Source organism: Ailuropoda melanoleuca, chromosome 2 (genome assembly GCF_002007445.2).
Source record: "Ailuropoda melanoleuca isolate Jingjing chromosome 2, ASM200744v2, whole genome shotgun sequence".
Lineage (NCBI taxonomy): Eukaryota > Metazoa > Chordata > Mammalia > Carnivora > Ursidae > Ailuropoda > Ailuropoda melanoleuca.
This window is the reverse complement of record NC_048219.1, coordinates 164,278,058-164,350,146: the sequence shown is the minus strand read 5'-3', so window position 1 is coordinate 164,350,146 and position 72,089 is coordinate 164,278,058.

Here is a 72,089-nt window from a genome sequence, read left to right as displayed (position 1 = left end):
GACATGCAGGACAGAGTTGGCTGGGACAGAGGTGGACCTCCTGCGTGGTGTCTGTAGGGAACCTGTGTGAGGGCAGAGGATGCCTGAGGAGGAACTGGCAGAAGAAGTCCCTGCACACCAGTGGGCCATATTTCCCATCTAGGCCTGGGGCGGGTCCTGAGAATAATTCAGAACAGCAGCAGGTGGGCAAGAGAAGAAAAACGTGAAAAAAAGTCATTGTATAGAGGCTTGGGCCCTCAGGAACTGGGTCTTCCGGACCTTCATATCTCCTGGCCTGGCCTCAGGAGCTGGTGCAAAGTAACCCTCAGGAATTGTTTGTGCGAAGTGGGGAAAGCCCAAAAGGCATACTTCACCCTGGGGAATCAGGATGAATCACTGCCTAGGAGAGAGATGATGTAGACAGTCAAGAATAACTGCATGCCTACAAGTGACACTGTCAGGTGACCTCTGCCATGGTCAGAGGAAGTACGGGGGACACAGAAAATGGAGTGGACAAAGAACCGGAAATAACACTGTGGTAGGTGGGAGGGTCCAGGCTGGCAGGCAGCAGACCCAATGACCTAAGAAACCTCCTTTGTCTGTAATTCCCCTATGGTTAAATGACAAGCTGCTTTTAATGAGGACAACTCAGTGGTTCATTTCCATAATAGGAAAGAAAAATAATCATCAACCAGGACCTGAATCCTCTCAGCTGAGAGAAGAGACTATTGCATAAGGGTCATAAGAAACTGAAGTTTTGCGGCTACAGCAGAGAGAAAGGCAAGACTGTGCTAGGGGACCCATCTCCCACTTTCTTGTATAATGACCGCCTCAGTGGTGGCTCAGGCTTCAAGGTCTCCGAGGGCAATTAATGGCATGACCATCCTGTTTCCCTAAGTAGGTGCCGGAAGGAGCACAGAGGAGGAGACTGGTGGGGAAATCCTGGCTCCGGGATGTAACTGCTCCTCTGTTCCTCATAGAATAGTTGAGTAACTTCAAGAACATTCTCTGACCCAGGGTTTCTCAAGCCTTAGTCATTCATTTACCACAGTCACAGTTTTTATCCTATGCAAGTAGTAGCTTTATTTGTAATTTTTTGATATTTTCCTATAAATACGTCCCATTTTTTTAACCTGATGCCAGAGCTTAACACCAAGTGTTCAGTATAGAAGCAATTATTTTTCTAGAAACAACAAAATAGCTTCAGTTTTATCCTGTGTTTTGTGGCCTAAAAGTGCATTTTTTAAATATGATTTTTCTTTGAATACTTAGGTTCTTGGGGAATGACATCAGTCAGAACAGAAACTGGGGAAACACTTTGTACAAGTTTTTTAAATGTGGTTAAAAGTTGGGGAAAAAAGAGATTCTTCCAATCAGTGATAGTTTTGGAAGAAAGTGGTATACCCTAAACCTCTCCTCTTCCCAACCCTGGCCGTGGTAGCTGGGAAGGAGGTGACTTTCATTCAGAAAATGAAATGCAGTAAGAATGATGTGAATTTGTTCAAAATAATAACAAGGAAAGGCAGTCGTTTCTTAAAGGCAAAATCGTACTGCAAGTCAATGTGTATGTCCCTAAAAGAAAGCTTGGCCACAGTGAAACACTAGCTATTTCACAATTCTTGGTGAACATTAATGTCTCTAATTCATTCCCAGCAAGGTGAATTATAGGAAGTGGAATTTACAGGTTTCTAACCCAATGATTTCTCCAACTGGAAGGACCTCCCTAAAGAATAAGAGAAATTAGCCTCACACCTGACTCGGGAATGCGTTGGTTTTAGTTTATTCAAATCATCAAACATTTATCACTTGCAAAGTTTGGGGTCTGTGCTTTGTAACCGCGGTGAGTACAGCGTAAAGAGACATAAGGCCTCCACTGGAGGAGTTGTGAGCGCAGGGAATACGAGTAAACAATCGCGGGGCCGTGTGGCAAGTAACTGAAGGCACTAAGAGTTGACATTTGTTGAGTGACCTTCAGATGATATACATTAACATGCTTAATCCTTACAAACACCCACTTTACATATGGAGAAACTGAGGCACAAAATAGTCAAGTTGCTTATTAAAGTGGCAGAGCCAGAAATTGAACCCAGACAGTCTTACTCCAGAGCCTTGGGCATCACAGGTCTGGGACTCTTCTGAAAAAGTGATTTGAAGGATGAAAAGGAGTTCCCTGAGCACACGGGCAGTCGGGGACAGAAAAAGCTGAGATGTGACACTCTAGTGCCAGAAAACAGCACATACGACACATCTGTGCAATGTCCATTTGAATATGATGTGATGCTAGCATGTTCCAACGCGAGTTCTGAGGCTGAGTCCCCACTTTTTAGACAACTAGTTTTCATTATTCGTTTATTAAGCATCTGCTATATGTCGAGTACTATCATATTCAGTCGTAAGAATATAACCATGAAGAGGGCACCACCCCACTCCTGCGGCAGGAGGGTCATTAGGTTTGATTTGAAAATTCATTGAGTTTGGATAAATTGTTTGGGGTGGCATAAACTCTTAAACTTTTAAAACTAAATTAGAACTGGGAAATCTGTCAAATTTGGGGTTTCTGTTCTACACCTCAGTAAAACCAAACAAACAAGCATCAACAACCAAGATCCCTCATCTCTTCCCCCCATGGCAAAACACTTTTATTTTCCATAAATGCTTTAATCAGTTTGGAGTATTGGTTTAAACGTTTAGGGTGTATTTGAGAGCTTGAAGCATCAAACGGACTTTTAAAGTGGCTTTTCCTGTTAACATAATGTTTCTTGTAACCAGTCAGTTGTGCCAAAACTCACTGTACAAAAGCCACACTGCCAGGTGGGGCTGTATTTCGACAGTCATGGATCAACCTTTTAGAAGGCCCTACATTTTTTTCTGTGTTTGGTTCACATGTTTAATGTCTTTGTGCCCGACTTCCAGAATATCACTTTGCCATCTTGTAAATCAGTTTGCATTATTCGTGATAATACTTACCCTTTATTATAATTACCGCAAGTCATGGGAAGGTTCAACTGTTTCATTAGTTGACTGAGAACAACAAAGTCTAAAGTTTCATTGAAATCAGATGTAATGTTTGTGTTCCAAGGTCAGCTGGAAACTAATAGGAATAATTTAAGCCATAATATCCCAACTGAGGCTGAGCCACGCTAATCATTCTGCGGATTGTACTGGAGTGATTCTGAAGGAAAAAAAATCACATCCTATTTCTCCCTCATTAAGTATACTGAAGCCCAACTTTATAAGAGGAAAGAATTAATCTATAGCAGGGTGGTCACAGTCCATCCTCAGGAACCACTCATAGGTGACCCTCAGCAGCCAGGAGCCACAACCAAGTGGGTGTTAGGAGACCAGAGAGCTGGCTCCCTTTGTCTTTCCCCCTACTTTTTCTTTTCAGCTCTTTTTTCCCTCTCCCATAACCCAGCAAGTGTGGTGGAGTCAGGGGATTCTAGAGAACCTTCTAAAATCTTCTCCGATACCCTCTAACCTTCGTCAAACCTGTAAGTGGAAAACAGCTTTTCGAGTGAGGAAGGAAAGTGTGGCAGGGAGGAGCTTTACCCCCAAAGCTTCCATTCTAGCAAAGGAGCCAGTTGAAAAGCTTCCTGTGATACCCTCTGGCCTTTTAGCTGTAATCATTATTTTGAATTAATGAAGAAATGAGTCTCACAAGATAAGGGACTGCCCTTCCCCACTGTGAGTGAGGGAGCCTCTTCCCCTTCAGGGTTCTCTCAGCCCCCGGGTTATGTCTCTACTCTCCCATGAATAAAACCAAGCTAAGAAGACAGTGTTTCTATAAGCTGCAAACCTAGAAGAAGAAAGACTTTCCAAGGCAACATCCATATGAAATATGTATAGTCATCATCTAACCAGTAGTTGTGGAGTTTTCTACAGAGATAGATGGATGTGGAAGCCTATTATAGGTTATTAGAAATTCTGAATCTGTTAGCCCCACAAAGTACATGCAAGCTTCTAGGACTGCAAATTCCTGGGAGAGCATATTGCTGCTCCCACCATACCCACCCTGTTCTCTCCGTTTGCTCGGAAGGGAAGGGGGCTGGGGGGCGGGGGGTCAAAGCAGTATCTCTTTCTACTTCAGGGATCCACAAAGGTCCTTCCCAGACCTCTGAATAACAACAGTTTGGGGGAATGTTGGCAAGGAAGCTATAACTGTTAACACAGAGGGTGCCAGACCAGGGATCAAAGAGTTGCCTCTGGCTGTGAGAAACTTACAAGCCTTGGGGCTGTGGTTCTGGGACCTTCCCACTGCTATTCCCAGTCTGTTTAGGCATTCACCCTTCCTTTGCTTTACTTTCTGAGTCCCTCTGCATCTTAATCCCTGTAATTACTTACACTTTGCAAAATGCTTTCAAATATTAGGTGGAAACACAAGAAAGTGATGTTGGTAGTCTATTTTGCTCTACAAATAGATGTTTCATCTAATACAACCTAATGTATGGTCTCATTTTATCACTTTCTGTGGACGGAGCCCATTAGTTGTGCTGAGCCTCAGCCCGCTAGGTCATATAACAAAGGAGGCAGCCCCTTAGAACTTGAACCTGGCTCTCTGACTCCAAATCCAGCTCTCTTTCACCCTGCACAACTACCAGGAGGTAGTTGTATGAGTCGACCCCAGAAGAGAAGAGTGAGAAAGAAAGATGTTTCAGGTACTGGGTTCTTTCTCACTGCAAGTGATAGTGTCACCATGACTTCCAGCCACCTCGGGAGACCCCAGGCAATCTCTCTTCCAGCGTGCCTGATACCAAATATATGGAAATGTACCCACATTATAATTTTTATACATTTTACAAATTTGATGCTTATATTCTCATGCTAAAAATTATTTGGCTATGAATAACATACTTAATCTACAGTTGACTGATTTTGTGATCACTTGGCAAAATGATAAAATCTAGCCAACAAATGGCTTTTAAATATAATGGAAATTTCACATGTTCTAAATATAACACTTAATGAATTTGACATAGTATTACATTTTGGAGACATTTAATAAAGCATTTATTAATTTCATTTTGCCTTTTTTTGCATTTTTGAATAATTTTTAAAATTTCATCCTTTAAACTCTTTCTTAGGTCCTCAGAAATCTCAGAGGCGCCAGATATCATACCTTTAATACCCATTGTGGAAAACAATCCGGCAATGTCTGCTGGCCTCAACGAGCATAGACATCCATTCCTTACTTGTTTGGTGCACTGTAAGTAGAAGACATGGTCTTCCCCATTAAATCTCATGTCAGTGTTTTGAAAAATTCTTGTCACTAAAAAGCTTCCCTGATTCTACTGACAAATATACTCTCAGATCTTTCTGAGACTTTCTGATTCTACACCAATTCAAAGCCAGTAAAACCTGGAGTAACTGGAATGTTTGAGTCTTCTGATTAAAGGAATTTTGAGCTGTCTCAGGGTTAACCAGAAAGCATGTTTCCCTTAGTTCTCCTTGTCTTAGCTTACTCTCCAGCCCGAGAAAATAACATGTATGCAACAAAATGAGATCTTTCATGATGAGGATTATCCATCGCCAATGTCAATTTTAACTGAATGGGCTCCGATGGTGTTTAAATTTGGGGTGACCCAGCAATAGTTCCTGGACATTGAATTTCTTTTTTAAAAAAACAAATTCCTGATTTCAACTATTTTTATAGCCTTGGCTCTGCTCCGGTGAAAGTGGAGCGCAGCGGCAGTTCTGAGGGACCTCTGCTGATTGGTGTATATGTGGGCATTACAGTATAAAGGTCAGTGAAACATTTCATCAGTGTCATAGTTTACAAGCTGTCTTTTCTGGAACATTATCTTACTGAAAAAATTGGGGAAAATCCTTTAATTTTTTGAGCATCATTTTATTCTGCACCTAATATTGTGGAATTTTACCCTCCTTTGTATCGCTACTCCTAACATCTTAATAGAAGAGATATGTTTCTTTTATATTAGGGGAAAACATCTTTTCTCAAACATTTATCATGATGCTGATAGACTCTTAAACTGCTCTAAGTGCCACACTTCATTAAGAAAACAAGTCTCAATATTTCTAGCCTATAAATAAGAGTGATGGTGACACTTTCTTTGTTCTGATTCACTCACTGACTCATTCATGATCACTCACTTATCCATTTAGCAAATGTTTATTGAGCATATATACTGTGTTAGGTACTAGCAAGACACAGTATTAAACGATGAAAATACCCTCACTTGGAATTGATGTTTTGTCATTAAGATAGCAAAACACACACATAAACATGTGCATGTGTGCACGTGAGTGCTTGCGCCCTCCCCTCCCATATCCAAACGGGGCGGGGTGGGGGAGTATAAAAGTACCAATACTGCCAATTTTTGTTTCCAGGAGTTTAAGTGAGTAAATGCTATTTATGTGCAAGGCCCTACATTGGGTACCGTGTGTTAACATTTCTTCATTCATTTCTTCAACAAAAATCTACTTAGCATCTATCATTTACCAATACTTTGCTGGTTACTGGAGTTCCAGAGGTGAATAAGCAAGTCTCTCTTTTCAACTGTTTTCCCTTTTTGTGGGAATGATAGGTATGTAAACAAACACATGCAAAACCATTGTTAGAGACAGAGTGGAGCCAGCATTCTAGACAGAGTGGAAACACACACGAGGAATGCTTCTCAGATGAAATTTATAAGCTTTGAGCTTTTTCTTTGTGAGCATCTCCGGATATTTCGTCATCCAGAACCATCTACAGGAGTATGCAGGTTGTGTGCTGTTGAACATGAGGGGTGTCATTTATTATAGATTAGTATCTTTTAAATAATAATTTTCCTAAAAAGTTTGATAGAATGTATTGTTTTCACAAAACTGAGATAGTTCACCAATTTTCTGACAGAGGGAAATGAGTAAGGGGTGCTTTTTCTAGTGTACTCAGAGATGTCACATGAACTGGGGGCTGTGGAAGAGTAGACACCCCTAATTAGACAAGGTGGGAGAAGGGCATTCCAAGCGGAGGGAATGATTGTGCAGGACATGGACCGGGATGGTGCACTGAGGAAATTGTAGCTAGTTGCGTGTGCTCGGATTGAGGGTTCCTGGCTGAGGTGGTGCCATGGAAAGGAGACCGCAAAGGTAGGCACAGACTCGATCACATTCTCTACCTGGGTCCATTTTTAACTTGCAGCATCATACCTTCATGTGCGAGCACCGCCTTCTCTCACAAGCGAACCAGATGCTGTCTTTCACAGTTTCACTTAAACATGATGCTAATTGGGGAGGTTATGGCTTTATTCTAATTTCCCGTGGCAAGTGTAAAAGTCAGTGAGGGATTTATCAATACCATTTAACTCAGTAAAGGAAACCTTTCTCCAGTTGTGGGTGCTTAGTGCTTTTTCTACCAGAGGCCTGTCTTTCGTAAGCCATGGATCTAGTGCCTTGTGGGAATCACAAAAGAATCTCTAGGATTCTACAGATCTGAGAGCTACTCATGCAGAGCTCCCCATTGTGCAGCTTTTCACTCATGCTACTCAGCGTTATAGTCATCACCAATCCCTCTGCCCATCCTTGCTTGGTTAGTATCTTTTCCCCTCTTTTTAACGTCACCATCTATTATTTCTATCACATGACTACAGGTAAAGCTGGGTGACTCGGGTTAAAATACCACGGTTCCTAAAATGAGCAGAATGGTGAGATCTAATATCTGTAGTAAAAGCTCTTCGTTAGTGAGTAGCCCATTGGTAAGCACCCTCACCAACGTCCATTCTCTTTGGCGAGGGGCATGTTCCATTCGGTCACTGCCTTCTCCCACTGGGAAGCCAGTTGCTAAAGATTTTGATTCACACCTCTGATTAGAAGCAACAGGAGAAAACTTTGGCTATATTATGGAAAGGAGGAATTTAGGGAAAGATGTGGAGGAGCTAAAGGAGCAAAACTGAGTGAAGGTTCATACTAGGAAAAGTTCAGGACTCAGCTCTGGGGTTCTGCGTGACAAGAAATAATGGACAGTATTGGTGAAGCACTGCCATGGGAGTCAGCACTCAGCTGTCCTTACTATCCTGTGCTGAAGACTCTAAGCTCAGGAGAGCATGTCTGCTTGACCCAGCTTGAGTCAGGCACTCAATCACTGGGAGGGGGAGAGAAGGGAAGTCTTAATTGACAGACCCTCAAGACCGCACTTAGTAGAGTCTGGTGCTTGCAGGCAAAGGAAAAGGAGGAAGGAAGGAAGGAAGGAAGGAAGGAAGGAAGGAAGGAAGGAAGGAAGGAAGGTAGGTTTAAAAAACGTGGGAGTAGGGGTATACACTGATGGTCAGAAAAAAATAATTGTCCATTACAATATTTTTTTTTCTCTTTTTCCAAACTCTGAAAATCCTGCCTTTCTTTTTCTGGGTGTTGGTAGAGAAGTTTAAAGAGCTTCCTGGAATTTTAGGAGTTAAAAAGTAGTGAGAAACACATATAGTGGGAGTGACAAGACTTAGGGGTTTATCTTTTGTCCTGTTCTGATTTTCTGTCAGATATTCTTTTTTTTTATTCCATTTTATAATTATCAATCATACGCACTTGAAAATGTGAAAATAGAAGAAGAAAAATCACTGGGGAGAGATGGATTTTTTTTTTAAGGAAATCTTTTTTTTTTTAAACTTGACTTAGAATAATGGGCTTTCTTCAATTTGCTATATGCAAAGTAACAGAGAGCTTAGTGTGTCCCAGAGATGGATTAGACAGATGTAGCACTTAACTATTAACATCCGTGAGGTTCATTCCCACCAGTGAGATTTGTGAGCAGCTTCCAAGAGATGCTGTGCAAAATCGGTTTAGTACTTTCCTCATTTGTCACTGTGCCGTGAAACTGGTAAAATATAGAGGAAACAGAAAATTGGGCACATCTGTGAATTTGGTTGTGTCCTGATTATAGCAATGCAATTCCACATATGTGCATGTTTTCACAGGAGAACAGGTTTCTATTTGACTCCCAACTCCATCAGTGCTCAGCTGATGTTTTATAGCTCCCTTGGGTTAGGTGTGCCCTCCCTCTACCCAGCCGAAACAGTAGCTTAGCTATAACATTCACTGGCACCTCCTCGGTATCTATTTTCTTAAATTATGGCAAATGGGGATTTGGGGCACACATATGTCAACCCCACCTACATATTTCTCCTATAATAATGCTTGGCACATTTATACTGCCTCTTAGCAGAGAGCCCCAAACACTAAACATTTTATTCATTCTTACATTTAAAAGAGTTCAGGAGCTCTCATAACTTCCATTTACAGAAAAGTGAAAATGTAAGCCCTGTGGCCCATGAATGAATACTTAATTTTAGGTATTAATCATCTCTTTCGCCTTCTCAAAACAAAGTAAGAAGTGCTTGAAGCTGCAATCCCATCAGTAGTGACACTAACATGTTTGATTGTATTTGTTATTAGAGGTTCTCCCACTTGGGTAGATCACCCAGAGACCTGATTAAGCTGCAGACTGCCCAGCTCCATCCTCAGAGATTCTGATCCTGAAAGTCTGGGGAGGGACCCAGCCATCTGTACTTCTTTTTTTTTTTTTTTTTTTAAGATTTATTTATTTATTTTAGAGAGAGTGAACAAGCAGGGGAGGGGGGCAGAGGGAGAGAGAGAATCCTGAAGCAGACTCCCCACTGAGCGCAGAGCCCAATGAGGGGCTTGATCCCACGACCCTGAGATCGTGACCTGAGCTGAAATCAAGAGTCAGTTGCTTAACTGACTGAACCATCCAGGCGCCCCTGAGATCTGTACTTTTAACAAACACCCGCCCCCTGTTGATTTAGAGGGACCACCCAGTGAGAAACACTGATGAAATAATCAAATTACAAGCTCATTAATAGAGAAACAGCAGCAGAGCTAAGAGATGATTGCAAATCCTAGTTTCAAGCAGGGCTCCCCTTCTTCCCCAAACACCCCCTACCGCACATAATTTTTCTATATTTGAAAAGTATTTCTGGAGAGCCAGCAGTCATTATCACCATAGTTTAAGAGTCCTCAGAAAGATAAATCATCTTAAAAGAAAGAATAATAATGTCAAAACCAAAGCTTGACTCCAGTGTTGGGTTCATTTGCACAGTCAGTCAAAGGAACATGGCCTAATTTTGTCCTGCCAGGTCTTGGAACCATCTTGGTCATTCAGAAGAAGCAGCAGCCATTTCCAGAAACTGTTTCCAGAAGCAGAATCCGCATCTCTAGGGATTTTTCCAACATCCATCAAATTGCTTCTCATGTGGCAAGCAAGCCTCCTAAAACACACATGGTCTGTCCCCACAGTTCCTCTAAGGACTGTCATCACTCTGGTAATAATGACAACTAACTTTCATCATTTACTATGTGCCAATAACATGGTAGTCAGGATTGCAGTTGATACTCCCAATAATCTTATGATGCAGATAGTGTTTTATACCCACTTTACAGATGAGGAAACAGGGATGCATTAAATAGCTAGCCACACAGGTGAATAAGGCTACTAAGTGGTGCAGCCTTGATTCTAAACAAGTTTTGTCTGTCTCTGGGTCCCTGCACATAACCACTATCACACTGCCTCTCTTGGAAGAAGGATGGTGAGTTACAAAGGCAAAGTTGTGCAGCTAGAAAATCTTTGGGATAAGAAAGAATATGAGGAATTAAACTATGATTTTAGGCAGAGGGCAGTAGGATCCTTATTTCTCAGAAGTCAGCCTGCAAAAGAGGGTTGCAGTACCTTCCATACCATGGATTATTCTTCATGTAATTATACTGTGTAAAATACTTTTAGAGTAATTGTACACATAATCAAATATTGCACAAATCTAAATGCTTGAAAGAGCCTGACAAACTCCCCCCTCCCCAGACCAAACAGAATCCTATGTACTAAACCGTAGTTATAATTTTCCCCCTGGTTTCACTTGGATTTCCTTTAATAATGTTTGATTGTAATTAAAAAATTAGTGTATATATGGAATAGATGAAGGAACCAAAATTATTCTCTTTTGTCTTTTAGAAAAGTGACAGTTAGAAAAATGCTCAATATAATCAATTCACTTTTTCTCCCTATTGAACTAGCATTTTATCAACCACAAATATGCTTCTCCACATAAGACAGTCACTGCAGCTCTGTGGTAAAGGCAGAGGACTGAAGTCATTGCCAAAGAAGCATCAAAGCTTTCAGAGCAACTATTGATGTGCTCAGTTCCTAGCTCAAAGAAAGTGCAAAGAGAAAGAAGCCAAAGGCAGAGATGGCTTTGGGCTATGCTTTTAAAATAGGTTTAATATAAAGGCAAAAAATGGCAATAAGATATTCATATATAAAACAGATATCTGCCGCTCAGTGAGCTGAGTAGAACAAGGTTCCAGGATCTCTCAATGTTCAGGCAATGTTGATCCTATTAACAATAAGATTGAAAAAAAATAACAGATCCTAATAGCTAATTCTGACCTAATGGTGTCTGTGTGGGGAGTCCAGAGATCTTAAGTGAGGCATGAGGATCCATTATCTTTGCAATCCTATTGATATTAGGACCGGTAGTGCTGGAACAGTGAGAGGGTCTTGAATCTTCTTCCACTTGTCAGGCTGAAGTGACTGAGAAACCATGCAGGGTCTTGTCTGGGATGTCTAAGAGAACTCTGGTCTGTTCTTGAGCCAACCTACTTGCTGGTTTGGTAAATCACAGCCCTGGGTTTGGGAGGCATTGGTAGCAGTAATGTTATTTTAAAAACTCTACTCTCCCCACAGCTACTCAGAAATATCCTATTTCACTGGTCTGTAGTCACTCTGTCCTCCTTTTCTACCTACCCTGATGTTGCTACATTCGAGTGTGCAGGAACTGTGGAGGGAATGGATGCCCGCCGCCTTAACCACAGCCTTTGCTGGGAGAGGTATAAGCTCTAGTCTAATCTAAGTGCTGTCATTTATTAGCTTTGTGGCATTGAGTAAGTTACTTATCTGAGTCTCAGTTTTCTCATTAGAAAGGTGAGGTCAAACTCAATCTTATAGGGTCACATAAGGAACGGAGTTATTTGACTGATGTAAATAAAAGCTAGCTGGTATCATTGTTTGAGATGGTGATGGTAAAGAAGAACGGAGAGTGATACAGAGTGTAGCCCTCACTTCTTAAAAGACAGGATTCACTTAGGGTAATTTTCAGAAGCAGATGGAAGGAGGTAAAGAAGGCAACCTGCTTCCCATGGCTGAGGGAAGATACCAGGTCATAAACAGCTAACAATATTTTCTAAAGACAATAAGTAGTGCCCAGCCAGAGAGAGAAAGACCCAAAATGATAGAACTCTCTAGATGGAGACTGGTAGAATGAGCTGGGATTATGGTCCCCCTGGGAGTTGCTGGAAGAGACATTCATCTGATGTCTTCAACTCCTTCATGGCTCTGGCAGTCCTTCCTGAATCCACTGAAGAGAGGGTGCTGGGTATGGTGGTGGGCAGTTGTGAATGAGAATTTTAGCCTCTGAGGGTAGGAATCAGTGGCAGTGTGTATGTGTGGATCTTCCTCAGGCTGGAAATAGAACAGATATTCTCCAGCAGCGTCGGTACTTTGTTATAACACACTTTTCCCGAGGTCTTAGGCACCAAAGCTAGAAACCAGCACATATATAAATGGAGGCACCCCCATGTTATCCACAGTGGACGGCAGATCCCTCATCCTCTTTTCAGTCTCACAATTCTCCCTGTTCAAGCATGGGGTGCATTTTTTTTAACTTCTCCAGCCGTCAGGGTTTCAAGTACACAAGACTGATTATACATTTGGAAAAAAAACAAACCAAAACACCTGATTGTTTGGGAGAAAACAGGAAGTGATAATTTTGTAGATGATGTATTTTTACATTTCCTCATTTAAAAATGTGGATTTTGTATCATCACTTATGGAAAAGTTTATACTTTTGAGTCCAAATAATATAACTTAAAGAACTGGTGATAATGAGTGAAACTGACATATCTAAATATTTTCTTACATCTTTGAAAGCCTTTCCTTAAATGGCAAGAGCATCTCCATTAAATAAGTGCATGAAAGTTACAACTTTCTAAAGAAGTCCAACTATATATAGAAAATAATAAAAATCTAGAAGGCAATGATTTTTACCACACCATGGCCTGTTGCTATGGAAAATGTGATGATGAGGCAAGTTGAACAATATTGAGCTAACAGAAAAATTAGGTAGAATAAGGGTGGGAATTGGGAAAGGATAAAGTCCTAATTACTTCACAAATACCTTTCATAATTAGAAAACGTTAGCAGAGGAAAAAAAGTACGATATGGAAGTGAAAGGTAAATAGATTTCTGTCTGATCGACTTGAAAATTATCCTCATCACCAAAAGGGCGTCTTCAAACTTGAAATATAAAGATGATTACTTTTTACTTGAGTGTACATTTTTTATACGACACTTTGAGCTCCTCAGTCTTCACCATCTGTAGAACTCAATTTCCGTTTTGTAAAAAAATTGCTGACATCTGTTTAAACCCTAATATCTCTACAACCATGTAGAATGTTAACTCAAGCTTGGTGTCATGTTAAATCGTTTTAACTTTAAAATAATATTAAACTTACGGTTCTGTTTCAACTTTGCAATGATACTAGCCTTTAACCCTTCAGATGTTCTGAAACTGCTCAATGAAGGAAAAATCTTGGACAGGAAAAGAAAAGTCAAATTCATTTTCACATGATGCTCAGTTAGAGATTTCTCTAAAACCTACCAGGAATTTGGAGTCTTAGACTAAGATGATGGACTATTTGAAGGCTAATGACTTGAAACATGGGATAGTCTGACTTATCGTTAAAGAGACCATTCCTATTGTCAACGGCAGCTGATTCCCTGCCTGGGCCAATCCAAGTCAAAATTGTGAAGTAATAAAAATAAAGGATTTATAAAGTGTTGAACAAATTTAAAGCCCTTCTACATTCATGATCTCATGAAATTTTCAAAACAGCGTTGCTAGATGTAATGGCGATTTCTCTCCCGCCCAGATTTCTCTCCCCACCCGCTCCTTCAGGACTGAGATTATTCCCCCACCTCTGCCACCACGTCTGGGATGATTGTTTGCTGATGGTGCTTAGTGAGGCCCTCCCCCTGGAACTGCCCTTGGCCAGAGGGAACAGCCTCATGCAATTCTGTGTTCCTGGCCCAAGGGCAGCTCACATCCAGTGATATGTTTTGGTCAGTAAGGGAGCATCACTGGCCCAGCCCCCTCACTTCAATTCAGACAACTCTGAAGGGCCATCTCAAATCCAGAGATCCCCCCAGAAGATTAGCTGGGGCTTCTGTTGCAATTTCACTGCAGCTCAATTTTTCCCTCTGCTCAGTCCTATTCTCTTTCCCCTCTCCCCACACATACTGTTTGCAGGAATACATCCATTGGAATTTCCATATGCAAATCCCCATCTCAGAGTCTGCCTCCCTGAGAACCCAATTTAAGACCTCCGTGCCAAAAATGGACAAGGCAAGAAACAACAAATGTTGGAGAGGATGTGGAGAAAGGAGAACCCTCTTACACTGTTGGTGGGAATGCAAGTTGGTACAGCCACTTTGGAAAAACAGTGCGGAGGTCCCTCAAAAAGTTAAAAATAGAGGTACCCTATGACCCAGCAATTGCACTACTTGGTATTTACCCCAAAGATACAGACGTAGTGAAGAGAAGGGCCATATGTACCCCAATGTTCATAGCAGCATTGTCCACAATAGCTAAATTGTGGAAGGAGCCGAGATGCCCTTCAACAGACAAATGAATAAAGAAGATGTGGTCCATATATACAATGGACTATTCCTCAGTCATCAGAAAGAACGATTACCCAACATTTGCAGCAACATGGATGGGACTGGAGGAGATTATGCTAAGTGAAATAAGTCAAGCAGAGAAAGACAATTATCATATGGTTTCACTCATTTATGGAACATAAGAAATAGCAGGGAAATTGGTAGGAGAAGGAAGGGAAGAATGAAGGGTGGGTAAACAGAAGGGGGAATGAACTACGAGACACTGTGGACTCTGGGAAACAAACTGAGGGCTTCAGAGGGGAGGGGGGTGGGGGATTGGGATAGGCTGGTGATGGGTATTAAGGAGAGCACGTATTGCATGGAGCACTGGGTGTTATACGCAAACAATGAATCATGGAACACTGCATCAAAAACTAAGGATGTACTGTATGGTGACTAACATAACATAATAAAAAATTAAAAAAAAAAAAAAGACCTCTGTGCCAGGAATAGTCCTGGAAAGTAATCTCTAAAATGGAATTTTGGAACTAGGTCATCTGCCAGCTGACTGGCAATGAGGTCCCCATTCCTGGTAATGGATGGAATGTGGACAGTCCCTGGCATGTTTTAGCGGGCCAATTGTTAACACTTCTACTGACTGTGATTGGGGAGAAGGCACCAAGGAAAGAAAGGCACTGGCAAGTACAACATCTCAGATGCTTGGGAGTCTCAGGAAAAGAAGTAATTATAAAGACAATGGAATTAGGTTACTCTTGCTGAGTGAGATCAACGCACTGAAGAAAGACAACAAAAAAGTGAGGGTGAATGATCACCAATTTGAGGCAAAGTGTAAATTCAGAGGGCCTTCTCAGAAGCATAGGAAAGGAAAGGACTATCCCATCGCCTGCAGCCAGAGAGAAGAAAATGCAGGAGCATCAGTCTCAAGACTTAATTACCAGCATAGCTGAGAACCAGACAAGTTTGAAAGGTCTGCCCTCCAGCAAGTCAGCTATGTTCAGGTCAGAGCCCTGACGGGGAAGGAGTGGGACCCTGTGACCTGGAATGGGGACGTCTGGGTGGATGCATTAAAAAACCTTGGAAGCTCAAGTGTCCTTAGACCCTCTTCCCTGCTCCAGGCCAGTGCTCCCCTTGTCTGAAGATGAAGCAGCGTCCTCCGCCTTATAAGAAAACACACTATCCCTGCCTTAGGATTTATCCCCAGCTCCCCTCTTGGCTGCTGATCTCTAGTTAGGGACACACCCCAACACCACCTGACCAGGGATATACTGCTGGGCCCAATGAGGGTGGAAAGAGCCTTGACACTGAAGGCGCTGCAGCACCCGTGCAACGTACTAACATGCGTGCTGCCCAGCTCTGCAGTTCTGGGCTCTGCGGATCTCGTGGTTCTGGTTCAGGGGGAAAATGCCTCCAGGAGGGCTTGCAGTAAGAATTCCTCTCAACTCTAGGCTACAGCTGCAACCTGGTCACTTTAGTCTATGTGTGCCAGAGGCAAGCAAGAGAGTCATCGTGGGGCAGGTGTAATTTAATCAGCGGAAGTAGGGAAGCCACTACACAATAGGAAATAATTCATATGATGCTTAGGTGATCCACTGGGTCATCTCTTGGTACTCAGTTCCCCAAGTTTGACTGTAAATGGTCATGGGCAACAGCCATAGCCAGAAGGATGTAGGGACCAGGGGCTCAGACCACTCGGGAGTGAGCATCTGGGTCATTCCACCAACTGAGCCACTTAGACCAGCACAGATGCTAAAGGTAAAGGTAATCTAGAACATGTAGCAGAATAGGGGGACGAGTATCATGTGCAGCCTTAGGACCAGCTGCAGTTGTGGGGGCTGTGGTTCATCCATTAAAACTCCTGAAGTCCGTTTTCCCGAAGAGAAACAGCCTGTAAGCCTGGAGGAGCCGTTTCCGGATGGGCTGTACTGGTCCACGAGAGGCTCGGGGATGTAGGCAGTGGATGTTGTGTGCTGCCCAAACCCTGTCCAACTGCCAGCATCAGTGCCTTCTCTGAGCTTCAGCTGCGTCCCTCCCAGGACCGCAGTTGGCTGAAGAGAGCTGCGTCTTCCAGGGTCAAGTCACCTACGTGGGAGAGGAGCCGTCTGCATCCAGGGACTGGTTGGTGTGGGGGTTCAGACACCTGCCCCTTTGTCTCAATTATAGGACAGCTCTCAGGAGATTCCTATAGGACCAGCTGAGACTGCTGTTGAGGCATCATCACAGTTAACTCCTCCTCATGCCTGATCCTGCCTCCCTTGGGCTCTTTGCTCCTAAGGGCCATCTGCACCCAACATAGGAATCTCAGAGTCTGTCTCCTTGGGAACCCACTCCAAGACAGGAGGTTACTGTTATTTCCCCCATCCCCCCACATTGGAGAGGTGGAAAACCAGGGCCTCGAAAGGTTCTAGAATTGCCCAGGTCACGGAGCAGGGATAAGACTGCACTGTGGTTAGCTCTAACTCAGTGCCCCTGCTGTTTTCCTCCTGTTCTGTTCTCCCTTTCAGTTCTCCCCCCAACTCCCTGAGGACGGCTGCCCTTCCATCTGTCACATTGCTGATGCTCCCGCCCCACTTGTGGGCAGGCGCTGACTTGCTGGACACACAGAGGTCAACCCTGTGTGGCGCTCCCAGCAGAACCCACAGCCCCCGGCCCTTGCCAGCTGTCCCCAGCCTCAGTGGGAGGCAGACTGCCCTGATAGGCCGCATCTCTCAGCCCCGGTGTGAATCAGCTTTGCTGGAAGGCTAAAGATTTCTGAGAGATTAAATGAACTCTACTGTGTTAATAATAATGTGAACATTTATGTATTCTTTTTCCCAAAGAGTATCATTCTTTTAATATGGATTTATCTATAATGGTAGCATTTTTTATTTCAAAACACACCAGAGGAAAATTGATGTGCAAAATTGTGCAGAGTTAGAATGCCTAGAAGCACACAAAATAGAGTCTCCCTATTCTATCTACAAATGCAGTTGGCTGGGAGGGGGTCACTCACAAGGTGCTGCTGTGTGTGCACAGGGACCAGGTTTTAACACATAACTTTTAATAATTTGTAAGTGTAAAATAAGCTTTATTATAGAAACCTAGGTTTGAAGTCCTGGGATTAAATATATAAAATATATTTTCACTATTGTCCAAAATTCTCTAGGCATTTAAGAATATATATGTTTTCTAAAACATGCAAAGAGTGTACACAAGTCATTTTAATCCCTGTCTTCTTTGAGTAAATGAGGGATTTCTAATGTACTATCCAGCTAATGTTCACTATGACCCAGCTTTCCCTTTCAAGTAGATTTTCACCTGATTTATACCCTATATTTCCCTTTGCTTGATTTCATCCTACTCCTCCTTTTTATGCCCAGTTGGCTTTCCTGTAAAATTTTGCTACCAGTTTAATGAATAATTAGAATATGCTGGGCTGAAGCCAAGGTATGGGCTAAAGAAATACTAACAAAGGTTTTCTTGAACTTGAGTCAAAATTTATGAAATATTAAGCTCACTTGATCATATATATGTTGAAAGATTAGGAGAAAATCTTTAACCTAAATGACAAACTAAATGTCACAAAAAGTTTGACCAAATATAGATACACACACACACACACACACACTCCTCCCAGGACCCTCAGCATTCAAAAGGCAGAAGATGTGTTAACTCAAAACAATGCATCTTAAAGGGTAATACTGTGAAGTAATAGACAAAATAAGTCAGACTTTCAATTAATGGGGTCTCCGAGGATCCAATATGAAAAGTTTTGTGGACATATCCACTCCTTTGTGAATTGCAGATATACTCAGATGAGTGAAAACTGATAAATTCTCTTGTGAAGTGGGGACTTCGCCTACAGTGATTATTCCAGCGGGCAGAGTGAGAAGAGGCTGAAGTGGGAGTGTAAAGGTGAAACACTCACCCAGAGTAGAACTCTGAATATAATTGTCACATTGCCTTAATCACTGTGGCCCTGTGGCCAGGGACAAACCTGCTCTTCAGTGGACCAGCAGTGAGGACCTCAGATCTAAACTTACTTTTCCAGTGGTATAGTAAGAAGGAGTCCTTTGGTGAAGCTTTTGGTCTGCGCCAGTAGAGCGAGCCCATACTTGTGGGGCCCTCCACTACATCAAGAAAAATGCTCTTTTGGGGGTGCCTGGATGGTTTATTCAGTTAAGTGTCTGACTCTTGGTTTTGGCTCAGGTCATGATCTCAGGATGGTGAGATGGAGCCCCATGTTAGGCTCCACGCTCAGTGGAGTGTCTGCTCGGGATTCTTTCTCTCTCTGTGTCTGCCCCTCCTCCTGCTCTTGCTCTCTAAATAAATAGATTAATTAATTAATAAACAAAATCTTAAAAAAAAGAAGAAGAAAAATGCTGTTTTCACTTTAGATGTTACTCCCTCAAGTGTGTTAGTCAATTCAGGCTACAATAACAAAGCACCGCAGACTGGGTAGCTTAAACAACAGAGACTGGGGCTCTTGCAGTTTTGGAGGCTAGAAGTCTGAGATCTAATGTCAGCAGGGCTAGTTTCTTCTGAGGCCACTCTCCTTGGCTTTTGATGGCTGTCTTCTTCCTGTGTCTTCACACGGTCTTTCCTCTATGTGGGCCTCTGTCTTACTCTCCTTTTCTTCTAAGGATATCATATTGGATTAGGGCCCATCTTAATGATCTCATTTTTACTTAATTAGCTCTATGAAGATCCTACCTTCAAATTCAGTCATATTCTGAGTTACTGGGGTTCGGACTTCAACATGTGAATTCAACGACTCAGCCCATAACACCCCTGTTCTATGCTATTGCTCCTTGGGAGGCTTCCATGTCCTAAGAACTTCTTTGTAACACTAGGAGCCTCTACAAATGAGAAGACCTGGGTCCCTTTATGAGGTCCTAACTGCCACCTTAGCATGGTTTTTCTTCACACTAATTGTAAAATGTATGTTTTGTAAGTGGAAGCGGTTGTTTTGCAATTCAAGACTGTGTCCTCAGCATAGGATGACAGATTTCAAAATAATTTAGGAAAATAAGAACTTACTTATTATTCAACAACTATTATTGGCTATACATCAAAGAATAAAATAGATGCATTCCTTTCCTCTATGAGTCTTACAGTCTAAGTGGGGGGAGACATAAATGAATATTTAATTACAAACCATGTTAAATACTATCTAGGAAAAGAACCTTGCCATAGCTTTTCTTTCCATTGTGTTGTGCATATTATGGGAGAGATTAACAGGTTGGGGCACCAACTTTGCCCAGGGCAAGGAAAGACAGAGATCTGAAGGATCAGTCAGAAGTACTGAGTGATGAGCAGAAGGGAGAAAATTCCAGACACAGGAACACCATGGAGGAAGTCACTGAGGTCAAGAAGAGGGATGGAAATATAGGAAGGTGTGGCAGAAGTGCGGTGAACAGGGGGATGAGGGGCCCATGGCAAGGCTCAGGTTGCAGGCGGCAGCTTTGTACAGCACGGGAGGGAGTGGACTTTCATTTAAGTGCCTTGGAATCCTTTAGGACAGGCTGACATGGTCTGCTTGATGTTGTGAGAAGATCATTCCAGTTACTACGTAGAAAATGGGTTAGGGGGCACAAATGTGGACATCTAGAGAACAGCTAGAAAGCTTTTATGGGAATATAAGCAAGAGGTGATGATGACTTATACTAGGCAGTAGAAATGGAAAAAAAGTAGATGGATTTGAGGCGTGTTTTGGAGGTAGGAAGACAGGAATGGGTGACTCTCCAAGTGAATGTGAGTGTAGGAGAGGGCTGCTGATGGAGAGGAAAGGACTCAAGAGTGACACCAGGTTTCTGGTGGGAGCAACTTTGGGATGCAGGGTGGCTTGCCCAGGCTGTTCAGGAGAGGACAGCTCGACAAGCAGTGCATTCCAAAAGTGGAATTCAGACAATACAGACACCAACGATCCTATCACAGGAAAGACAGACACACTTTGCAAACCAACTTGATTGCACAAAGAACCCTTTGATGACCTCAGTTATCAAAGTATGAAAAAGGTAAAAATAGAATATTGGACATATTGAATATGACAATATGAGTATCGGCTTATATTGACAATATATGAACCCTGCTGATACTTAGTACAAATCCCCTTCGATTCCCTTTGCAGCTTCTGCGTGCCTTTGCTTGTGCCAGCTAGCACCTGTCAAAAGATTGCCCTTGAACTACTGAACTTAGTCTTGAACTACCGAAGATTGCCCAGGAACTAGTGTGTGTGTGCACACAGGTGCACATGTGCACACACGAACACACACACACCCATGCAGAGAGCCAGAGGAAAGTGTTAGTTGACACTCGCCCCACACACTCACTGTCCACCCCCTCCCACCGCCTGTACCCCTAGTCAATGATTGACTGGGGCAGGATTATGAAAATGCAGTTCCCTTGCTTTGGCTGGGGACAAACATGGTGGGGTCAGGCTGAGGCTAGGCATCTGCTTGAATTACATCCTTGCTTGGTTTTTTTCCCTTTGATGTCTTACATCCTCCATTCTCTCACTAGATTTTCCTGGGTTTACTTCATTAATAAATCCGTTGCCTACACAGCCTTGTGTTGGGGTCCCATTCTGACAAAACCTGTCCTAAGACACTTCCCAATGATATATATACAATAGAGTAACAGGAATTAGAATTATTATTCCAGGAAAGCAGAAATCCTTAAGGAACTGAGACTTGTGAAAACAGAAAAAAGCCCAAACAAACAAAACAAAAAAAACCCCACAAAAACTAGTCAAGCTATGTTTCCAAAGAGGAAGAAACAAGGAAAAGCTAGGAAATTTTGTAATGTAAGAGGTGATATATAGGAAGCAGAATTCCTCAACCCCTGTGTTGACTCCATCTGGTTTATTAAGGAAAATAATTTTCCTCAAACTGGAAAGAGGAGTGCAAGTTTGGTTAAGAAAATAGAGAAGGTGTTGTGTCCTAGAGCAAAACCTACCAGTTTCACATCTCAAGGCCCAGGCGAGTCACAGCCAGAACTTTAAATAACATTTCATGGTGTGATCTCATAAACACCTGTGGGTTTTTGAGAAATCACAATGAAAGGGGGAATTGCTTAAAGAATAGAGCTGGAAAAATGTGTTCTTGATTTTCAGAAATGGGGAAAATATAGAATGGTAAATTTGATTATTAATTATTTCCAAGTTTCAAGAATGGGTAATCAAAGAGATAAATACCTAGAAAAAAATGCAGTGATTACTAGGTGCTAACACAGGATCACTAAGACCCTTCACAACAAAGGACTTTTCGTTTCTTATTGGGTTATTAGTGAAGTATTCTCTACATAATGAGCATTATCAGTAAGGCTCTGATAAAACCACACATGATTGCCTTGTGGAGGTGAGGAGATACAACTTTGATGATTGTGAAGTGTAGTTAGAGCTGGTATTGATTAAGGCTGAAGTCAGCCCCAAGAACAGGTTTTTGGGAATGTACTACTGAGAATGTCATTTTTGTCAGTGATCTAGATGGCTAACACAATTTCCTGAGCTTTGGCCTTTTCCATTCTTGAATTTCCACCAAACCCGCTTCCCTATTTCCCTTGCCTTGGTCCTTCCCTATGCCTACCACGTATCCGCTTCCTCCTCCCTCTGGGCCTAGGGCCTCGGGTGACATTCACCTGCATGGCAGCGTCAGACTTTGGCCTTCTATTACTTCTAAACTACCAATACCTGCCTTTGGAATAATTCAGCCTTCCCTTACCTTTCATTATGATCCCAGGCTGCTGAGAAATATTGAAGAAAATTGCAAAGCTGTAGCTTCCAATTCCAACCATCAATCCTAGAGTAGTTTCTGCCTCTTTCAAGCTTTCTAAACTTAGTGAATAATACCAGTTACTGTAACTGAAATCCTGAGAGTATTGCTCTTAACCTCTTTCTTTCCTACTCTTTATCTTCAATCAGTCACCTAATCTTGTTGATTCCATCTTCAAAAAATTCTCACTTCTGTCTGCTCCTCTTCTCTAGCCTCGCCCTAGCTGTACTTCAGTCCTTATTAACTCTTACCTGACTGAATCTTGCAATAGCTTCCTAACCGACCTGACTCCAGCATTCTTTCCTTCCACCCATCATTCTTGCTACTGACAGAGATGTTCTCCTACCACAGACATGTGGTTAGGTTATTCTCCTTGTTTGAAAATCCCTTGAGGCCCGAAGGGCCAAGTGCATTCTCCTTAATGGGGTGAGTGATGGCCCTCACAAGCAGACCCCAGCCTATCTCTTTAGCTTCATGTCTCATGCACCCCATCTCTACATCCCTCTAGATGGTCAGTGCTTTGAAGACAACTACCTTATTTATTTTTGTATTTCTCTTACCTAGCATAGCACCACCTACACGGTGAACTTTGCACATTAGTGAACAACTGAAAGCATAAAAAAAGACTTATTGAATGAGTTTTGGATTTGAATATGGAGAGAATATTTCCAACACGGCAAAATAAAAACCAGAAGGATTTCAATATGCTGGGCCTGAAACTAACCAAATTAGTTTTAATGGGAAGCAATGATTCAAAGTCCACCTCTGTAAGAACAGAATGAAGGAGGCCTGCTTTACTCTTATTTAAGATGAAAAAGACCCAGGGGTTTAGTTGAACTCCAGATGAACAGTGGGCAGGAGAGTGTTATGGCTAGCAAAATTTGATGAAATCCTATGTTGCATTACTGGAAGCAGAGAGGACCATAGAATAGAGGATGTAACTCTGTTGTGATCTGTGCTGGTCAGAACAAACCCAGTGTCAGGGATACTACTGACAGGTGAGGCTCAACAACCGGAGGGCAATAATAAAGGCAAAGGGTCTGGAAAACATGTCATATGAGGAAGTACCACAAACTGAGGGCTTAACTCAGCAAAGAGAAAACTTAAAGGGAAAATTATTGTATCCTTGAATTTTTGCAGAGCTGATACATGGCAGAGTGATTATAAGCTGGGTTCTTTGACGGCAAAAACCAGCCTGAATGAGATGAAATTGTAAGGCCGATGGCTTCAGCCCTGTGAAGACTTCTCTATCAATGAGAGTTATTATAAAAATAAACGGGCTGTTGTCTGAGTTCCTTGAAAACTGGAAATGTTCAGGCAACAGTTGAACGATGGTATGTCAGCAATATTAGAGAGGGAATTCTAGAAGGCCTCCAAGTTTTTCTAACTCCAAGATTCTACAATCTTGTGTTTTATTTTTAGTTAAGTTTTAAAGGAGCCCACTGAGGAAATCCATTTGGAAACTTTCAGTAACAGTGTAAGGTAAAAATCCCAGGCCTCCAGCTAAATTTGTCTAAAAGGCAATTCCAGCCTCCCTGGTGAAGGCCTGTGTTTTGTTTCTCACTTTTGGGGGGGGCCTAAGCACCCCAGGGGTTGCTCGTGGTGGTAGAGAATGATAGATGTGACTGAGATCCTTGTGGCTAAACTCGAAATCAGAATTAATGAACAGCTCTGCTAAAGATTTTTGCAAGTCATGATCAGGAAGCCAAGGGAGAAAGGAAAATATCCAAAATGGAAGCTTGGTCCGACCCAAGAATTCTCCTGGTTTGCTGCAAGTGTCGAGTAGGACTGGACCAAGTGGAAGTAAACAGTGGAGGAGGCTCCAAGTCCAAGGGTTCAACTCCTTCTGCAGGTCCCTCTCTGAGTCCTCGGCAGCTCTGTGCCTTCCTTTCTCCAACAACAGATCGCAGAGACTGAGAGACATCACCGATGCCACTTGCCAGAGGCCTGGGATTCAGGAGTTAATGTCTGCAAAGCATTTTGAGCTTGTTGGAAGAAAGGCGCTAGATAAATACAAAGTGTTGTTGTTATTATAGGGAAGAAAAAGTAACTGTTAGCTCAGGGTCTATAATTAGGAAGCAAATATAGTGTCTGGTGGCTTTGATAATAGGATTTCTATGAAGATGTGGCATGCAGTAAGCCTGTTGACTGAAATGTTATAAATGACATGATTTTTGCCATCCTCGTCAGAATCCTTTACATTTTAGTTTTTGGTTTTGCCTTCCTGCCCCTCCCCCACACTCTATTTTTAGGTAAACTCTAAGAAGGCAAGTGTCAAATTAACAGCTCGGAAACTAATAAACTTGGTGTGTTCAGGGAGAAATTATGGTCCTGAAAGAATCAGGACTTTCCTCCTTCTTGCTGAAGCCAAATCCTGAAGATGTTGAGCTGAGTGTCAAGAAGACCTGAGTTCGCTCGGATCCCGGATTCCTGTGTTCTCTCTTGCCTTCAGCTTGCAATCACAGGGCCCCGATGGCGGCCTAGTCCTGCTGCTTGGAAAAGAAAGCTTGGGAATTCTTTCAAGAGAAGCATAAACCCGAGTTCAGGTCTTGGAAAGTAAGTAAAGAAGGAAATAGTTTAAAAATATTTTAATGTGTTTATCTGCATATTTTCGGTCTACCCATAATGTTCTGAGAATTTAAATGGTTTAAGAAAATCACTTCTTAAAATAAGAAATATTGTTTTTTGTGGAACAGTTAGGCATTCGGACTCCTATGACTCTCCGTGATCAATTTGCCCAGTGATTTTTACCTGTGTTTGCCTCGGTATCTGCCGTTTAAAGTTGTCGTAAACGACCGCCGTTCTCACCGATGTTGCTGGAGAAAGGCGGCAAGGCAGAGTTCTCAGATGTACAATTAAGTGTTCATCTCCGGCCTAGGACTAACCAGCCAGCTCAAGGGCTCCGTGCAAGTTGCTCAAACCTTGTGGCCAAGTCTCCTCATAATTTAAAAAGTATTGAAAGATTTAAATTAGTTGAAACTCATTTTCCTTGAAACATTAAATGAAGCAAACGTTACAGAATTTTCCTGTTCTAAAATCTTGTAATTTTATTATTATTTCAGTATCTCTTCTAAAGTGAACACATACAAACACACCGTTTAGTGTTTTAGTTTTCTTGTTCAATTTTCTTGGGTTTTGTTTTCCTAACTGCATTGTGGTGACTAGTTTGTTCCAAGAAACGTGGTGCCGTAGCTCTGATTTGGAGTACCTGCTACGTGTGTAGAATACAGAAGCTTCAGGTGTGTGCGCGTGCGCGCGCGCGGGTGTTTAGGGCATGGATAATGACTCTTTTTTTAGGTGTGCTTTATCGGGTAGCTACAGGCTTGCTACTTTCATTCCATGGGTTTGGGTTATTTTTTTTAATGTCAACATTTTTTTCTTGTTTTCGCTACCAATAAATTAAAATAAGAATATGCAAAATAGAGATCTATATTTTTCACGTTCGTCTTGCCAGCTGAGTTTGTAGGAATTTGGTCCAACGCGTTTATTTAGCAGTTACACTGAGCCAGGCAATGCACTGGGTGTCTTGGTGGGTGAGGGGTGCTGTGGTGGGGGAGGGGCAGGGATAGGTAGATGGAGGTGAGGTGCTGCGGAAATAAGATAAGGTCTCGAATTACTGGAAGTTCTTGGCATCCCAAGGGTGTGCTTAATGCTTTCAGAGGTGTTACAACTTAATTAGTGTTAATTTAAATGTATTAAAGCTTGCTTTGCTGTAAAATCAGTCCACACAACCCGAAAACATACTCAGTGCTCCGTTACACTTTGAAAACAGGACTACCGATTGATTGATTGATTGATTGATTGATTGATTTTGTAATGTCCAATTCCGGTTTCCTCAGAAGCAGGTATCCCGAGCTTGGACCAAGGTGCAATTATCAAGGTTTATCCCTGCCTCCCCGGCCCCGCAACGTGGAATTTGCCATGCACTTGAAAAATCCGCGCACCAGGTTAGGGAAGTGCCAGAGAAACGGTCGTGTGGCCCCGAGAGCTGTGGCGCGAGGAGCGAGGGTCGCCGAGCTAGCCGGCAAGTGCTGCCGAGAAACAGACACTGTGACAGGGCCGGGGAGCGGGGTGCGGTCGGGTCGCGAGCGCTGCGCTCCGCTCCCGGCCGGCGCGTCGCGTCGGCAGCCCTGGGCGGCGCCGTGGGAGGCGACCTGTGCTGTCCCGGCCCTGTCCCGGCCCTCTGCCCCCCGCCGCTCGCTCCGGAGGGGAGGGCTCGGCCGAGTCCGGGCCGGGTAAGCCCCTCGGGGAGTTCGCTGTGGTCACCTCCCACGTCCTCCAACTCCCTGACACATCTGCTTTCCTGAGTGACAAATTAAAACGTCTGAAGCGGCTGGAGCCCGCTGCCGCCAGCGCACATGGCCAACGTGTGAAGCGGCGGCATTCCCCAGTTCTGACGCATTCCATCTAGGACACAGGGACAGCAGTGTTCAGCAGTTGACACAAGAGGGGTTTCTGCTGCCTGCCAGACAGCTAAAAAGCTGCAAGAAATCTTTTGCGGGTTCCCTGAAAGCTTTGAATTCTTCTAGCCGGCCTGACAGCCCTCCAATAGCACTCTGGAAAAGATTGCAATGTTCTTGTAGCGCTGGGCTAGCCTTCCTCACGGGGGTGAGCGGGACCCCAGGAAAACCTGAAGGGCAGGGGAAAGCCAGCAAGCCAACGCGCTCTCCTGCCTCTCTGCAGAGCCGCGCAGAAACACCCGCAGACAGGATCCACATCCTACTTTCACCCAGTCAAGGGCAGAAAAGAGCCGCAGGACCTCAAGTGGATCTTAACTTTCTCTGCCCCCCACCCCCAACCCACCTCTCCTCCCCAGCCCCCTCTGCCCCTGCAGGGTTTGTGTTCAACATCAAATTAAGTGTTCATGACAGCTAACCACAAGTTATTAAATGTGATTCACTGCCACATTGCTGGGCCTTCACTGGTGGTACAGAATAACCACTTAGACAAACCATTTGATTCATGGCATTGATACAAAGAGTCTTTCAGAAGGAGAGAGGCCTTCTCAGGCCTTTAGCTGAAAATTGTTTTATTTCCGTTATTCTCTTAAACAGGTCGGTGAGCTGAATTAAACCCCAAATCCTTTCTAACTGCTTAGCTGTGAAGTCTTTAAGATATTACAGAGCTTGTGAGAAGTGGTTGCGGATTGCCAAGTCAGCAGAAATTTAAGAAATCAGTGTCAAAAATGAACTTATGTTTGACAAGTGAGACAAACGATCTGCAGCCAGTGTGAAGGGTGGCAATCTCTTAGTGTTTAATGCTCTTCATAATCAGGTTTCCTGTCATAGAAAGGCATTATTATTTTTGAATAAGTCCCTGCTGTGAATGGAGAGTTGATGAAATAGTAACTGTGGCTTTTTTTTTTTTCTTCCCTGCATTGATAGTTCTCCTGGTTCATGTTTGGAGACAGTGGATAATGAAAGACCCATGGTCTTTTCAGAATCAGACACCTCATTTCATTGTTTCTCTGTTCCATCATTCAGAGCGATGGGGGACGTGTTGACTCTTCGTGAGAGTCACTGTCTTCTCCAGGGTGGAGTGTTAAATTTACTGGAGTGTGAGGTCCTACTTGTGCTAAGCCAACTGGATTTATGCATTTAGAAGGTCTAAAAGAGGACGCTGAGTGGTCTTTCTGCAAAATTCACTGGACCGTGCATTCTTCCTGATGACGCCCGTGGACAGTTCCTGATAAAAGTGTGGTGTGGCCTGTGCTCGATGCAGTGCTCGGGGTTCGGAGGCTTACCATCTGTTTATAATTGGCATCCAGAGCTGGTATATTATAGAGGTATCCCAAGCTTATTGAATTTAAAAGGGGGTACCAATCTTGTGTGGGATAAATTCAGATCTAACTTGTCATCTCTCTGCCAAGAGCGTGTAATTCATTTTCTTATTACCAACATAGTCTATTAGAAAATAAGTTAGCTATGTAACAAATTGAAGTCTAAGAAAATATCCATATTAGGAAACCTAGTTCGATGATTAAATTAGGCAAGGATTACTTTGGCGTGAATAATTCCACAATCTGCTTTTCTGTCCTGAAAAATGAGTTTAGCAAGGCATGGCTGTGCTTGTAATATTTAACAGCTTTATTTTCAGGGTTTTGAGGTATTTCCCTCCCCATTCGTCTTCCAAACATCTTGGTTTAGTGTCACCTATTTCCCTCTCATTTATGAAATTTATAGAATTGGAATGAGTCAAATAAAGGTCTTACTAAAGGAGTCAGATCCAGCTTAATATATATTCTTTGTCCGTTCATTTTTTTATTTAGTGTGTAATGAGTGCTTGTTCAGCAAGAGGTACCTTGGGGTCAGTCAAAAGCATTTGTTTATTAAGATGTCACTAAAAGTAATAGAAGCACACAATTCACAAAATTCGTGGAGTTCAAGTAAAATCGAGTTTTCTGTTTAACCAAGGATTAAACCAGCAACCCTTTTTGTTTCAGTTCTTAGTGAAACATCTGAATGAATGATTCCATTCTTCTCCATTTCAGATACAATGGAGGAAAAGAATCAAATCGTTGGTGACTGGGTGTATTGCTAAATCATGATTCCTAAAAATAAATTTAAATAATTTTAAATTTAGAAGTTTTATTGCATGAATATGCATTTGTCCCCCAAATGTATCTTGCAAATGTTTTATTATTGTTCTTGGTTTTACTAAAACTGTCCTGTTTCTTTGTCTTTTGACTCTTTTCCTCAAGCATAAAGCAAAAAGTAAACCGTAGATAATGAAATGTTTGGATTACAGTTAAATCGAAGTTTTAATATAATTCTATAAAAGTATGCTGTCCTAAAAGTGAAAGTGGCCTTCAGTTGGAAAGCAGTTTTGCTAATATTAAAAAAGAAAATGATGAAAGGCAAGGGAATTATTGAGATATTTTTGTTTACTTGAAACTATAAAGTGGTTGGACTGATGGCTTGCTTTTAACAGAACTTTTTGCATACCTACAAAAACCTGATGTAGTCTACTCCATTGGCAGGGTCAGAGAGAAGGTCTAAAGTTCACCAAAAAATGTTTTGCCACATGATACAAAGTAAACAAATCCCTAGAGTTCAAAATTATCTAACACATCTAATAATTAAAGGAGGAGTATTGGAAGAGTAAAAGACTTGGAGAGAACATGAAATTTTTTTTAAAGATCCTCTATCATAAATTGGCAAAATTTGCTGAATTTTGTGATACATGATAAATCCATTTGCGTATGTAGGTAGATTTCAAAAGTCAGTACTTACTTAGGATGGCAAATGTATTTGTCCCTTCAGTACCTACTTACTTAACTCCTACTATGTGCCGTTCTTGTTACCAGATGACAGGGTTCAATGGTGAACAAGATAACTTTCATACACTTTGTGACCTACAGAGAGGAAAATAGAAAAAAGCAAATTCCATAAAGTGTGATAAATACCATTCATTCATTTTACCATTAATTATTTAATAAGGGTCGAGTGTGGACTAGGAAGGAAAGAGGGGAGCTTCTAGCAGAGCTTTGAGTCTGGAAGGAGGTAGGAAAGATGTACCCAAGTCCTTAATGAAGAACAGAGTGTAGGGGAAGCAGTGGGTGTGTAGGTGGAGGGCACTGGATGTGCAAAGGGTTAGTTGAGAAAGCAGAAGAGTTTGGTGTGATTCTCAAAGAAAGAAGAAATGGGTGAAAGGTGAGAAATGATGCTGGAGACATTAACAGCTAACACTCATTGAGGGTATAAGGTGTGCCAAGCATCTTACAGCAACCTGGCCAAGGAAATACATTTATGTACCCCCATTTGAGAGATAAGGAAATCAAGGCCACAAGACCACATGTTTAGAGAGCAAGAAGCCGGGATACGAACCCAGCAATTTGGCAGTAGAGCCTCCACTTTTATTATTTTAGGAGGCCAGAGGTTGTTGGCACACTAAGAGTCTGGTCTTTAGACCAGGACAACAGGCACAGGAGGCCATTGAAGCATTCAAGTAGGGAATGAAATCCTCTCATTGGCCTTTCAGATGGGTCATTCCGACAGCAATGTGGAGAATGGACTCAGAAGGAGCAAAGTGAAGATAGTGGTTAGAGGTTATGGCAATAGTCCCATGAAGACACTCTGGAGACCAGAACTAAGATATGGAAGGAGGGGAGGAGAGGAGTGAGACAGAACCAAGATAACTTAGTCATTGAGCAGGTGGGGGTGGAAGGTGGGGTGGAGTGTCAAAAAAAGTACCTGTGTTTCTGACCTGGACAACTGGATGGGTGTTCCTGCTGTTGACCCAGCAGGGAACAGGAACACAGTAGATGGACCAGGTTTAGGGGATACATGGTGGGTTCAGGTGGGACATTTGGAGTTTGTGATTCCTTTGAGACATCTGGGTGGAAGTGTTTAGTATGTGGCTGAATCTCGGGAGAGAAGACTGGGCTGGCTGTGTAGTTTAATTCTCCTCAGTCCCTAGAAATGCAGGAAGATATTCACATGCCAGGACCAGGGCCACACCCCTCAGCTGCTCTCCGTGCTCCCTCACAGTTTGCTGTTGTCTACTTATTTTCTTCCCACATCCTCCCCCTCATTTTCCTCTTCTCACAAACAGAAGGTGAGAGAAGGGAAGTGATCCCTTAACTGCTCCTTCAGATTTTCTGCCCATGTATTTCTTCCGTCCTCTTCCTCTTCTTGATTCCCATGTTTAACTAAGAGTGAGGTTATCTACCATACTTTCAAGCCACAGAGTCAGGAGACACTCTTTTTCCTCCACACCATGACTAGTTACCTGTCACAGCCTCGGAGTCTTTCCCAGGACTTCAGGTCGGGGCCCAATGATGAGGTCACTCTGCCTTCTCCTTCTCCCCTCTGGAGGTCCTTTTTACTGGTCATCAGATCATCTTTCTAAACAGTAAAATAGATCAACCATTCTCTTGCATGAAGAAGCTCAGGAGTTCCAGTAGCATTCCAAATGCAGCCCAAGATCTTAGGCGAAGGAGGGAAGGGATCTAAATGTGCTGAGAACCTATCATGTGGCCACATGCTTTGTGGACTGCTTTGGTCAGTGCCTAGGAAAGAGATGGCATGCTCAGATCAGGATAAATGAAGGAGAGTTTATTTTCAAAGGAGCTATTTCAGAGGTGTGGGTGAGAGAGTGTAGTAACTGGGGGAAAGGGTAGGAAACATAGAGGACTGATTTAAAAATCTAGATGCTTCCATTTTTCTATTCCATTAGCCATTTGTCTTTCATTAATGAAGAAACTGAGGTGAAATAATTTGCCCAATATTACACAGCTAATAAGTGGCAAAATCAGACCCAAGAGTCACACATAAATCCATCTGCTCTTCAGCCTCTTGTATTTCTGCCTTACATTATCTAGCCTCCATGCTACGCATATGAGGCCTTTCATAATCTGATCCTTACTAGTTTCCCATTTTAATCTTCCCTCTCTTCCTGATTCACCTTTAATTCTAACTCTTCCTTAAACACATCATGCCCTTTGAGACCTTGTTACTCTGTCTAGCACTTTCTACTTGGTCAATTTCCATTCATCTTTTAAACCCTGGATAAAGCTCTTCCACTCAGAATTATTTCTTGACTTCTTGAATTAGCTATGTGAGCACCTTGTTCGTTTATATATTGTACTTCATATCACATTTTACTGTAATTACCCATGACTCATCTGCCTCGTGCCCCGGACCATAAGCTTTCTCCTCATGCAAAAGGCCTCCTCTGTCATTCGTCTCTGTCTCCCTCGTACTCTGCCCAGCATGGGGGTTCAGAGTAGGTGTTTAATACATGATTGATAGGTGGATATTGAATTAAGGGTAAGAAGTTCTAAATCACAAAGAAGAATAAAATAAGGGGAAAAATCAAATCTATAAAATGTTTTTGTCTACCACCACAAAATTTGTGAAATATTGTCAGCCAGCGTGCGCTAGCAGCCTTCTGAGATCTTCCTCCCCCAGCTGCCAAACTCCTGCTCCTCATTGATCCTTTGTACTTCCACAGAGGGTACCCAGAGACAAGTAGAAGTTGTTCATACCAAAAATCATCCACTGAGAAAAGAAAGCTGGATTTCACCCTAAATCCTCTACAAGTGAGTAATATTATCAGAGAATATTCAAGTTTCTTGAACACCTGTGAATAGGAAAATTCCTTGCCATATTAGGTCTTGTACTGCATAAGTTTCTCTCTCTCTCTGCCATCCTTAAGTTCGTTCCTAGATTTAGAAGTTTAAAATAAAATCAGCTGACTCTTTTCTCTCTTCCTAAGCGCATTTCTAAGTCCTTCATGCATCTATGTCCAGACCATCTTAGATAATCATCTCTATTAGTATCCTGCTGCTGCTGTGAGAAATTACCACACGCTTAGTGACTTGCAACAACACAAATGTATTCTCTTGCAGGCTGGAGACCAGAGTCTAAAATCATGGTGTCACCGGGGCTCTGTTCCTTCTGGAGGCTTCAGGGTAGAATCCATTTTCTGGCCCTCTTTGGCTTCTAGAAGCTGTCTGCATTCTTTGGCCTGTGGCTCCTTCCTTGTTTCACTGTGACATCTTGCTTCTGCTGTCACATCTGCCACAACTAACTCTGATCCTTCTGTGTTCCTCTTAGACGGTCACGGTGACTACAGTGCATCTACCTGGGTATTTAGGATAACCTCCCCATCTCAAGAACCTTAACTTAATCACATCTGCAAAAAATTCCTTTACCATGTAAAGTAGCATATTCATAGATTTCTGGGGATGTGGACATGGATATCTTCAAGGGGCCATTAGTCAGCCTACAACAAAATCTTAACAGCTGGCATTAATTGAGCGATTGTTATATGTTAGATAAACACTGTGCTAAGCACTTTATACACCTGGCTTAACCCTCCAACCCTGAACAGGTGTTTATTATCATCCCTATTTTATAGGTAAGGACACTGAGGCGCAGAGATGGTGAATACATTTGCTCAGTCCAGACTGAAGTCCATGGTGATTTTAATTGTAACTACTGTACCATTTGCTCCCCAGGCAGGGCTGATATTATCATTGATTATTTGTGTCTTATAATTTGCAGAGTTTACAATATGACTTTTGCAGAAAGTCACCAGATGGCCATTCTATTCCCTCCTATCTCTTCCTAGACAGCCTGTTCTCCCCCAAGCTTTCCAGACCCAGAAAAATATTTAACAGAAACATTTACACTAAAGTGCTAGGGGTTTAATCTGCCATCCCTTACAGGAGGTTTTGCATTTTAATGGAGTTTGAGAAGAAGGAAGGAAGAGAAAAAGCTGGGTAAGAAAAAAAAAAAAGAGTGGGACATCCATTTAAGACACGCTTTAAATAAAAGATTTAAAACCTAGCATACAAGAGACATAGAGCTTTGGCCTGGGGAGCTCAGAGGTCCTCAGCCAGGGGTGGGAGGGTGTCCCAGCCCTGAGCCTGTTTGCTCTGGGGGCCTTTTCTCACTCTCCTCCCCTCTGCTAGGATTATAGGAAACCTGTGTCATCAGGTTTGGCAGTGACAGGCACTGGTGGGAGATTAAAGGATGAGAGGAAAGGTATTTCTTCCCTCCCCAGGTCTGTGTCTCCCATCCACAGAGCCCAAGATAAAAGGTCAAATAGATGTTCCCATACCATAGGTCCCTATGCCTAAATATTTAAGAGTTATAAAGCAAGCTAATAAATTGATAAATAAAACACACTCTATCTTCCTACTTCATCAATTATACCTGCACGTCAACTGTGTGGGCTAATTAGAGAATTTTTGACCTCCTAGGCGATGATGGCATAAGCAGAGTTGGCCCTGGTCTCCAGCCCCTTGCGCCACCCCTGGCCCATGCTTTGGCCTAGGCTCTGGCTTGCCACTCACCTGTTGTGACCTTCCATGCACACATGTAGATATCCCTCTCCCTGAGTCCAAGCTCCATTCCCTTTATCTCAAATAGCTGCCCTTGGCTTCACCTGTACCTTCCTGTAGCCCCCAGCATTCCTCCCTCCATGGCAAGGGTGGGGAGCTCACAGCTGGAGGAGACCACATGGACTCTACATTGCTCAAGGGCAGGCCTTCTAGGCCTTGCCTAGGAGCCATGCTGTTCCCTCCGGTTATGCCTCCTGTGATATCTCAGCCAGTGACTGTCTCCTGCCTGGCTCAGGCTTCACCTCCTCCCCATCCCTCCAATCTAGGAGAGCCCCTGGCCTCCCACTCTTGTTAATCCCGGGTTTCCTAGCTGTCCCTTGTTGCAACAGGAGTGGAACAAATCCACTGTATGAAAATTCTTATTTTCAAATGCTCAGAAACGTTTCTATTTTACTGATTAGACCCTAATTACTACAGCAGCATTTATGGATTTTGCCTGGGGCCGTTTGGGAATGGGAGCACCCCCCCCCCACATGAATGAGTTTAAAACATTCAGTGATGCTAAGGAAAGTGTCTCCACTGAAGGGAAGCCATAACTTTACATCAGCAGTGCTAGTTTTCCAAAGAGATTTCTCAGAAAAAGGGAAAAAACTTCCCTGCTGAAGTAGCCCATCTGAAGTCTCAGAGAAACAACCATTCGGTTGCCACCACAGCATTTCTTCTGGAGTTGACCTTGACGGTTACTTACAATAGAGTCACTTCTATATGCACACTAAGCTTGTGCAAAACTTTATGAAAACCAGACTTCGTATAGTGTTCTAAGTTTTGCTGCATCAAAAAGAAGTTTAAATATTTTCATTTAATGTGGAAATATTTTTAGATGATGAAGATGATTAAGTGTTGAAAATGTAGCGATCAGTTTGGCACCAAGAGAAAAGAAATATGAAGAATTTTTAATAAAAATCTGACCACAATGGTGTTGGAACACAATCTGTCTGAAATACAAGACAGATACTTTATCCCACAGGCTAAGCTGACTTTACTAATAGTTTTGGACAGTTACAGGTGTAATTTTAGCTACCAAAGGGAACACAAATTGTGTTATAAGAATGCAATAGAAACAATGGGAAATGCAATTAAATTTTTAAAAGAAAAACTGAATATAAAGTTAGCAGAGTTAATACAAAGCATATTTTCATAGACTTTCACCAACAATGTATGTGAATCCAAGCTATTATGAAAATCAGATTTACTTGCCGGCCTTCTTATGCAAAGAGCGTGAAGATTGTTTTTGCTAGGAGCTCTAGCTCTAAAGATTACATAAAACTTGCACCTAATACAATTATTTTTTATGTATTTGGTTTAAAAAAATAAATCTTTAAGGAAATGCCCCCCCCACCGAATGAAATACTTTTAATGGATACTTAGGGGGAAAAGATGGCGGTGCCCATCACCCTTGCTTCTATAGGGAAAGCAAGGATGTGTCTCTTTTGTCTACGTGGCTTTAATTTACCATTGTGAGACACAGCGTGTGTGGGGAAAATATGTGGAGAGAAAGCTTTTATGTGTTTTTCTGATTAAAAAAAAAATCAGTGCCACCAGTCCATAAGCGATCCTAAAATAACAAGGCAGTTATATGTGTGTGTGTGTGCATGCTGAAAGGAAAACTTTTGGTAGGGAAACAGATTTAAGTTTCAAGTTTCCAAGGATCTATTTTAAATGACAGCAAGGAAAAAAATATTGTAAAAGTGATGAAAAATATCCCAGCAGTATCCTTTCAGAAGGCCATTTAACTTCTGGTGGTTTACGTTGTGCAACATAATTTCTACAGCCTTTGAAATATGTGGGCACCCTCACTGCTATTTGCCTTCCCAATACTCGGAATCAAATGCTCCATTAGGGCTCTGAGAAGATAGGAGTTTCCAGAAGAGTTTGGTAATTGCCCATTCATTACTCAAAAACAATGACAGGGAATCATCGTCTCTTGCCCTGAGTAATGCTGACAGGCAGTCTAAGCCAGGCACGGGAAGAGGCAGGATACTGTCAACGCCGAAGGCTTCTGCAGACGGGTTAGCAATGTTGTGCATGGAACTCAGGTCTCCACGAAAGGTCAAGTTGTTCCTCTCCTGTGTCTGGAGGATGAGACCGCTCTCCACACAAGGTAGACTTAGGCCTTGCCACGCCAGTAAGAAGGCTGCCCTACATGCAGCAGGGAAAGAGACAGCCACACACCCGCGCATCTTCTCGCTCTGAGTTTTCTACGGAGAGTGTCTTCTGCTCTCTGTAACTCAGGCATTTTTAACGCCGGTCGGTGACACAGTGCTCCCCCGGGTATAACCAATAACGTCGTTGGCATCCTCTCAGGGTTACCATGGAATTCCCAGACCCTTGTCCTGCTAGAATCACCTTCTTGATGTCCTTTCCACTCTTAAATCCCAGCTGTGCGCCCTGGGCCCAGTGGTGTAGAGTAGGTTAAGATACTATTTATTTTTAAGTACTTTTACAGATACTTCTTAATTTTTGTATCTTTGTGAAGGACAATAGGGTAACTCCCCATTTTACAGATGAATACGACCTAGGTAACTGGTGCCAGGAGGGAACCTAAATGTCTTAGTTCCCAGTTAAAGGCACTCTTATTTCTGTGGATTTGGCCTCTTGTCCCCTTTACCTTCCTGGCCTCATCCCTGCGTTACTGTAAGGCCGTATCACTGGGTTAATAAAGAATACATTTTTCCCTATTGTGTCTACCAAAAGAGTTAAACTTAGGCTTTCTTAATGGAATTAAACTTATATTTTATGTTAAATCCTATACATTAGTTAATATAGGAACTGATTCCTAGCCCCCACTCCCAGCCATATTGCTTTTCTCCTGGCTTTATGTCTCCAGCTGGGCAGATTTACAAAGTGGAGGCAAGAAAGGTATTGTGTAGGAGTTTTATCCTTCTCCATATACCTCTAGGTTGTGGTGTTCTCCTTTGAAGGAGATGGTTAATCATGAGAATAAAGCACTTAAATCTTATAATTAGTTTAAAAATACAGAGGAAACCAAATCCTCTGCTCTTCGAGAAGTTTATGTTTCCTAATGAGCTGTTTCTCCCACCTAGAGCTTCGGGTCAGTGGGATAATTATTAATGATGTTCTTTCCATAGTAAAGACCCCACTGTGTGGGTGCGGAGGGGTGCCAGTCCTTCTGTCTTGGATACTCAGGATGTCTGCCAGGTGCTCTCTGACAATCACTGTGCTGGAGCAGAGATCTCCTGTGACATCCTCCTAAATGTTCCAGCCGCAGCTGGACAGTTTCAGCTCTTTTGCTGTTTGCTTTGAAGACCAGTTAGAGACAGATGGACAAATGACCCAGGCATCAGACAGTTTTGGAATTCACAGCGTGAACAATGGCATCCGCAAAAAACCTGGTAGCATTTTACACTAGAGGTAATACCATATACTCTCATCCACGCAGGTAAAATGCCACTTGGTAAACTGGAAGGACCAAAGAGAGGATAATGTCTAAAGATCATAGGAGAAAATACAGTGCATATATACATACACATACAATAACTCCAACTAAGGAGACCTCATTGTTACATAGATTTATATTTATTGTGGGTCAAATCAGAAAACCGTCAAAACCCCCCCAGAGTGGGGAAATAGGGCCAGCCTGTCTGAGGAATGGGTCAGTCAGCCGGAAGGAGGTGCCTCTGGGTAAAAATTTCCCCCCTCTTGTATCTTGTGCTGATACAGAAGGTTGATTTTTTCTGTGTGAAATGAGAAGGGGGAAAATGCCTGTGATTGGTCTCCTTGCAGAATCTAAACAAAATTGTCAGTGTTAAATGGTGGGTGGCTCCTCCTTGGACCTTTGGTGGATGTTCCCTCACGTTAACCTCTGTGCTCTGTGGGTCCCAAGTGACTGCTGGCTTCCAAAATCCTCTGCGTTCATGTGGCTCCTTGGGAAATCCCACTGTTTTCCTGCCAAAGGGTTTGTTACCTAGGTTTAATTTCTCTTTGGAATGAAAAGTATAGTTAACTTGTTTCTGTGGGCTTTTTTAGAGCGATATGCAAAACCAAAGTTAGAGCAACGGAAAACAAACATTTAAGAAAGCACATAATTAGGGGGATGCAAACTCGAACGGGGAGGCTGATTTCATAAAGGGATGAGGACTGTGTGTGGTCAAAGAGGAGGAAAAGAGTGTGTGCATGATTCGTCCGCTTCTGGAGAACCGCCTCCCTTGAAAGTGGAGGCCGGGGTGCTGGAAGGCTCCACAAAACCCTACAAACTGATAAAAGTCAACAACCTAAAGGGATCTGACTAATAATCAGAGGGATCATTATTTCTCGGTTGCAAAGTCTCTTGCTATCCACAGGCCTCAGGAAAGTGGCCACATATGGAGATGCTAAGTCACTTCTTAGAAACTTCTCACTGAAGGGTTTACACGCAGATATTTTCTTCAGAGTCAGAAGAACATTGTTACAGAACCACAGGAGAGAGTAAGGAAAACGAACATTTAGCATGGTCCTGCTCCAAGAGGAAGAGACGAGAATATTTAATAAAATAAAATATACCCACTCCCCACAACATCAGGCCATACGGTTTCTCGGAAGAAAGAGAAAAAGAACGCCGATTCTTATAAAAACCAATATGGTGCTGAATTTGAGGGGTACAATGCGGAAAGTTACTGCTGTGCTACGGGTGGGTTTCTTTTCTCTCTTTCTAGGTGGCAAAGGCAGCAGTCATTTGAATGCCATCGAACAGCTTTTCAGCTAACACAAAAGAGCAGACGGTTCCACTTATTCCTGAAATTAGATGCAATCATATCTGTGAATCACGCAGCAGCAAACCACCGTAATCTGCATGACAATACATTATCCTGCCACGCTCCCTCACTGCGGTCTACCGCCGCAGCAGACACACTTTGCGGTGACCTGCACCGTGTCTGCCAAAAGCGCCAAGCCACGCGAAGGCAGGAAAGCGACAAAAAAGAACCGCTTTCTGCTGCGAAAAAAGAGCAAATTATAACAAGAGTCAAGTCTCAGCTAATGCAAGACTAGCATCTTCTTGCTCACAGTTTGCATAATTAGATATCATGAATAGGTTTTTTTATTGTTCTAAAAATACTCCTGCTTTGTTTAAATCAGCTATTTCGTTAACAGCATGACTTTGCTACCAGAATTAGTGAGGTAGTTAGGGCAGCGGCAGAGATAAGGTACTTTTAGTTAACATTTAGAAAAATAAAAAATAAAAAAATTCTCTTTATGGAGTATTTCCTCCCCCTTTCCCCTAACAATTGTCCAGGGAGGCCTAGGTGTCCAACACCGGCTAACCAGAGAGACGGCTCACGACAATGGCAATGTGAATTGGACCAGAAGTCGGAGGGTCCCAGGGACCCCGGGGTCCTAGTCCTGCTGAAACTAACTTTTATAACTTTCCTAAAGTCAAGCATTCAGAGCCACCACCACCATCTTCCCAAATTAAAATCCTTAATGCAGTGGGGCCCCGGATAGCTGTGCTTGCGCTCCAGATGCTACCACCATCAGGGTCAGAGCCAAAGCGAGAAAGAAAATACTTTCTTGGCATTCCTGGTTTGAATGATACTTCCATTTCCCCCCAAAGGATGATGGGGGAAAGGGGAACACATGGCTGGACATGCTAATCTCCCAGCACTTTTCTGTTGTCCTCATTTGCTCCTAGTGGGCCTGTGATGAAGAGCGTCTTTCAGGGGAAGAAGCGGGCATCAGGCTCTTTTAGGAAGGAAACAAGTCATTACATCATTTTGTTTTTCCTTCTCTGAACCCCCCCTCCCCTGGCCTGTAAGGAGCTATAAGTGACAGTGGCCAATCCTGGGGTCTGTCTTGGTATCACACACAGTGGGACCTCAAGAAGCGGAGGCCATGATGAAACTATGTGCTCAGCTTTCCCAGGTCCCCAGAAACCCAGGAACTGGTCAGAGAGCCCTGGGGGCTCAGTGAACCCCTTTGGCAGCACGACCTGCCTTGTCCCACAATGGTGGTGCGGTTGGTCGAAGCACTCCTTAGAGGAGGCATTTGAAATGACTGTCTCTGGGTCCTCTTAGGACCTGAGGCTCCGAATGTCGCAATTTGAAAAACACCCTAAATGGCGTCCGAAGGCCAAGGCTCATGCTATTCTTGACTAAGTCTTACAATGCACTTTTGTTGTTTTCAATTGGCAGTAATGATCCATAGGCTTCCAGTGGCTAAAGCAAAGAAAATGGCACCAAAGCTTTTATTTTATTTTAGCTTTTACTTATGCATTACATAAAATGCATTTCCCTACAATTCTTGTATTTATATAGAAGTTATTATTAACAAGGTTTTTCAGACCTGGGCATTGTTATTTTTGTAAGGGAAATAATTATACCCATTGTAGCACTGCTGTGATAAATGATGTATCATGACTAGTTTGATTTCTCCTAGAGAAAGTTAGCTCCCAAAGCTTCCTGGCTCTGGTTTCTGTACTACTGTAGCCTGCAGGTTCAATGAAATTTTACAAGTCCTCCTTCCCCCTCCTCAAAGTCATAGGAACAAAGGCAATGCCACCCTGGGTCAGACCTTCCATACTTCTCCAGTAGAGAGGCTACTGCCATCCTCTTGAGCTCACAGAAGAAAATCACAAAGACATTCCCCGGTAGCCCCACCATCCCTTCAAAAGCAACTAGAGATTGACATCTATAATCCCATCTCAACTCTGAATAATCTGGTTTCTCAAATATGTGGGGTAACAAAGTTTTTAAGAGTATTATGAAACTTGAACTTCTTTTTACTTGATCTAAACCCATTCTTTCCATAGGTCTGGTAATCTGAGTTTAGATAAATGGGTATTGACACCTTTCATGATTTAACTTTGATCAGCTTTCATCTTTCCAGAGAGAAATGTGTTACTTTTACAGTCTCATCTCAGCAGAGAAACCCCTTAAAGCCCAGGATCATTTTTCCATATTACTCAATGGATACATTTACAGTCTGTGTTGTATTTCTTGAGAGGCAGTGACCAGAGCTGCATGTCGCGCTCCATGTGGGAATAAACTCTGTTCTTGTGCAGGAGTAACCTAACACCTGCTGACAGCTTCCAGCTTCTCCCCGAAATTGGCCTCTTCTAATCTAAGCAAGGTTGTCCGTCATGTTTCCAATGAAAGTCACTGAAAAAGACCCCAACAGCCTTCAGACCTCTGAAGATAGGAATTTGAGTGCCTCCGTGTCATCTCTATATATGCTCCATTCAAAGAAACAGTAACTCATCAGTAATAGTAGTTGTAATCAGTACTAGGAGATTTAGAGTAAATCTAGCATTTGTGAATTCTTTCAAGGGACATTTTAAAAATTTTACTTATTAAAACCAAGAGGCAGAATTTTCCAAAGTGTTAGACTTTATTGAAGCGTGAATCCCGACATAGTTTAATTTAATTGTATGTAAGCTCTAGGATTAGTTTGGGGCATATTACAAAGTACCCAATGATCTCTGTTTTCTTACTCAAGGCCTGGCACATCTGTTACTGATTTCTTTTGCCAGGAAAGGTGACAGCCATCTAAGTTGGAAGTGGGGGTGTGTGTGCCTGGATTGGGATAATTCTGTATGGATGTGTTCAAGGGGGAAAAACAGAGTTCCATCAGACAGGCACTGATGTGGCGCAAACTCCCCCTTCCACCCACGCCTTTCTCCAAGGCCACTGCCAGCTCACCCTGCATTTCTCATGTTGATTATAAGTGAAGCTTTGACAAGGGGGCATTCTGGGTATCAGACAACCGCATTATAATTCTACTGAAAAGTGTTCTTATTGTTTCGAAATTACTGGTTACAGTGAGCAGCCCTGGTGACTTGAGGGGAGGAGGCATTTCGAACAAACACATTTAGCCTTGAAGACGGTCTTTGTAAAAGGGGAAGAGTGACAGAGATCACCTATGTACCTTAATATGCAAAGTGGCTTTTGCTCTGGAAGAAGTGGGCCCTGTTAAGTTACTTAATTGCAAATATTATACATGTCAGGAATAACCGTGTGACCCAAACTGAATTTTCATCTCGTAGAGACACATAGCACACTCTTCCTACAGCCCCACAAGCCAACGGAAGCCATCCCTTATTTTTTCGTTATATTTTCCTGACCTAAAGGTTGGGGTATGAGCTATATGTTTCCAATTGCCAGGGGCTCCATTATGGTAAATTTCCTTGGAGGCAACTAGATTCCAAAGTAAAGGCAAGAAAAGAACTGCGTCCCTTCAAATCATCACCATCTTCCTGTTGGTTTCCCAGAAAGATTTTGGTGAATGCAGGGCCACTCAGGGACTCCAGGACGTTAAGGCTGCACGGAGAGCCCTCTGTAGTATGGCCATTTCATATGTAACACGCCTGCCGCAGCCTATCCACCCTGCATTCGGATGAGTCTGTGTAATCAACCCCTCACTCCTTGTCTTCAATTTACTTGCCTGGTTCCAAGACCTCCTTTAATTCCTCAGTATCTTTGAATTCTGTTTATTGAAGTGTAGACAAAATCACAAAGGCAAGTGATACCCCTTAGGAATGAGGGATGTTATCTGGATTCTGGCAGGTTCTGAATAATAATGGATTTAAGAAGCAAAACCAGAATGTTGTCCACTGTGGGTACCGTTCCCAGCAGGTCTGGCCTCGCCCCCCAGAGAAGACCAAAATGTCAGTTTCACTACACTATTGTGGTTGCTGTGTAATAAGAGAGGATAATGGCTAGGTTTTTTTTTTTTGGTTTCAAACAACTGATTTATGATGCAAAACTGCTGAATATTTCTGGTAAGGGAATGCATTGTTCTTTTTTATTTCTCCCTACAGTCGAGACCTCGGATATTTGACCAGAAATGTTGAGGTCCGGCTTGCATTCTAGACACTCTTGCTGCTTCATGCCTTTGAAAATGTAGTAGATGACAGCTCTCCGTTCTCTGTTCCCCTCACCCTCTTTCTCCACTCTGTCCTACTGCAATCTGAGCGAGTCATGTAAAATCCTTTTTGCCAGTTTGGATATGATAGATGAACACAGAGAGCTTTTTTAATTTGCGCTGAACATGAAGAACCCTAAATCAGCTGTTTTGAATTAAAGGTTGAATTTCTTTCATGTTTTAGAGATCAGAGTGTTGAGAATTACATGTATAAAAACTTACAGAACTAAGTAAAATTTGCGAATGTTGGTATGTAGTCATTATGTCACATACATATATATGCTGGGAGAGGGATGGAAGGAAATGGAAAAGTGTAGAAATGGGGGCAGAAGGCAAATGACACTAAAGAAAACAGACAGCTTCTTGGAAGGATGAGTGCATGTCATGTGTGCAACCTGAAAGAGTAGTAGCTTCACCTGCCTGTCGCTAGGTGTCCTAGCGAGGCCCTCAATAAGCCACTTAATTCACTCATTTAAATAGGCTTCCAAGGCCTGTCTCTGCAGAGGTCCAGTTGGACTATTACATGAAGAAGGAAGGCTGCCCTGGAGATGCAGGAGTGACACTGAGTCTGACGCTAGAAACCAGCTTCTGGTCCCATCTCTCCTGCCAGCCAGTTGGAGGAATTCTCAGGTCTTTGGGGCTTCTGTTTCTTCTTCTGGAAAAATGAGAAGCTGGGCCTAAATAATGTCAAAAATCTCACTCAGCTGTAAGAATCTAAGAGCTTCTGTATTTCTTGGCTGCTTTGAAAGGGCTGTACAAGCCAGAGAGAGGGAGACTCCTGGCAGCTAGAATTAAACAGGCCTGTAGCTAAACATTAATTCCAACATTGGAACGCTGACTGGGGCCGAAGCACAGAGGTGGAGCACAAGGGTATTTTGCTGCCTCTTTGGGGAATACCAGAGCCACAGGACGATGATTACAAAGCACCTGTTCACATGTGAATGTGCACACATGGAGATATGTCCTCTTTCCCTGTAGATCTGTAAACATCAGTTGTATTAGTTAGTTGTATTAATTTTTGAAAAAGCATTTGCAGAGAAATTAAAATTAGGGAGCAGTGTGCCTAGAGAGGACCAAATTCAGCTTCAGAACCCCCCAGCACTTACTATTTTGGCCAAGTAACTGAATCTGGTTGATCTCAGTGTTCTAGCCTAAATGATGGAGCCATCATTACCTATGTTCTAGGTGCTTCGTTAGAATTCAACAAGATTGCATACTCAAAAATGCTTCATAAAACATACAATTTACACAGGCATTGTTACTGCCCATCATTACAACCATAGATATAGCTGAAACTCCAAGCATTCCCTGTAAAGCGTGGTCTTAGGAGAAAAAAGCCGTCCCCAAACCATTTTGGAAGCCATAGACTATGAATTCAGCCAGGGGCATTGCAAAGTGTTCTGAGGAAACTCTGAGTCTCCATAAGCCATCCCCATCCACCTAAAATGACAAAACCATTGTGATAGGAGCAACGAACTAAAATGTCAATACTCATATTTTACAGTTTAGAAAACCAAAGTCTCCGCAAAGATTACATGACATGATCAAAGTCATACAACCAGTTGGCAGCAATGCCCAGGTTAGATTCCTGGACTCCTGCTGACCAGCCTTCTCTTCTCTCTCTCTGTTTTTTTTTAAACTTTTCTACACTAACATTATTTTAGCCAAATCTAGTAAACCTATGAGAGTTACCCTTAGGCTGAGTGACAATTAGTAATGTAGGTTCTTGGTATTAATACTTAAAATCTTGGGGGAAAAAATAAAATAGATCATGGGAAGCAAAGCAAAATCAGATGAGAGCAAGAGGGGGAAAACCTTAGCATCTTTGTCCCCATCGTCTATACCTATCATTTTATAATATATAGTCTATATTTCCCTACATCGCTAAGTACTACCTAAGATGCCCCTGAATATTAGGGGATACTGGAGACATGTTTATTCAGCAGTTACCGATGGATAAGTGAATTCCTTCTAAAATTTTACTTTGGGCCCAAGATTTATCTAAATATGTCACTGTTTAGACCACTAAAAAAATATGGTATAAAACTTCTGATTCTCATTTCACAATATGTTAATCTTTCTTTATTTATTCCTCCCAAATGTTTTTAAAACAATCTCTCTCTGGGACAATTGGATCTTGCATATCCTGTCAAATTTTAGTAGAAAGCAAATTTTTATAACCAAATTATAAAGCTTTCAACACTGAGGCTTATTTATGATGGAAACATTGACAGAATGTTAACTGTCGTGGCTTCACTGATACATGTGCCAGTGAGGTAGAATTTCCAAAATGGGCAAATGCTGAAATTACTTAGTAGCTATTTTAATGTTCCCCCACCCCCATTTCAAAGGTTTCTGACCCGTCTTTGGAATGAATTTTTAGATTTGACATCAACTCTATACCTCCTCCCCTTGCAAAAGAGACCTGAATGTTTGCAGACTTTTTATTTATTTATTTATTTATTTATTTATTTTAAAGATTTTATTTATTTGACAGAGCTAGAGACAGCCAGCGAGAGAGGGAACACAAGCAGGGGGAGTGGGAGAGGAAGAAGCAGGCTCATAGCGGAGGAGCCTGATGTGGGGCTCGATCCCATAACTCTGGGATCACACCCTGAGCTGAAGGCAGACGCTTAACCGCTGTGCCACTCAGGCGCCCCTGTTTGCAGACTTTTTAAGCTGTACAACTTGTTCTTGTTTCCCTAGTAATTGATTAAAAAGCAAGACAAAGCAGAGCAGTAGCCTCTGGCCATTTGATGCTTGATCTTAAATATAGCTCTCATTGACTAGGATTAAATCTTCCAGAAGAAAGTAACGTTTTGCTTTTACCTCTGAAGCACAATTGGGAAGGAGGGGGAAACTTATATTCAGTCCTTCCTTTACTATGACAATCTGAGTTTAAACTTGGGTGGCTATCAATAAAATTTCTCTAAGAGGCCAGACAACTTTTCGCCTATTTGAATAACAACAGAAATTCCTAATACTTCTCTTTCCAAAGTCTTAACAGGCTCCACAAACCTAGATTAAGCTTTATAATAAAAACAAAAAATTTTAAATAAAAAGGTGAATAAAAAGAGAAATTGAGCCTCTGATGAAAATAACAAACCCTTGAGTAAAGCTCTTTGTAGCCTAGGGACCTGAGCCCAGGAATCTCACATCACCGGGCCGCCTCTCCTGATCTAAACAGATCCTCCAATGAGGATTCCATTAAGGTCTGGAACGGTGCGTGGGCTTTGTAGCAGCCACAACCCCCTGGTCTCGTGTGGAATGAAAAAGAATATGGCACGAAAGAAGGAGGAATTTGAAAGAAACAGAAAGCACGTCCAACTGCTAACTCCCAGATCGGGGGGCCCCAAGAGACCCCAGATGAAGACCATTTAGTATGTACGCGTATGTTTTGGAGAGCTTTTTCCTCTTTGGCTTCTGAAAGAGATGTTGATACCAAATGTATGGAAAGGAGAGAGGAAATAAAGATATTAAACGTCCGCCTGTCAGGGGAAGGAACAGAAGCAGTAGGAGCCGCCTTGCCCGAGAAGAGACGGAGTTGGGTAAGAGGAGAAAGTGAAACTCACCAGTGGAGCTCCTCTCTGCCAGGCTGACAATCACCAAAAAAGGACAAAGGGGGAAAAATGGATAGAATTAAATGTGAACACATGAATTCTAGGAGATTTAGTGATCTGAGAAGTATCACCCGCTTGATCTAGTGTCTTTTTTGCAAGTATAAGCCTTTGGCTAATGTGTGCTTTTTAAGACATCAATCTCAGCTTCTTTTCTGTTATGTAAGGCTACCAAGCCATCTCATTTATCAAATAATTTGCACTGAGACAGATGAAAGAATAATGGAGAAGGAAAACAAAACATCTTTGATGTGTTCCTTTATCAGAAATGTGTGTCAAAGGTCAAAAAAGCAGGGCTCCAGAGTCTCTTAAACATGACATTGTCATAATATAAAAACTGACTTACTAACTTAGATTATTTGGAGAGTTAAGTGCTTGTGTTATTGCAAATTAAACTAATTAGTATCATTTCCTGACAGCTGCAGCAAGTGTTAGCAATTGCACGATTTTTCTTCAGCCGCTCATGTGGGATGCAGAGAGAGGAGACAGATTTGTGATTTAATGGTATGGAATCGGCTTATCATACTAAGGGCACATCATTCCACTCCCAGAAGAGAACAGCTTCCGCCCCCATGCCCTGCCCGTACATCCGTTATCGTTATACTATTAACTGACTGCTTGGGAAGAAGCATACAGATGTGAGGTGCCAGTGGTTTCTGACACAGCCGCGAGATGGAAATGTGTCAGAATCTGCCTGTAATATTTCCCTTTTGAAATTGTTGAGATTACGTGCTCCTTCCTTTGAACCAAAATTGTAGCTGCCCATAAAACGTGCTGGAACTAATTTCCTACCAGAGCGAGCTTAGTTGTTATAAAGCAGACTTACAAAGACGCCCTGACTGGAGCTTCCAGCGTCTGTAAATGAACAGCTAAAGCAAAGGGTTTTCTCCGGAGCTGATGAGCTTCTAACCATGAATGACTATCAAAGAGTAACGATAGGTGCCTTGCAACTTTAAGCCCTGGGAGGCTGACACGATGCCTTCACCCTATTAGACACAGAAATCAAGGAATTCTTCAGACTGGATACCTTCAGCCATCATGTGATCCTCCTCATAGTGAGATTCTGTATGGGTTAAAGAAGTGACAAGCAGAAGCGTGAATAAGGAAAGGGGAAGGAGAGGGGAAGAGCGGGAGAGTGAAAGGAAAAAAAAATCTATGAAAAAGGAGAAAAACCAAGGATCTCTGACAACTGTGTAGTAAGGAGTTCAGACCATGATGAACTCACCCCTCACTCCCGCTTTGGTTCCTGACTTACACTAATACTGGTTTTCCAGCCCATATTTAAGAAAGGAGCAGAGGATTCAGCAACATCCTCGGGGCTTTTCAAGGTGAACCAGTTCAGAGATGAAAGAGGGAGGTGAGAGCGAGGACAAGGATGGGGGTGGGGGAAGTAAACTTCTCCGCCCCTGAAGGCACCGAAACTCTACGGTTATCACGTAGATAATTGACCTGCCTACAGACGATCAGACCTCAGGAGCAATTTCTATGTTTTCTTCACGGTTGAGAGTTATTTTTCACCTAGGAGAGCCCGAGGGATCCCCCAGAGAGGGAGTAGTGGGACAGGAACTACATGTTAGGATCACCAATTAAAATGGGATCTCTGAGAATATCCGTATTTCTTTAAGCTCCATGGTAACTGTGATGGGCAGCAGGATTAAGACTCGCTGGCATAAAGGAACTAGGTTTAACATGTCTGGAAAAGGCCAGATGGCAGGGTGGTGAGCAGGAGGGATCTTTTAAAATCTCCAAATTGTTATTGAAAGGCAAGGAGAGTACCAGAAATGTACATGCCCTTGAGCTCAGCAACTCTTTTCCCAGGAAGACATCCTGCAGGGATGCACATATAAGGGTACCGGGACCCTGGTTGTATTACTATTTGCAATAGCAGAAGACTATAAAAAACCTTAAAAAGCAGTTGGTGAAATAAATTATGTACAACCACACAATGAAATACTACACAAAAGTTAAGAAGAATGAAGCAGATCTGTAGATGCTAATGTGGACCAGCCTTAAGATGAAATTATTAACTTAAAAAAGCAAGATAGTGGGGCACCTGGGTGGCACAGCAGTTAAGCGTCTGCCTTCGGCTCAGGGCGTGATCCCGGCGTTATGGGATCGAGCCCCACATCAGGCTCTTCCGCTATGAGCCTACTTCTTCCTCTCCCACTCCCCCTTTGTGTTCCCTCTCTCACTGGCTGTCTCTATCTCTGTCAAATAAATAAATAAAATCTTTTAAAAAAAAAAAGGCAAGATAGAGCATAGCATATATGGTGTACTATCATTTTTGTAAAAAAAAAAAGGATATATGTGTTTGCATAATCGTAGACTATCTATGGAAAGATATACAAAAATCTGGTAACCATAGTTGCTGTAGTTATCTCTGGGGAGGGGATTTGAGAAACTGGGGTTCAGAAGAGGGAGAGAGACTTTTCACCATATGCTCTCTTGTACTGCTTGGATTTTTTTTTTTCAATATGCAGAGTACAGATATTGCTTCTAACATTAGTTGTTTTAAAAATTAAATCTCTTTAGTAAGATATGTTCTATTATCTTAATTCCTCTATAAGGCTACATTGCTCTCACAGATGCACGGTTGCATTTCTATAACTTAGGCTCCAAAAAAAACTCATCTTTTTTTTTTAATATTAAACAAACTGATAATGTTATGGGTTTAATTCTTTCTTCCTGAAATATCTGTTAAAATTATCAGCTTTTATTGTGATATTCATCCAGTTTGATTCCATGTGATAAAACTATCGCTTATTAGCCCTAATCTGTTAGGAGCAGGTGGCGGCGAGGACACACAAGTCAATGTCCTGGCAGTGGTGTGGTGCCCAGGAGGGGCTCAGTTGGCTGTGCTGGGTGATGGAATGATGCAGGCATGAATGCAAGAGAAGGATAAGGCACAGGGACTTCGAAGATTGAGTAGTGAACACTGCGAGTCCGTGCCAAATTTGCACCCGTCGACAGCAGAAAGAATAATAAGGACATGAAGTGGGTTTTTTGAAAGCTAAATTTATTCAATTTAAATGTCTGTCTTCAGAGATTAGGGCCTTCTATATTTGGTATGTTAGAAAGTTCTTTCTGTATGAAATAATGTGAGAATAAATAGTAATTTCTGATTTTTATTTTTTAAAGCCCCTATTTGGTAAAATAAAAGTGACAAAATGTATGTTGAGCTCCCCAGTTTTTCTTTGTTTGGTGACAATGAGAGGCCAGAGGTATGGAGGAGTCAGAGTAGAATAACAATGGAAAAAAGGCTTCCTGTCAATTAACTACTTTTTATTTCCTATCAGTTGTTCTGTGCAAGACATTATTTCTAAAAGTATATAAAAGAAGCCATCGGTGTTAGTACATTCTCAATTTTATTTGCTTTTTAAAAGAATTATCTAAAATTACCACCATATTTTTAAAAAATTTTTCACTTGGGTATAGCAATTCTTTTCTAAAATAATGATTTTAAGAAGATAGAAAATTAATCCTAAGATAGAAAACTAAAGTGCCATGAGAAAAGTCTTTACATCTGGCATTGAAGTAACTGGGAAATAACAGCTCCCTTGATTCCCAGTGACTACTGGCACCCACTACTATGACGGTGTGCCCAGTATTAAGCAAAAGGAAAATAATATTAAAGCTCTGACATCAATTCCAATATGTGGACAACCTGTTGACTACAGATTTTCTTTCGCCTCAAGGATTAATTTTTTGAGGCTTAGCGGCCCACTGTTGATTTGTATGGCTGCTCTGGAGGGAACACAGAAGCAAAGAGATGACCCAGTACACTAGAATTAAATGACTCATTGGAATCCGGTTCATTTCGGAAACATCTATTGAGCGTCTACTGCAAGCCAGATACTATCCTAGGCATCCGGGATACAGAATGAATGATACCTGCCCCTGTCTGATCTTGGACTGCTTACAGTCTGTCCAAGATTCGTGTATATATAATTAACCATAATCCATTAATACTAAATCCATGTTCTGCTAGAAGCAAGATGAAGTGCTATGGAGAGTAAAAGGGTATGAGAGTGGGTAATTCCACCTGTGACAGAGAAGGTTTGGAAGGGTCCTAAGAGATGGCTGCTTTTAAACTAGAGCTTAAAGAATGAATGGTGAGAAAGACATTCTTTGCTATGATGGCAGTTACCACAGAGACTGGATTTACCTATTTATGAGTTTGTTTTCCCCAGGGAAATGTGAGCACCTTAGGGCAAGGGCTCTGTCTTACTCTTTTTTGTATCTCCCTAGCACTTAACCCCCGGGCTGCCACGTAGCAAGGGCTCCGTAGGTCAGTGCAGGAATTGGCTGAGCTACAGAACCAGTCTTAAAAGGCATAGTTTAAAAAGTGAGATTATAGTCCCGCAGTCTCTGACCTACAAGATCTGGAGGGACAACTCTGAAGAAACTCTGATACAGGGGACATGCTTGTGATTCCTCAACTACCTAAAGAAGTCCCGGGTAAACAGTTCTGAAGCATGCTTTCTGAATTTGTACAGAAATTTACTTATCATCTCCTTGTCCTTGGTGATGAGATATCAAACTTTTGTCACCTCTGAATTCTGGCACATCTGGAACAGCTAGCAGTTTGAGTATTTGACCTTACCTGAGGCTAATGACTTCATACAGCTTAGAAGAGGGTGGGAAACAGATGTTCAATAAATGTAGTTAACTGATGGTGGTGTTTCTGGCTTACCAAAGTTAAAGCACATCCCATTTAAAAGAAAATCTTTTGTTATATCTCTCCACTGAGAAAGAGGAAAAAGATCTCCTTTTCTTCCTCCTCTTCCTCCCCTTCCCATCCTCCTCAATTCCTCCTTCTTCCCTCACCCCTTCTCCTTCTTTCCTCTTCCTTCTTTTTCTTCTTTCTTAATTTGGGAAAGGTTATTCTTGCATCCCTAGTTCATTTGTTTCTCATCTCCATCCCAATAGGTAGCTCTGGAATCTCTCCAGTGTACACGTTCATTTCCCATTGGATACTAGCCACGTACCTACCTTCCATCCACTAAGGAGATGAAGACTGAGCCTATTTCTTTTTTTCTCATCATTTTCTGCCTTGAGCAGCACCAGTAAATCCCTTAGGGGTTCAGTGTTGTTATTGCATACACCTCTTTTAGTGACGAAAACAGAAAACACACCACCTCTTCAATGCCCCCACTCCCAAGCATTGTGAAGAAATTTCTCACAGGCAAAGAAAGAGCTGCCTGAGCTCATGACAGTACTTTCCAATGTGAGAGTGCACAGGACTTCAAAAAAAAAAGACACCTTGAACAGAGAGGTATTTAGTTATTGCTAATGTGATGAGGACAACTATTCTCTGCTCCCAAACCCAAATAAACACCATGGTTTTAAACGAGGTCAGGTCAGTTATAATTTCTGTGGCCACGTAGAATCATCACCTGGACTTATTTCCCATTCTACAGGCTCTGTAATACCATTTCATGGGATGTTTGGCTGCCTGTCTGCAGTGTTAGGTGCCAATATCTATCTTTACACAGTGGAGCAGAGAACCTATTACTCTTTTCGCCAGATGTCCTTTTTCTAAATAACCTGGGTAGAAATTTAAATGACACTCGGTAACAATTTAAAACTTAGTCTGTTCTGTAAGGGAGCAGCACATATGTCTGGCGCAGTCTTCTGCAGATTTGAAAGCAACAGTGGTGGCTCTAAAGGAGCGCTAACAGGCTATTGGATAATCGGCATGTATCTTTTATTAACTGCCTAAATGAGCATTAGCGTTGTAGATTTCACTGCAGGCTATATACAGCCCTTTTTCGGGATTCCAGACATGGAGCCAGTTACTAATTCTTTCACAAAGTAATTTACCCAGGAAGGAACATGTTAGAAAATGATTCTTATGCCAACATTTCAGTCTTTCTGAAGATGTTTCCCATTTAAACTAATGGAAATTTGGCCTGAGTTACAGGAAGTCCTGGACAGCAGTAGTATATAATCAGAAAGTTTGCCATTTATTAATTTTACAATTGTTACTCATTTAAAGAGGAAAGTAGATAAAACATTATACTTACAGGAACTTATTTTCACATTCTTTGCAGCAATTCAGTAGGTTAGCTAATAAGATCATCTCCATTTCACAGGTGAGAGACAGACAGAAAGGAATGAGATAGAAGGGAAGTCTGAGCTCTTCTGATGATTTAATATTTGCTTTGAAGGGTCTCTCTTCTAAACAGATAAACAAAAACAATGAATGAAGACCTACTATATGGCAAACATCTTGATAGTTACCTTCATTTTGTGTTAAAATATCTTTTTCATTAAAAAATAGTGTTTCTGGTTTTTATTATTACAAGAACAATACAGATGTCATGCAAAAAAAAAAAAGAAAGAAAGAAAGAAAGGAGAAGAGAAGAAAAAAGAAAAGAAAAGAAAAAGAAAGAAAGAAAAGGGAAAAAACAACTACAATCTCCCTTTGCAAAGACAGCCAGCAAACTTCTTAGTACGCATCTCCTTCTGGTCTCTTCATTGTATATCTTTCCATACTTTTACTTGAATGGGATCACAGTACACATACTGTTCCGTAACCTGCTTTTTTCACTTAAAAAGTCATAGATTTTTTTTTGTATATCTATATATCTACATATACTTATATGTATTTTATATATGACCAAACAATTTTTTCACTATATCTACCATTTGTCTGCAATTTACTAATCTAAAACTACCACTTTTTTCATAGAGTAAATTCCTACATATTCTGTACTTTGTTTCCAGATCATCCTATTTCAGTGAGCTATCTCCTATTCCATACCGGTGCCTTACCATATCAATTACTGCTGCTTGAGACTGTATTTTACTGTGCAGAAGGACAATTTTTACATCATCATTTTTCTTTTTCAGAAACTTTCTTGATATTATCATGTATTTGTCTTCTATATGAATTTTGGAGTCAATTTTTTAAGGCATTGTTAACTAATCTGAAGAGGCCTAAGGATTTGTAAATTTAGGCATTATTCTTATGGGTCAAAATGTATTAAAATCTGGATACTGTGTTTCGATAAAAGCTCAAGAATTCTGTAAGATTCTTGAGGTAAAACTTATTTAACAAGTATTTATATGCCTGGCATAGTGTTCTCTTTAATTGTGAGTTTTCTACCGTAAATTGGTGAAAATGAGATCTGTGACATCAGAATGCACAAGTTTGTGTTATGTTGCGTCTGAAATTAGAGTAAAATAATTCATAAAGTTTCTATCATTCTGTTACTCACCCTCTAGGCATATTTGTTCCCATGCTTTGGGGTGTTGTCTGACTCTGAAAGCACCCACTAAATGAATATAATGAAACTCTGCAAGAAGAATCAGATAGGATTCTGCTCAGTTTGCCTTTATATCACAACCAGCAGGGGAAGAAAATGGAAGCTCAAAATGTTTGCTTCAACATAACAGCACTGGTGGTGAGCCCTTGGTGCTCTAAACAAGCTTCAGGATTCAGTTTATCAACTGTCAATAGGCAAATGCATGTTTTTCTTTTCCCATGATCTGATTAAAGTTGTGGTCTCTTGTAATTCATGGCATTCCATTGTATTTATTTCTGCCGGAATTTTCAGGCTGAGTTACTGTAACTAATATACCACTAAGTCTGTACTGCAAAATCCCTGACCTTTTGAATCTTCCTTTTTAGCAGAAAATTGGCATAAGAAATTTCAACACAATAAACGCTTTAATTTTTTTCTTAATCTTGATCCAGAATCCATATGGTTCAATTTAATTATGTCAGAGGCTCTTTGCCACCAGTATCAGTTTGGATTGAGAGGTTTGGAAGATCGTGGTGATAGGGGGAAAAGAGAGATGAGATAATTCCATTTGCAGCAGATTATCCAGGGGGAAACAAAAATATGAAATGTGAAATCCTTTGGTCTTTTCTAACATAATTTGTGCCCACAGCTCAATTTGAGTACGTAAATTTGCTGGCCTCCCAAACCATGTGATTTGAGAATTTTTTCAATCTTTCATATGTGATTGAAGAATCTTTGTGCCCACCGATGAGTAACGAACTAGTGGACTATTTGTATTCCTGGTCCTCCAGTGTAGAACTGGGGTCAGCGAACTTCCATAAAGGGCCAGGTAGTGAGTTATTTTAGTTTTTGTGGATGGCATACGGTCCTCGTTGCTGCTGCCGCTGCTCTTGTTGCTTTTGTTTTGTTTTGTTTTGTTTTCATAGGCTCTTTAGAAATGTAAAAACCATTCTTAGCTTACAGACTGTTCAAAAACAGGCCATGGGTTGGATTTGGCCCACTGGGCTTGCTTTGCCAACCCCTTTATGGCATCACTGGAAGATAAAGTCACACATAAACCGTGGGGCTGTGAGATGCTGCTGATGGTAATGACAATAATACCTCCCATTTTTACTCCGCTTTCTGGTGTATCCAGCATATCCTTGAACATTGTCCCATTTGATCCTCAAAATAACACTTATGGCAGACATCATTATTCGTATATTAGAGAAAACAAGCTCAGAGAAGTAGTGACTTGCCCAAAACGACACAGATGATAAGGGGGAAAGCCAGGAATGAACGCATCTTGTGATTCAAGTTTGTTGCTCTTTCCATTAAACTCACATTGAGTCAGAGAAAGCACTGGTAGAAAGTAAAGATTTCTCAGATTGAGAAAGCCCCTAGCTCATGATTTTAAGGTGTCTGTCCTCTGGGGCAGCTGGGACTCCCAGGTTTAATGTGAATAAAACCCAAGAGCACACCATCCCCACTTCGCCCATAGTGTAGTAGCTCTAAGGGTTTAGAGAAATTACCACATCAATTTACAGCCAACCCAGGATTTTGGAAAATCTCTAGTTTGCTCATAATTCCCACCTACATTGATAGAAATGATGTGATTTGTGCTTTATTAATGCTTTAAAAGGCTGAGCGAGGAAGTGACAGTTTAGCTCCCAGGAACATACTCCAAGATACTGTAGTTGGATTGAGGAAGTGGAGAGAACAACTGTTCATTTCATCAGCCTGCCAACAGGAGTCCGAGCAATGAGATATAACAGAATTGTTTGGAAAGACACGTTAACTCAACTTGTGTGGCCCAGAGGCTAATCAGAGTCTACATCATAAAGACTAGGCAAAGGTACATATGGGACTCATTCCTGCCTTTACGGGTTAGAGACATGAACTGTGTATCCCGTTACACAGCAGAATAACACTAGTATGGGAGCGATAAGGTCCAAGAAACACAGTGACTTTAGGGATTATTGCGATATCTTTTTCACTAAACATCATAGGCCAGAGTTGTGCAGTGATATTTCTTGATCTGTATTTTTATTTGCTGTTTCCTATATTTAAAAGTGCATATCTTTAAGAAGCCTGTCACTCTGTTACACTTCTTAAATGAGCACTACCAGAGTGCTGTGACCACTTGTGGGTTCTGCAACTTGAAAATGTGGAAACTTTGGAGAAGGTTCAGAAAAGACTATGAAAAATAAAAGTACTGGAAAAATAAAGCCTGAGAGGCAAGATTAAACAGATTTATTTTTACAAAGGTTGAAAAATACTTCAGAATGACATGCTGTGATTAGTGATCGCATTGAAGATTTTCGCAGGGAGAATCCAGAATAATCAATCATTTTCTCTTTCTATTCAGAACAAGAGTGGCATGAATGGAATCTAGAACATTGGTTTCTAATTTGTGGACTTCAGATCTGGGGGAAGGACAAGGAGGGAGATTGCCACTGAATTATTTAAAGGGATCCTCCAATACATTTTATCAAATACTAAATACAAAATGTACAACGATAGTTTTTTTTTTTTTCCTGGTGTGATGTTTGCCATTACAAGGGGGCTTTGTCTTTGAAAAGGCTGAGGACCACTGATTTTAGATGTAGCATTGGGATGTGAGTAAGTATAAAGATGCATTTCCTAGCAATAAGAATTATTGTGACAGGCATTGAAATGTGCTTTGCTAGACCAATGAAATAATTGAGACTAGTACTGTTTCAAGGTAACGCAGGAATTTGTTCATTTATTTATTCCACAGTCATTCACTGAGCGTCAGCCATGTATCGATGCCACAAGTGCTCTGCTAAGTCTGGAGCTACGTAAAGTCCAAGACACATACGGCCTCAGGAATCACGCCACTCATGATCTCTCAGTGACTAGAAGTGCAATACATTAATTCATGCCCAGCAGATGAGATCATTTCCATTCCTATAATTCTATATCTTTAATACAATAGCAAGGGTAACAGATTTTGAAAAGGAAAGGTAAATTTACTTGTGAGGCTTATTTCTGTGTTCAACATAAACTTGTAACCAATAAGAAATATAGGAGCCTTCTTTAAAAATCCTAAATTTTTTTCTCCCATTTGTGGAATGGCTAAGGAATACTCATTTCCCCTTCACAAATGTCACAACGAATGTTTCCCATAGTCAAAAGTTATCTCCTCCCCTTCCTTCTGTTTTTTTCTCCAGGGTAAGGGTGGAGAAAGCTGTAGTTTTTTAGCAGTAAACTGGCCTCATTCCATAACATGATGATTTAATCTCCAGTTACTCATTGAGCTTTCAATTTGCTTAGAAGTCTTTATGATGATAAATTTTCTTTAAAGAACATCATAAATTTATATCCTAATGGACTTGCTACATGAAGTCTGTGATTACAATGTAAATAAGAGATATTCACCTCTTGTATTTAAGGACTGGACCCTAATAATATAATCTTTTCTTAAAGCTTATTCTTTTTCCTTTTTCTTTTTGGTTCACTTAGCATTATCTTTAATAAGGCAGACAGTACAAGGAAAAGACAAGATTTGTCATCTGTTCTCCAGAAGTATTAGGAACAGTGCTTTTCTCATTAGCTCATTAATTGACAATTCTCAAAATACCTTCTTATATACACTTAAGTCTACAGAAACATCTAGACTTCATTCCAAATCTCTGTCTTTTATGGCAGAATCATGTTTACTGAGCTCTTAAATATGAGCCGGACACTCCTCCAAACACTTTACATGCATTAGCTCATTTTACCGTTGTAACAGCTCTATGAGATAGGTGCTGTTGTTATCCTCATGTTACAAATGAGAAAACTGAGGATCAGAGAGGTTAAGTAATCAATCTGAAGTCACACTGCTAAACCAAGGTGTGAGCCTTGGGAGTGGCTCTTAGCCACATACCCTCTACAGTTTCTCAAGAAGAAAATGATTGGGTTTTTCCCCCCTAACTTGGACACAACATATAAATATTAGTTAATTTAAAAAAACAAACAAACCAGGTTTTGATTTCTAGAATGCCTGGTGTGGTATATTCAACAATGAAGTACTCTACAGCAGTGAAAAATGAACTACAGTTAACTGTATCAGCACAGGTGAATGTCACAAACTTAACGTGGAGTTAAAAAAACAAATACCAGGGCACCTGGGTGGCTCAGTCAGTTAAGCCTGACTCGATTTTGACTCAGGTCATGATCTCAGGGTTGTGAGATTGAGCCCCGTCTTAGGCTCTGCACTAGGTGTGGAGCCTGCTTAAGAGTCTCTCTCCCTTCCCCTCTGTCCTTCCTCCCACCCATCTCTCTCTCTCCTTCTCAAAAACAAAAATAATACAGTAAATAATAAAAATAAAAAACCAAATACATAGTGATTCCGTATATATAAAGTTCAAAAACGTGGAAACCAAACATAATGTTTAGAGACATACCTATAGGATAAAACTTGAGGGAATCCTATACACAAGATTCAGGACTACGTTATCATGGGGAGAAATATTTTGGGAAAGCTACACAGGAGCTTCAAAGCCTTGGAGTGGGTGCACAGGTGTTTTTGTTTATTATTATTTTAGCTATTTATACATGTATTTTTATATGCATTAGGTTTCATAATTATATATTCTAAGGAAAGGGGATTGTACCAATGCAAGGAAATACTTTATTAAAGCAGATTTCAGCACGATTTCAATCTAGCATCCTCTACCTAACACTTTCTTAGAATTTTCATACACTCCGATGACTTCTAGTCATTGTTAAAACATGAGAAGTCTTTTGAATTGTAAAAGAATAAATTATGCCTAATGTATCATAATTGAGGATATACTTTCTGGTGTTCATGTTCTTTAAAAATTGTTTATCAGTATAAGAAAAACATGGTGACTGTTAACAAACCAGCATGAATCATCATCACTCATTTTTTAGTGTCATTGGATACCAGCACTTACTGGGTAACACCAGAATTTCTGCTATCCTTAGGAAGGATAAGCCTTTTTGTGTTATGATTCTGAATCAGGACAAAGATGCCTGCTTTTCACTGCTAGGTTAGGGATCATAGCAACTGATCTATGATATCAACCCTAGTCACTCATGCTGTCCCTTCTGGTCTTGGCTGATATACTTCTAACCAAAGCTATTACCATTGCCCCACTGCTTTTCCAGATATTCCCATTATCTGGGCTGGTTATTTTTCTTTTTTGCTTTTGAATTTTTATATTCTAGGCAATGAACTCAGGTTGGTTTACTTTTTTTTCATGGACCCTTACTTTGCTCAATAAAGATAATTTAGTAAATTCTAATACTATATTCCAAACTACCATTTTACTTTATCTACAGATGTGACAAAATTTTGTCATTCACTGGGGATTTCTGGGAAGCAAACTGAACAACATAAGATGGGAATTGATTGGCTCTAGCAGGTAAGCTAGTCCAAGGACTTGGCTATTGACATGGCTAGCATTATAACCATTAGTATTATTTAATTGGATCTTTAAAAATGCTTTCTGTTTCTGAAAACAAATATAAATATTTATTATGGAAAATTAAGATCAGAGTAAAAAAAATTACCTGTAATTAAGTCTATCAGTTCTGTTAAAGTTTTGTGTCATATACTTCCAGTCTTTTTCTTGTCTTCCATTTTAATGAGTGGTTGAATATAAAAATTATATCCATCTACTGATAAGAACATAAGAAGTAGTAGTATAATCCTATACAAGTAGGATTGCCCTGTACATAAGATATCCTAGCTCTTCTGGACTTTCAAACTCCTATTCAGTACCCAGCAAAAGAAGAGTTTTAAATGCCATCAATTCTTGGCTGTTACTTCTCAGGCATGAGTATTAATTCAATAGGCTTAAACTAACAATAGTGATCTAATCTTGCAAATGCTATTCTCATGTTCATAGGTGAGGCCTGGCTTTTCCAAACAGAATTGATCTGTGTGCATGGGTGACCTGAACCCAAGATATGAGAGCACTCAGTGGCAGCCTTTCCTAGAACCCATTGTACTTTCCCCCATCTCTGATTTTCAGCCCCTGGCTCCCCTGGCTATTTTAATGCTTGGAGACAAGTCAAGACTTGAAGGTGGAAAAGATAGAAAAGTGTAATTTTTAATTCTTTTTCCATCATTCTCTAAAGTCCAATCCTGAAATCATCAGTGCTGAGGACACTGAGGAATAGGAATTAATTTATTCAACCAGTCCATCTCAGTCAGTGAGTATCTTAATTAAGCACCTGCTAATGAGAGTCTGGGCCTTGGTAGGCATCTACTGTGCTAAGTGCTAAGAGGAACACAGAAGGCAGATTAAATGTGATTCATGCTAAAAGATGTATAATTCAATTGGAGAAGCAATAATAAATAAGTTCTATAATTAAAAACAATACATACAGTGTACAATTAATGTGTCAAGTGCAGATAACAAATGCTTTAGGAGTTCAACAGGAGCTTTTATTTTAAAAGAAATTAAAAATTCTATGGATCCTATAGATTTTATGTTCTGAACCATTCAAGAATTAACCAGGGTTCAAATTTTAATATACTCACTGTATTTTAACAAAATAGTATCACATTATTTAAAGTAACACTGTATTGGGGCGCCTGGCTGGCTCAGTCATTGGAGCTTGTGACTCTTGATCTTGGGGTTATGAGTTCAAGCCCCACATTGGGCAGAGAGCTTACTTAAAAAAATTAACACTGGTGGGGGGTAAATATAATGTGGTATATTTACTTAATGCATTCCAAGGGCAAGGAAAATGAGGAGTTACATGTATCAATATGGATAAATCTGAAAATCCTAGCTTTAAGTAAGAGGGAGCACTTACGGGATATATACCAGATATTATATATCTAAAGTTTAGAAACATACTATACCTGGTACATTAGTTAGGGATATATCAAGATTGGAAAGCATAGGAAGGGTAAACATAAAATCAGAAGAGTGGTAATCCTTGGGAGGAAGAGAGCATCATTCAGAGGAATGCTCAAGACTTAAGTATAATAATGATTTATTTCCTAATCTAGTGGTGGGCACATGGGTGCTCATTCTTAACTTTATGTGTTATACTCCTTTGTATTCATGAAAGACCTTATAATAATTTCTGTTGTGGTAAAATACATATAAAACAAAATTTAGCATTTAACCATTTTTAAAGTGTACAATTCAGTGGTTTTAAATACATTTACATTGTTACACAACTATCCACCACTATCTCCAGAACTTTTTTTTAGTAGTTTATTTTTTAGAATTTCTTCAAGTTCACAGCAAAATTGAGTGGAAGATACAGAGATATCTCTGTACTTCTTTCCCCCACACATGTATGATTCCCCCCATTATCAATAACCCCCCACCAAAATAGTACATTTGTTATAACTGATGCACGTACATTGACACAGTATTACTACCTAGAGTCCATAGTTTATATTAGGGTTCACTCTTGGTGTTGTACATTCTGTGGGTTTGGACAAATGTGTGATGACATTTGTCCACCATGATAATATTACAGAGAGTAGATTCACTGCCCTAAAAACTCTCTGCACTCTGCCTTTAACACTGTATTTTAAACAAAATATTATCAACTCAAATCCAACAATATATAAAATGGATGATACCTCATGACCATGTGGGGTTTACCCCAGGAATGCAGAGCTGGTTTGACATTTGAAAATCAAACAAACTGTAAAAGAATAACTATATGATAACTTCAATAAATGCAGAAAGAGATTTGACAAAATTCAACATCCATTCCTGATCAAGACTCTCAGAAAACTAGGAATAGAAGGGAACTTCCTCAACCTGATGAAGGGCTTCTTTGAAAAACCTATAACTAACATAATACTTAATGGTGAAAGACTGAAAGCCTCCTTAAAATCAGGAACAAGACAAGGTTGCTCACTGTCACCACTTCTATTCAACATTCTACTGGAGAGTCCAGCCAGTGGAATCAGACAAGAAAAAGAAAAACAGCCACACATGTTGGAAAGGAATAAATAAAACTCTCTTTATGCCACAGACTACATACTCATATATGAAGAAAATCTAGTGGAATCTACAAACAGCTAGGATAAGTAAATTCAGCAGGGTAGCTGCTTACAAGATTAATATACAAAAATCTATTTTATTTCTGTATATTAGCAACAAAAAATCAGAAATTGAAATTAAAAAGCAATACTATTTATAATAACATCAAAAATATGAAATACATAGAAATGAATTTAGCAACAGATTTGAAAGACCTGTGTACTGAAAATACACAACATTGCTGAGAGAAATTAAAGAGAATCTAAATAAATGAAGAGATAAACCATGTTCATAGGTCAGAAGACTCAATATTAGTGTTAACAACAAATAGATCAATAGAACAGAATAGTCTTGACACATATATACATGACACATACATACATACATGAATAATTGATATTTTACCACAGTTCAAAGGCAATTCAGTGGAGAAAATATACTTTTTTCAACAAATTGTTCTGGAACAGTTGAAAATTCATATGCAAAATAATGAACTCCCATCCATTCTTATATACAAAAAAAAATTAACTCAAAATGGGCCTCAGACTTAAATGTAAAACATAAAATTATAAAACTTCTAGAAGGAAATCATAAAATAAAATCTTTGTGACCTTGAATTAGTCAAAGATTTCTTAGGTAAAATATGAGGTACTCTCTCAAAACTCAATAATAGGAAAAAAACAACCCTATTTTTTTTTTAAAAATGGGCAAAAGTATTAAACAGCCACCTCACCAAAGGAAATATATGGATGGCAAATAATCATGTGAAAAGATGCGCATCATTAGTCATTAGAGAAATGCAAACTAAAATCAGAATGAGAAAAATGCTTAACAGAATATTAGCAAACTGAATCCAACAATACATTTAAAAAAATCATTCATCACAATCAAATGGAATTTATTCTTGGGATACAAGGGTGGTTTAATATTCACAAATCAGTTGACATGATACATCACATCAACAAGAAAAAGGATTAAAACCATATGATCTTTCAATAGATGCAGAAAAAGCATTTGACAAAGTACAACATCCATTCATGATAAAAACCTTCAACAAAGTAGGTTTAGATGAAACGTACTTCAACATAATAAAGGCCATATATGAAAATCTCACAGCAAATATAGTACTCAGTGGTGTAAAACTGAAAGTTATTCCCCCTAAGATGAGGAACAGAACAAGGATGTCCACTCTCACCACTTTTATTCAACATAGTACTGGAAGTCCTAGCCACAGCAATTAGGCAACAAAAAGAAGTAATAAGCATTCAAATTGGTGAGGAAGAAGTAAAACTTTCACTATTCGCAGATGATATGATACTATGTATAGAAAACCCAAAGGCCCCTCCAAAAAATGACTAGGACAGATAAATGAATTCAGTAGGTTGCAAGAAACAAAATCAATATACAGAAATCCATTGCATTTCTATACATTAATAATAAAGTAACAGAAAGAGAAATTAAGAAAACAATCCATTTACAATTGCACCAAAAACCATAAGATACTAGGAATAAGCCCAAACAAAGAGAAGGTCTGTACTTTGAAAACAATAAAACACTGATGAAAGAAATTGAAGAGGACCCAAAGAAATGGAAAGACATTCCATGCTCATGAATTGGAAGAACGAATATCGTTAAAATGTACTACCCAAAGCAATCTACACATTTAATGCAACCCCTATCAAAATACCACCAGCATTTTTCACAGATCTAGAACAAACAATTCTAAAATTTGTATGGAACCACAAAAGATCCTAAATAGCCAAAACAATCTTGAAAAAGAAGAACAAAACTTGAGGCATCACAATCCCAGATTTCAAGATATACTACAAAGCTGTAGTAATCAAAACAGTATGGTACTGGCACAAAAATTGGCACATAGATCAAAGGAACAGAATAGAAAGCCCAGAAATAAACCCACAATTTTATGGTCAATTAATCTTCAACAAAGAAGGTAAGAATATCCAATGGGAATAAGTCTCTTCAACAAATGGTGTTGGGAAAACTGGATAGCTACATGGAGAAGAATGAAACTGGAACACTCTCTTACCTCATACACAAAAATAAACTCAAAATGGATTAAGGACCTATATGTGACACTTGAAACCATAAAAATCCTAAAAAGATCATAGGCAGTAATTTCTCTGACATCGGCCGTGGCAACATTTTTTTAGATATGTCTCCTGAGTCAAGGGAAACAAAAACAAAAATAGACTATTGGGACTACATCAAAATAAGCAGTTTCTATGCTGCAAAGGAAACAATTAACAAAATGAAAAGACAACCTACTGAATGGAAGAAGACATTTGCAAATGACATATCTGATAAAGAGTTAGTATCCAAAATACATAAAGAACTCACACAACTTGGGACACTTCCGTGGCTCAGTCTATTGAGCATCTGACTCTTGCTTTTGACTCAGGTCATGATCTCAGGGTCGTGGGATCAAGCCCTACAGTGGACTCCACACTCAGGATGGAGTCTGCTTAAGATTCTCTCTCTGCCCCCACCACCCCCAGTCACACTCTCGTTCTCTCAAAAAATGAAAGAAATAAACAGAGAGAGAGAACATATACAACTCAACACCAAAAAAACAAATAACCCAAATTAAAAAATGGGCAGAAGACATGAACAGACATTTCTCCAAAGAAGACATACAGATGGCCAACAGATGCTCAACATCACTCATTATCAGGGAAATGCAAATCAGAATCGTAATGGAATACCACCTCACACCTGTCAGAATGACTAAAATAAAAAACACAAGAGACAACAAATACTAGTGAGGATGTGGAGGAAAAGGAACCTTCATGCACTGTCGGTGGGATTGCAAACTATTGCAGCCACTCTGGAAAACAGTATGGAGTTTCCTTAAAAAAATTAAAAATAAAATTACCTTATGATCCAATAATTCCACTTCTGTGTGTTAACCCAAAGAATACCAAAACACTAAATTCAAAAAGATATATGCACCCCTATGTTTCTTGAGGCATTATTTACATTAACCAAATATAGAAAAAAAGCCAAGTATCCATTGATAGATGAATGAATAAAGAAGTGGGATATATATATATATATATATATATATATATATATATATATAATATCACATTTTCTTTATCCATTCAACTATGGATGGACACTTGGGTTGCTTCCATAAATTGGCTATCATAAATAATGCTACAATAAACATAAGGAAGAATACATCTTTTTGAATTAGTGTTTTTAGATATAGAGGATATAATAGTAAGTGAAAGAGGTTATAAAGGCTAAGAGAAAGACAAATACCACATTACTTCACTCATATGTGGAATTAAACAAACAAAGTAAAAAAGAGACAAACCAAAAAACAGACTCCTAACTATATAGAACAAACTGATGGTTACCAGGGGGGAGGTGGATGGGGGGGATGGGTGTAATACATGAAGGGAATTAAGAGCATACTTATTGTGATGAGCACTGAGTGATGTATAGAATTCTCTAATCCATATAGTGTACATCTGAAACTAATATAACACTGTATGCCAACCATACTGGAATTTAAAAAAAAATTTTTTAAGTCTGCAATCACTCTAAAACAAACAAACAAACAAACAAACAAACAAAGAATGAGAGATCACTAAATACTTATAAAATGTCTAAAATTTAAAAGACTGACCATACCAGGGACGCCTGGGTAGCTCAGTCAGTTACGCATCTGCCTTCGGCTCAGGTCGTGATCCCAGGGTCCTGGGATGGAGCCCCAGGTTGGGCTCCCTGCTCAGCAGGAAGCCTGCTTCTCCCTCTCCTTCTGCTGTTCCCCTTCTTGTGCTCTCTTGCTCTCCTCTTTGATAAATAAATAAAATTTTTAAAAAATGAATAAATAAAAAATAAAAGACTGACCATAGCAAATGTTGGTGAGGATGAGGAACAACTTGAGCTCTCATAGATTGCAGTAGGAATAGAAGATGGCACAGGGGCGCCTGAGTGGCTCAGTCAGTTAAGCATCAGCCTTTGGCTAGGGTCATGATCCCAGGGTCCTGGGATCGAGTCCTATATGGGGCTCCCTGCTTAGTGGGGAGTCTGTTTCTTCCTCTTCCCCTCCCCCTGCTTGTGCTCTCTCTCTCACTCTCTCAAGTAGATAAATTAAATCTTTAAAAAAAAAAAAGAAGATGGTACAACCACTTTGGAAAATAGTTTGCCAGTTTCTTAATAAATATAAACACCCACCTACCCTATGAATTAGCTATAGCATTCCTAAGTATTTACCCCAAAGAAAAGAAAATTTATGATTATACAGTGATTTGTACATGAGTGTCTAGAGCAGCTTTATTTATAATAGTCAAACACTGGACACAATCCAAATGTCCACCAACAGGTGAATGGATACACAAATTATGATATACCCATATAACGGAATAGCAATAAAAAGGGATAAGATATTAATATATGCAACAACATGAACGTATCTCAAAATAACTGCTGAATGAACAAAGCCAGATAAAAGAGTATATTAGTATGTGATTCCACTTAAGTAAAACTGTAGAAAATGCAAACTAAACTGTAGTGATGGCTGATAAATTGTTATCCATGGCAGAGTGTAGGGAGGAGTGTAAGGGAGGGGTTACAAAGGAAGGGGCACAAGAAAATTTGGGGAGAGTTATGACTCTGTTCACTGTCTTTATTAAGTAATTGTGGTGATGGTTTCACTAGATTGTGTTGATACATACACATATATATATATCATATGTGTATATGTGTATATCTCTTTATATATATATCTCACATAGATATCAAAAGTTACAATAGTGTGCAATTTAAATATACGCAATTTATTGTACGTCAGTTACACACCAATAAAACTGCCAAAATCTGTGTAGTTTCTATGACTCTGCGCTCTCAATCATTACAGTTAACTAAAGTCTCCAATTATGTTTAAAATGCTCACATTTTCATCCCAATGACACTAACCATAATTGGAAAATTGAAAATTCATTAACTGCATTGTGAATTATTTTTAAGTACAGAGTACAAAATGAACATTTATTAAAATGATGCCCTTAAAAACAACTATGAAATTATATACAGCCAGACTATAAAAATATAATAGGAATAGCATTATGTGAAATGCAAACTGGAATATAAAATAAAAAATATGTACCTGTCGAAACAAAAATGTACATTGAGGCTTTATATAAAATCCCGAAGGGGCTTTTTTCTTGGTGTGGTTCTAGCCCTATGATGAAAAATATCTTTTCCTAAAGTGTATAATTACCCTCTGTCACTCTTAAATCTCCTCTGGTGTCTAAGCTCGCTTAATAATGGTGAACAGATGAGCAGAAATTAAAAATAAAGGCCTTCTACCAATTTAGCACCCTGCACATAATGTACCTATAATGATAGTTTGATTGCCAGTGCCCATTATTTTGTTGCTGCCTTTTTTTTTTTCTATTACGGCATCAGAGCCCTGAGTCTCAAAAAGAATGCAGCATCCTGTTCTATAAAACCAGAGCAATTTACATGAACACCAGCTTTCGCCCGTATTAGAAAGATGCATAGAACAAAACAGAAAACATAATGTAACGCCACATGGACCGTTTAATGTTCATTGCACTGTTCACTTAAATATCATATTACATTTTGGTTCATTTATTTTCCAAAAAGAAAAAGTGAAAAGCATGATTTTTTTTTGTAGTAGAATAGGGAAGAAAATTGAAGTGTTTATGGATATGAAAATGAATTAGAAAAAAATCTATTGACATGAGGCTAGCAAGGCCCCCACTACAGTCTCCTCAGTGTGTATGGAGCAACAAAAACAAAAAAAGATATTAAAGGAAAAACCAAAAGAGATTGAGTAGAAGAGTCAAAATACGGTTAAAATTGGTCTCCTTTTTTGAATCTGAGGAACACTTGCTTTAAAACTGTTCTCTTGAATTACACATACCCGATCACTTATGACATCTGGTTCCTATTTATGTTTTTCCCAGGTTCCTATACTATGATCACAATACCTGCTAGTAAACATGCAGGAGAGAAGCCTCCATGGCTTACAGTTGACTAATTCGTGTAGTAAAAATAATAAGCTGGATTTTTTAAATGGTTGAAGTGACCGCCCTCACTTTTTAAAATTAAATCGGTCAGTTCTTCCGTAAAAGGTTGACCCAGCCTTCAAGAGCAGCGCCTCAGTTCCCGTCAGAACCTTCCTCTCGCGCACAGCGCGCTCCTCGCTGAAGGAGGCGCTGCAAGGCTTTGGCGCGTACGTGTACCGGCCGCGGATGCGGATGAGGGAGTGAGAAGGCCAGGGACTCGACCTCATAAAATTCAGCGTATTCAAAGCGCTGTGAGAAGGTCGGTCTGGAACACCGCCCTCACGACCGGACACGGCGTCTTCGTGCGGAGCTGAGGGCTCAGTTATCCCCGCGCCTGCCGGGCAGCCCCGAAGGATGGAAAGAGCTTGCGGTAATACCATGGCCCTGTCGCGGGCCAGGAAAAGAGCTCCTTCTCCACAGACCTGTGCAATTGCCCGGGAGAATTGTGGACGGTTTTCGGTTACCTTAAAAACATCCCGTGTAGGCCCTTCTTGTACACGGACAAGCAGACTGTATGGATCATTTGTCTCTCCTCGTAGGCTTATTTCTACCCTGCGCCACCTGTACAAGCAACCCTAGCGCTCAGTGTGAATATCTTCAATCATTCTAACCTTTTCCTCAGTCACTTCCTTCATTTTATAGCAAGTTGTGCTCCATTTTCCTTACATGTTCTGGGGCTTGGATAGGAATTTAAGTCCATTCTTTTGGGCTGTTTTCTGAGACCAATACTGTGTGGGGCCCTTGAGCTCCTTCTCGGTGTGTGGGGGCAACTCTGAGGAGGGGGCACCCCCCCGTCACATGGGGAAGGGTGGGGACGGCAGAGCGCACTATTTTACACATATTAAGTGCCTCTGTGCAGAGTCCCGTAGAGAACCAGCCCAAGACTTCCGCGCGAAACAAGGGCACATAGACTGGAGCTGGTGGGGGGTTGAGGAGGGCCGTTTATTTGGGAGGCCCAGCACGGGGGGCAGCTGTGTCTCTATGGCTCTGAAGAGACCATCTTTGGGCTGCTAAGTGCTTGCCTGGTCTCTTTAGGACAGGTTCGATGTTAGCAAGCTGGAAATCATGCAGAAGAAAAACAGCAGAAAGGAAGAAGGCTTGCGGGAGAGCCTTGACTCGGCCCGCGGGGAGGGGACCGGCTCTCCTCCTTGGCTGAGTAACAGCCAGTGGGGCATGCAGTCCCCTCGGCGACTATCTGCGGAGCGCCAGCTCTGAGGAGCCAGGCCTCACCCAAGGAAAAGCGATGAGGCCGGGCCGCGACCCGCCAGAAAAACCTTCCCGACCTTAAATACGGCCTCGTGCATCTGTCATAACAAACAAACAGTAAGGGAGACGTCAAGGAAGGCTTGGACCTCAACCTTCTGAAAGCAAATCGGACAACTTCCCATATGAATACTTGGTCAGTGGCTGGGAGACAGGACTTCCTGTTGCTGGATTATATCTCGCTGTCTTCTTTTTTTTCTCCTCCTTGGCGTTCGCAAGCCCAGCAAAGAACAGGAAGGAACTAATAACCTGCTTTTCAGGTGCGGGGAGACAGGGACAGGCCAGGTTGTTGTCATAGCTATGTCTTCCCGGCCCAGCGGGGAGCCGGCCTACATAGTGGGAAGGATGCTCGAGCTGACCTAATAAATATTTTCCATCCCTAACCTCAGTAATTATTTTCATGTGTCACAGCTCAGCAAGGAATGGTGAAAAAGTTTCCCTGATTAGACAAGACCCGCAGATCACTGAGAGTAGAATCTGAAACCGCCCTGTGTTGCTTGAGAAGTCTCTCTCCCCGCTCCTCAGGGTGCCGATGGCTTCACCCCACCTCTGCTCAGTTACAGAAAGTAAGTGACTTTGTTTCTTTCCTGATTACACTGCTCTCCTTTGTCATTTCCTACCCTCCCCCCTGCCCCACTCAAAAATCCTGACTGGAGTTTTTCTCTGCTCCTTTCTCCCTCCAACATTTGAAAATATACCTATTTCAATCCGGGATTTCAGATCTAATTCTGCTTGCAGCCACAGTACTTCTCTGTGGGGTGGGAAATGTGGTCAGATGAGTGGTAGGAAAATGCCTTTTGGAAAATTGTTTGATTTGCTACACTCTATTGAGTCCTAGTGGGAAGTCAGCATCCCCTTGCTAGTTTGGAAATTTCTCGGAAATTATACGCAAAAAAAATTTCAGCAAAACATTTTCCATCCTAATAACTTTTCTAGATTGTCCCAAGGTAAGAAGAGATGGGTCAGGGGAGGGGGGTGCTGATGAAATGGGCCTCTCCCCCTCCCCGTGTGGGGCATGGGAAAAGCCATCTCAAAGCAAAGATCCCAATTTAGAGAAGCTTTTGGCCTAGCTGAAGGACATGGTTAGCATAATAAGGCCTCATTTAAACTATCTGCATTTAATTTCAGTTCAGACCTCCTCATTAGAATTTAGTTGGCAAGGGGATGTTGATAATCCCAGTTTGTTAGGAGGTCAAATGCAATAGGTAATCAAAAATCAGTGCTGCATTTGGCAGCTTCAAGAACATACTCCCTCTCCCCCCAGACAGCTTACTGAAGGTCTTTAGGTTGGTTACCTCAAGTGTAATTATTGCTTTAACCCTTCTCACTTCTCTTAGGATTAAGGATAAATTCTCTGTGAGGGATTATTGCTTAATGAGACCCAACATTGATAGGATACAGGCTACCAGAGGGGAAAAAAAATGTTTTTCTGGAAATCTATTCTAATGTAGTTTTCTATCAGACTGCCCAAGAATCTCCCTGAGGAGGAGGCGGCCTTCACCTTTGGGAGAATATTAGATACTGCCATCTGCCTGTGGTCCAGTTGAGGCAGGCAACATGTTTGGTGGTTAAGTGTGCTCGTTCTGAGGTCGGTATGCCCATGACAGAGCCATGAGAAATTTTAGGGACCTCTAGTGACGTCCTTCCTTTTTTAGAAGAGAAAAATGAGACCAAGAGAGAACCAACGATTTGTTCAAATGTTTTAAGTGAAACTCAGGTGTGCTGATCTTCCCTTTAATGTTCCTTCTCAGAGAACTAGCTCAACTAGCAAAGCCTCTCTCCAAACTGTAGGCCACATTTTTAGTTTTTGTACAGGAGGCTATCTTGTTTTATTGTATAAATTTTATTGAAATAAAACATAGATGCACACAAAGGGCACAGATCATAATTTTATAATCGGGGCATTTTCACAAAAGGTTTACACCTGTATAACAAGATGGCCATGTCAAGAAACAAAATGTTTCCAAGCCCTCTTCCACCAGATTTTATTTGTCACATTTTATACATGGTTTTGGTGGGCATACGTATGCCTTACTATTAGAGAGGAATTGCTGAGTCAAGGGGTATGTGTAATTTACCCTCAGGAGGAACTGCCCAACAGTTTTCCAAAGTGATTTTACCAATGTACACTTCTACCACTGGTATATGTGAGCTCCACTTGCTCCACATCCTACCAATACTTGCCAATAGTAATGCCTTTCTTGAGAAATGAATTTAGTTACTTTTCTTTCATTTGTAGAAAATTTGGAGGGAGAGGAAAGAAGAGGACTTTTGTTCCCAGTTTCCTTTATATTTTAGTTGCTTCGGAGACCTTTCAGGTCCCTCCGTTACAGATTTTCCATTTGTCCCAATAATTGCCAGGTAGATGACTATAGGAGTTTAGTTGAGGAATCTGAGAGGGCAGCTCCTGGAAGGCTCCCTGGCCACACATTTGCTAAAATGTTGCAATTGAAGATGACTGTATTGCCTCCTGAAGTCTGGCAGTTCAACTGGGCTCTGTTGAGAAGCAAAGATTATTGTCCGTCAACACCATAGCTGACGGTTCTGGGACAACTTGATTGTTAAGAGCCTGACTTGGATTCCAAGGAGAGATGCAAAAAGGGTATAAGGAGTAGGGATGAGGAAGAACACCATCATCTCACCCTTGGGCCAAGAGCCAGTCTGTAGCCTCAACAATTTTTTTTAATATGTTCAGTTAGCCACCATATAGTACATAATTAGTTTTTGATGTAGTGTTCAGTGATTCATTAGTCAAATATAACACCCAGTGCTCATCACAGCACGTGCCCTCCTCTATACCCATCACCCCGTTACCCCCT